Source organism: Helianthus annuus, chromosome 2 (assembly GCF_002127325.2).
Source record: "Helianthus annuus cultivar XRQ/B chromosome 2, HanXRQr2.0-SUNRISE, whole genome shotgun sequence".
Taxonomy (NCBI): domain Eukaryota; kingdom Viridiplantae; phylum Streptophyta; class Magnoliopsida; order Asterales; family Asteraceae; genus Helianthus; species Helianthus annuus.
Genome location: NC_035434.2, coordinates 143166326 through 143238414, shown reverse-complemented (window position 1 = coordinate 143238414; position 72089 = coordinate 143166326). Strand labels below are relative to the sequence as shown.

At 38.9% G+C, this 72089-nt stretch overlaps 2 protein-coding genes and 1 long non-coding RNA gene across 4 annotated transcripts; 1 reads left to right on the top strand and 2 right to left on the bottom strand.

Annotated features, from left to right (window-relative positions):
- Positions 1–37560: 37560 nt before the first annotated feature.
- LOC110905945 lies at positions 37561–38974 on the top strand. The gene is made up of 3 exons (XR_002573537.2): positions 37561–37694; positions 38243–38299; positions 38744–38974. It is a non-coding gene; the product is annotated as an uncharacterized LOC110905945 (long non-coding RNA).
- A 2672-nt stretch (positions 38975–41646) lies between these two features.
- Positions 41647–42509, bottom strand: LOC118485917. The gene is made up of 5 exons (XM_035982441.1): positions 42463–42509; positions 42185–42312; positions 42003–42087; positions 41804–41901; positions 41647–41678 (listed from the first exon to the last, which is right to left on the bottom strand). Exons 1-5 carry the CDS (start codon positions 42507–42509, stop codon positions 41647–41649), a joined length of 390 nt encoding a protein of 129 aa, XP_035838334.1.
- A 9219-nt stretch (positions 42510–51728) lies between these two features.
- LOC110922451 lies at positions 51729–55627 on the bottom strand. 2 transcript variants are annotated; one of them, XM_022166754.2, is made up of 3 exons: positions 55216–55627; positions 54755–55120; positions 51729–52250 (listed from the first exon to the last, which is right to left on the bottom strand). In XM_022166754.2, the coding sequence occupies exons 1-3, from the start codon at positions 55607–55609 to the stop codon at positions 51892–51894; spliced, it is 1119 nt and encodes a 372-aa protein (XP_022022446.1). In that variant the 5' UTR covers positions 55610–55627; the 3' UTR covers positions 51729–51891. The 2 variants fall into 2 exon arrangements, with proteins under 2 accessions (XP_022022446.1, XP_022022452.1); XM_022166760.2 differs by having other exon boundaries at positions 51734–52250; positions 54755–55117.
- Positions 55628–72089: the final 16462 nt, after the last annotated feature.

The window sequence follows — 72089 nt, the reverse complement described above, 5'->3', positions numbered from 1 at the left end:
GGACGATGCCGAAGGAATGAAAGGTTACCTAAAAGAATTGGAACAAGGAAATGATAAAATTTGGAAATTCCACAAAAACAGAATTTGGGTACCTAAACAGGGAAATTTAAGATCAAAGATTTTAGAGGAAGCTCATAAATCTAGGTATACCATACACCCAGGAAACAATAAGATGTATCAAGATTTAAGAAAGAATTTCTGGTGGATAGGAATGAAAAAGGATATAGCCGAATATGTATCTAAGTGTTTAACCTGTTCACAAGTTAGAGCCGAACACCAGAAACCCTCAGGTTTACTACAACAGTTAGAAATGCCTGTATGGAAATGGGAACTTATAACAATGGACTTTGTTATTAAGTTACCCAAGACTCGAAAAGGTAATGATGCCATTTGGGTAATCGTGGATCGATTGACCAAATCAGCTCATTTTCTACCAATAAAGGAAACCTTTAGTATGGAAAGGTTAGCCAAATTGTATGTAGATGAGATAGTATCCTTACATGGAGTCCCGCTCTCCATTGTATCAGATAGAGATAGTCGTTTCACTTCCCGTTTCTGGACAAGTTTCCAAGAATCAATGGGAACCCGACTTAATCTAAAAACTGCATATCATCCACAGACCGATGGACAAAGTGAAAGGACGATCCAAACTTTAGAAGACATGCTCCGAGCATGTGTAATTGATTTTGGGGGTAATTGGGATAACCACTTACCATTAATTGAATTCTCCTACAACAATAGTTATCATTCAAGTATTGAAGCCGCTCCATTCGAGGCACTATATGGACGCAAGTGCAGAACACCTGTATGTTGGGCAGAAATAGGAGAAAGTCAATTATCAGGTCCGGAAATTGTGCAAGAAACCACAGACAAGATAACTCGAATCAAGGAACGATTGAAAACAGCCAGAGATCGCCAAAAGAGCTATGCAGACAATCGTCGCAAACCACTTGAATTCCAAATAGGAGACAAAGTACTGCTGAAAGTATCTCCTTGGAAAGGAGTTGTAAGATTCGGTAAGAAAGGAAACCTGAGTCCCAGATATGTTGGACCATTTCCAGTGATTCAACGAATCGAACCAGTCGCTTATCGTTTACAATTACCAGATGCACTAGCTGGAGTACATGATGTATTTCATGTATCCAATCTTAAGAAATGTCTATCAGACGAATCTCTAGTAGTACCTCTTCAAGACATAGAGGTAAATGAAAAACTGAAATTCATAGAAGAACCTTTACAAATAGAAGACCGAAAGATCAAGTTTCTCAAACAAAAGCGACTAGTACTGGTAAAAGTCAGATGGAATTCAAAGAGAGGACCGGAATATACTTGGGAACTGGAATCAGAAATGAAGCGCAAGTACCCTCATCTGTTTCAATGAATCTCGAGGACGAGATTTTTCCTAAGGTGGGGAGGATGTAACAACTATCATTAAAATTAGTAATTAGAATAATAATTAGTCAATAAGGAAACCTTAATTGAGACACCCAAGTAATTCCGCACTAACCCTAAAATATCCGGAATAATCGGAATCAGGATCAGGGCCCCTAAAACTCAGGGGGGTTAAACCCTATTCGATAATTATCTTAAATTATGCGTTGTATATACTGAATTTCGAATGTTGTTGATTCACCAAGTCTATGCCACTGACTAGGCTAATCTACAAGCTAGGCCGCACCTTTACGGACCGTAAGGGTTAGTCCTTACGGACCGTAAGCCTACCAGCTTGCCTTACGGACCGTAAGGGTTAGGTCATACGGCCCGTAAGCAACATGAAATTTGGGCTATAAATAGCCGACCTTGGCATTCGACTGTTGGTGTTAAAACGTCGATCGAATTCGTTCTGTACATCGATGTTAGGCTGTTATATCACAAATTAAACACACACGATCACGAAGTGCTGCCGCGGAACAGGGTAATTACTCGATCGCTATTACGATTCAGTTTCCGAGATCAATATATCCAAAAGAATGTTTAAGTGCCGCCCACATTGGGTCATACTTTGTCGTTTGTCGTTAATTCGATAAATGAGTTTAAGTATCGCACTTTGTCGTTCATTGTGAGAATTTGATCTCGTGAGATATCGTGACTGTTGTATTGATCACTAACCCTGTTTTGTGTGCATTATTATTGAAATTAGGTTAACAGGGCTAAAATCATATTCTGTTAGTACTAAATCTGCAATGTGAGTTATTCTCTTTTTATCAACTGTTTTACAATACTCCAAATTATTTCCAGAAGTATAAATTACAGTGATTAAGTTTATGTAATCACCAAGTTACAGCCGGTATGTGGGGTATTGTGCACTTTACTTGATAATCGTCACCATTGGGGCAGCCATTGGGTGATATGACCATAATCACAGACACCATTGGACAGGTGGGCCAATGGGTCGAGTGGTAAAGTACTGTGGGTAGTTGGTTGATATCAGAAACATTGTAAAAGATCTTAACACTGTGAATTATAACAGATGTGTCATTTTCAGCAACTAGAATAATTCACTCAGTATTTCCCCGCTGACAAAATCTTTTCCAAACATGTTTCAGGTGATCTGCTGTAATTCAGGAAAAATGCAGGGGAAGCATTTCAAGCTTAAGATAGTGGCTCAGTATAAAATAAAGAAATGTGTTTTATCCAGAAAATCTTACTATTGTAAATTATCAGGGTTTTATCCCGAATTGTGAAATAAAATAATCGAGAAAAGTTTTTAGCTTAAACGATCCTGTAAATAAAATTTCCGCTGCTAAACTCACAATAAACAAAGTACCGCAGGATTTCTGTCCCGCGGCTCCTGGAACGGGTCAAACCGGGCCGGGGGCCGTGACAGAAACAAGGTGGTATCAGAGCCACTAAGTTAAGCTAATTAAGTATTTAAAAGATACTTAATTTTTCCTGATTACTATTACGTGATTATGTGTTTATGTGCTTTTAAATTGATTATTTGTTAATTACAGTATGGGTAAGCAAAAGTTACAAGATATCTATCTTAAACTAGATAGGTCAGTCTACGAAGAAGGAAGTTCGTCTAAAACTAAATTTTCAAAGCTCCCTACAATTCCTGAAGAAGGAATATTTGTGCAAAAAGCGAATTATGAATATCCGCTTTCTCCTAGAAAAAGGAATATGATTATTAAGAAAAGTAAGGAGCAAATCAGAGAAAAGAAGATTAAAAAGGAAACCCAGGAGTTAATTAAGAAATCACCTTGGGAAGATAAACTCGATGAAAAATGGGCAAATTTGTATATGTTAGCCAGTGTGGCAGAACATGCAAATCTTTAGATGCCCTACATCTAGCAAACAGCACTTCCCAATAAGTAAATAAATAAAATTTAGTAAAATAAATCTGAATGTGTTTTCCTGTATTTTGTACAAATAGTGTGCAATAAAACTTCCATGTTTATTTGTTAAACTTTGTTCCAAAGTTTTAACTTAATATGTTTGTGCATTTTGCATATATGCTACACAACATGAACGAGATATCTGAAGCTTTTCAGAACCTCAATCTTTACCCGGTGAATATAGAAGTTTCTCATGAATTTACTGGATATTTTGCTGATGTGGACCAACCTGTAAAATTTCCTACTCCACCATTGACCAAACCAAAAAGAAAGAAAAAGAAAAATTATGTGTGGGGAAGCCGTATACGTAGGAAAAAGCCAGTTACAAAACCTCCTAGAATTAACGACCCTTTAGGAAAAGGAAAGGCAATTATAATCCAGGAAAACCCTAATCAGCAAGAAAGGGAAACTGAAGCCAATAAAGAGTTTAGGCAAATGGAGAAACAGTTTGAGGAATATTCTCAAGAAATAGAAACAGAAATAGGGCAAGATTCTAGACCAACTCAGGTAGAAATTGGGGAGAGTTCCAACCAAAACCAAAGGCTAACTTTTCAGGAGCAGATAGATATTCTATTGGCAAACTGTGATACTTTTCAGCCTGTCAATACGAATATTTTTACCGATCCTATTGAAAATCCACTTCCTATGAACTCTGGACCAGCAATCCCAGATCCAATAGTACACTTCCAACCTGTAGAAATGGAGGAATGGTGGACAAATGATTGGAAATTCCAAAATATTGTCAACGACCCTTATTCCTTTCTTCCACAATTCGATCTAGAACCCCTACCTAATCCACCAATGAGCAATGAGAATCTGGCTGAACTTCGCCATTTCGGTGAAGAATTGATGGATGCAGGGAATAGAATTAGGGAGATAGGGGGACAGATTGCCTGGAAGTATGATGAAAGGGAACTTCGTTTTTAGGATATTAAGTAACGAGAGATAAGAAGATGATAAAACTATCGTTGTGTAATAGTAAAAGTAAATAGTGAAACCAGTTGTAACATAACGAATAAAACATTGTAAAATATCGGTGTGTATTGATGCATACTATACTGATATAAAATGGAATCGAGAAATCGATAAGTTTTGACTTTATGTGTTATGAATTGTCTGATTATTTGTATAAATTGCTAATTACTAATTACTCATAATAAATTATTATCAGATGGAAAATAATGATAACGAACCAGTAAATGAAGTTAATCAGTCAGAGCATCACCCAGAAGATCAATATATGACCAAACAAGATATTGAAAATATTGTTGCTCAAGGGATAGCCAACGCAATTCCAATATTCGTTGCTGCTATAAAAAGTCCAAACGAGCCGCAACATATCATTCCTAGTAGACATAGTATTGAGGATAATTTCAGTAATAGTATAAACGGGGGCAATGATCATATTAATCATGATAATGAATCTCAGCACACGCCGCGCCCTAAGAAACGAAAGGCTGCAACACCTGGTTGCACTTTCAAAGAATTCCTTGCTTGTAAACCCGCTGAATTTGCAGGCAACGAAGGAGCAATTGCAACACTGCGATGGTTAGAGAAAACCGAAGCAGTGATTGTAATAAGTAAATGTGCTGAAGAAGATCAAGTCATGTATGCCTCAAATTTGTTTAAAGAAGGAGCACTAGAATGGTGGAACACAGTACTGCAAGCAAAAGGAAGACGGGTGGCTTATGCTATGACTTGGGAAGAATTTAAGAATCTTGTCGAAAGAAAATTCTGTCCTGAGTATGAGAAGGAACAGATGGCAAATAAGTTCCTAAATCATCGAATGACAGGGGTAGATTGTCGTGGTTATACTTCGACATTCTTCGAATATGCGAGAGTGGTACCCAATCTGGCTTCGCCAGAACCGGTACTCATTTCCCGATATATTTGGGGATTAATTAGCGAAATTCGCAATATCGTTAAGGCTGCGAGACCTCATACTATTGACGATGCAGTAGAATTAGCTAACACCCTAACCGACGAACTAATACGCACAAGAGATGAAGATAGGAAGAAAGAATTGGCTCAAAAGATTACCCAGGGATTTAGGGTGGGTAATAGTAGTAATTTCAAGAAGAAAGGAGCAAGACAATCTTCAACCCCGCCATTTTGCAGAAATTGCAGAAGGAAACATTTTGGAAAATGCAATGCAATTTGTAATTTCTGCAAATCTATAGGCCATAGTGAAGAAAACTGTAAGAAGAAAACTGTAATCTGTTTTCACTGTGGGGAAACAGGACATTACAAAACCGAATGCCCCAAACTGAACAAAATCACCGATAACAAGGGCAAACCAGTTGAAGGAACTGTTAAGAAAAATGCCAGAGCTTTCCAGCTAACCACTCAAGAAGCAGAGCTCATTCCGGATGTGATAGCCGGTACGTTTTTAGTTCACAACGTTTATGCAAAAGTATTATTTGACTCTGGTGCAAACCAAAGTTTTATAAATACTTCATTCTGTCAAGATCTTAAGTTACCGTTGACTACCGTTAGGCAGATTTTTACAGTCGAAACTGCAGATGGGAATTCAGTAGAAATTAATCAGGTTTTGCAAAAAGTAGAAATAGAACTCTTAGGTCATAAATTTGTTGCAAACTTATTACCTATGAAACTAGCCGAGTTTGATGTTGTCTTAGGAATGGATTGGTTAATAGCCAACCATGCTCAAATCATTTGTGATAAGAACTCTATAGAAATTCAAGCACCTACGGGAGAGGTAATTAAGATTGCAGGAGATAAACCTCGGAGGCCACTAAAGTTCATATCAGTAATGAAAGTTGCTAATTATGAACGGAAACAAGGAATAGTATATATGATTTCAGTAATCATTTGTACTAAAGGAAAAGAACTTAAGGAAATTCCTGTAGTCTCAGAATACCCAGATGTTTTTCCAGAAGATTTGCCTGGGTTACCACCAGATAGAGAGGTAGAATTTAGGATTCATCAAATTCCAGGAACTATACCGATAGCCAAGGCACCTTATCAATTAGCTCCTACCGAAATGCTAGAATTAAAGAAACAATTAGATGAATTACTAAGCAAAGGATTTATACAACCTAGTTCATCCCCTTGGGGTGCACCAGTGTTGTTTGTGAAAAAGAAAGATGGATCAATGAGAATGTGTATTGATTATAGAGAATTGAATAAGGTTACAATTAAGAATCGATACCCATTACCTAGGATTGATGATCTCTTTGATCAATTACAAGGCGCTAAATATTTTTCTAAGATAGACTTGCGCTCCGGATATCATCAATTAAAGGTTCAAGAGGAAGACATACCTAAAACTGCTTTTAGAACTAGGTATGGTCATTATGAATTTACAGTCATGCCCTTTGGACTAACAAATGCCCCAGTCATGCCCATTGTCCATCGTAGAGTATGTGAGTCGTCTCGGGATCCAAGATTGATCGTAAGAGTTCTTGACAATCAAGGCCATGTTTGACTAAGTCTCTTACATCACTTGGTGAAGACAAGTGTTTAGTATAATACTTTTTATTTTTAATCTTTTGCACTTTTATTTGGTTTTGTATTAATGACTTTAATAACTAGTTACTTATGTTGAAGGTGATCTTTCCTTATCGTTTGTCCGTGGTGTCTTGGCGTTATTTTACTGTCTATATAAAATAAAAGATTTTCAGCATTCATATCTCCACGGTCTATATGGAGGTATGTTGGCTACCTGGTCGGGGGTTAAGGGAACGGTTTGGTAATGGTCTTGCCCTTGTTCAGCGTTTAGAGGTCCTGCTTGGGACCTGGGTCAAATTTAGTAGGATCTCCTTCAATGCCCATAGGTATTGGATGGCGGGGATCCAAACTCTTTGACCCCCTCATAAGTTAACTACTATTAATACTATAACCCGGCTATTTAGGACTGTATCCCTGCTGACTCAGACTACTTAGCCGAGGGTAACGTCACCGCCAAAAGCGGGGCCTACCACAATTTGCATTAATAACTTAATTCATTATCTTTCAATAATCCGACCCTTTAGGATTGTATCCTTGCTGACTCAAACTACTGGGTTGAGGGTAACGTCGCCTTCAAAAGAGGGGCCTACTACAATAACTAAGATAATCTCTTAAACAAGTGCAAAAGTGCGAAAATAATCAAAGGTTATACTAATACACGTGTCGGATCCAAGTGATTCATCTTGTCTATCTGTTTTTATTTTATTTTATTTTTCAGCATTTAGTTAGTTTTTATTTTTCTTAGTTTAAAACATTTTTCTCACTTTTTGATTTGGTTAGACGTTGAGGATAAACCGGTATTAAAAGCTCTTGTGTCCTTGGACGACCTCGGTATCTTACCAACACTATACTACGTCCACGATGGGTGCACTTGCCCATATGTGTGTTTCGTGTTAGTAAATATCGTGTTTTATAAATTTAAAACTTGGCTAAAAGTGTAAAATGGGGCTTAAATATATATCAAAATTATATACACACCGACACACATCAAGTTTTTGGCGTCGTTGCCGGGGACACAAGGATTTTAAGAAAGTTAGGAATCAACGGCCTAATCATATTTTTATTTTTCTTTAAATTTTTAGGATTATTTCTTAGAATTTCAGCTTCTGCAGAGCTCAACACGGGGCCGTGCCTGCTGAACACGCCCCGTGCTCAATCATTGGAACTGGCAATCCTGTTTTAAGTCAGACAGTAGGCTGAACACGGGGCCGTGTCCACTCAACACACCCCCGTGCCCAAGATTCAGTTACTGAAAACAGAACCGTTAGATCCCGGCGGTTGGTAATTTCTGACACAAACATGAGTGATAGTAATTCTTTTTACTTTCGGCACTCTTATGGTTTGTGGTGTCGATTATGTGGAGGCGAACATGAGGAATTAAAATGTTATTTTCTCAATTATAGGCCCCACTATATAGACCCACCGATTCCTTGTAACCTTAAGAGGGGCGAAAGTAAAAATAAGCACTATCTCTCCCTCGAATGCGCCCAGCCAGATATTCTAGGAGAAATGCTCCTTGACGAGTTATTTCAACTAGAAGAACTAATTCTCAATTGGTCAAAAGAACTTAGGAAGGATTTTATAGATCCATCCCAAGATGATGACCATGAGGAAATGTTGGAACCGCATTCCGACAACCTCGTTGCTCCCGAAAATACCTTCATACCTAGAAAAGACGTGGACGATAGTCGTCCCTGTGTCGATTGTGCCGTGAAGGACTCCCCATCGACTTCGTTCGGTGCATACATAGACCTGAGCGATTCGGCATACACCTTCTTTAACGAGAGCCCGGGAAAGGGTTGGACTTGTCCACCTAGAATGAAAATAGGAATTACCCTCACCGATAACCTCTTGCGTTCTCGCCTTAGTATAGGACAATTAAGGTATCTTAGGCACTTTGGGGTTGTTCCAACAAATCAAGAACCACCCGATATAAATAAACTCCTTAGTAGCAACAAAACTCCATGAAACAGCCTGCCGACACGGGGCCGTGCCCGGTCAACACGCCCCCGTGTTCACTCAGAAGATTCTCTGCTGATTCTGTCAGAATACGGACAAAATGTGTCAGGATTTTCTCTGCACACGGGGCCGTGTCCAGCGAACACGGGGCCGTGTCCACTGTGCTGTCGTTTTCTTTAAATGCAGCCTGAATCCTGCTCATTTTTTACCACTTCACCAAGCAGAGATTCCTGGGATCTTCACATATACCATCCTAGGTAAGTGCTAAAAGAATGTTCCTAAGGACCATCTTGTCTTTTCCACTTTTGTTCATTTCCCCTTCTTCCAAAAATTTTTCAAACATCCCCTCCATGGAAGCTTGGAAACCCATGATTCCAATCTTCTATGTAAGGTTTGTAGGATTTTTGGCTGCAGATTCTTGTCTAAAGTTAGTTCTATAACTTTGTTTTAAATTATCTGAGCTTAGAACACGGTAAAAGTGCATCGAAATAATTTAAAAACCTAGAATCGTTAGACAAAAATCCTGTAGACAGCTGAACACGGGGCCGTGCTCACTGAGCACGGGGCCGTGTTCGAGGTACTGTTCTGCAAAAGTTTAGTTATCTTCGGCTTCTTTCGCAGAAAATGGCCAGCAGAAACAGCGGAACATCTTCGAGAAATAACCGAAATGGAAGGAGGTCGTCCACGGCGGAGGATTCCCTAGTAAACTACGTTTACGCTTTGAGGGAAGCCATAGACGAGATGACGGGAGTGGAAGAAGCATTGATGGACCGTATTAATCATCTGACGGTGGGTTTGGAGGGCTACCTGCGAGAAGTAAACCTCCTGCACCAAAGGTTAAACCTTCTCGCTTCCCCGCCTTTGGTTCCGGTGATAACCCAAAGGGCGTGGAATGTAGTACCCGAGGTCATCATTCCAGCCGAATGGCACGCCATGCACCAAGTACCTCAACCAAGGGTGGTGCAAGGAGTCCCGGTGAGCGTTCCTCCTCGAGACACCGAAGAGAATGAAGCTACCTTCTACCTCCCAAGGGAGATAGAAGAATGGATTTGAATGACAACCGAGGAGCCATCGGCTAGAGAGTGTTACTACATCGGGAAGCTATTCCCGAAATATTCCTAAATAAGTAGAACGCTTATGATAACCTCATGTATCCCTTAGTTAGTTAGCTAACATTATGTAATGTCTCTCTATGTTCGCAATGCTATGATGGTTTTTAAGATTGATGGTTGTTTTAACAAATAAAACACACTCATGGTGGTAATGGATGAAAAAGGGAACGAGAAAAATGGAACCATGCACGAAGAACAGAGCAACCCGACAAAAATCTCCATCACAGAAGGCTCAACACGGGCCGTGCCCAACCAACACGACCCCGTGCTGAGCCACCTGCAGGAAAACACCCAGTTCAGGTAACTGGACACGGGCCGTGTTCAGCGGACACGCCCCCCGTGTCTAGGCTTCTGTTTCAATTCTCTAATTTTTGTTACTGGCACTTGACCACGGGGCCGTGCCCGGTCAACACGGGGCCGTGTCCAGGATGCCAGTAACAAAAATCTTTGCTTTTTAAACCACTTTTACACATTCTAATCAACCAAAAAACCTTATTTTTGGACACATTGAGGACAATGTGTAATTTAAGTGTGGGGGGGATGTTAAAACCTTGAAATTTTGCAAATCCTTAACACAAGCCTTACACAAAACTCTATTGGAACCGCTAAACACCCCAAATTTTTTCAAAAACTTTTTCATTTTTTTCATTTACTTGTCTTAGTTTAAGTTGGGAATAACAAGTTCTAAAAAGGTTATATTTTTACAAGTTTACAACCGATAGCGTCGTGATAACAAAGAACCAACATAAGAAAATTATGAAACGGCATAACAAGTCTAGTTAAAAATTCGATTATATATACTTGATCACATTAAAAACCCATTCCCACAAAAGTGAGTTTTGAGCCTTTATTGAGCACAAAAATATACATATTTAGATTAAATGCTCATTTTTCGTTTCTTGTGTGAATAGCCGTCTGGTTCTTACAAATCTAGAACTTGCCACGACAATACATTCCCGGTCCTTACCAACTTAAACCCAAGTAAGTAAATGATGGAGGCATTAGGACTAACCATTTTTCTTTCAACACCATTATTTTTCATTTTTTTTATCACCTACCCAAAATCCCCCTAGATAGCCCCTTTGAGCCTAAACCTTTCATTTCATTACCCCAAAACCCTTTTCACCCACCAAAAACCTTTTTTATTTTTCACCCTTTATTTTAGTAACAAGCTCGGTTTTTCGTAAAACTCGCCTTTTTATGTGATGAAAAAAAAATTGAAAAAAAAATAAAAAAATGATGAAGTCAAAAACAAACAAAAGCTATATAAAAGCTTGTTTGGAGAAATACTTCAAAATAAAAAGTCGCTAAAGACAAGGTATTTTACGAAAACCGACGCTTTTTACGATTTTCGCCCTTTTACTAACCACTAACACAAACCACCCACCTTTAACCCAAGCCTAACCCTTCACCCAAAAGTCCTCTTGATATTTACAAAGGTAAAAAGTTAAAAAGGAGGAGGATTGATTGCTTGGCAAGCCTATGGAAGGCGTAAGTTCCATGCCGCTCTCGAGTGATTCACTAAAAATATACACCTTCGGCCAAGTGTTGAGTGATCCCCCGTGAGGTATGTGAACTTGTATATAAATGGAATTTTAATAAGGCATGCTATGCCCAAATAAGTAATTTATCTTATGAAACGTTCAAAATAAATCATAACGAATAGGATTGTAAATAAATAAAAATAAAACTTACAAAGACCTTGGATTCCCGACACTCTAGGGCAAGCTAAAAAACTTCTCTTCTACCTATTCCATTAGGGAGTGTAAGCCACATTTAAAGAGTTTTGCTTGAGGACAAGCAAAAGTTCAAGTGTGGGGGTATTTGATGTGTGTAAAATGCAACATATAAATCACATCAATTAAGGCATAAAACTAACCCTTTTTAAGTACGTGTGGGGGTATTTGATGTGTGTAAAATGCAACATATAAATCACATCAATTATGGCATAAAACTAACCCTTTTTAAGTACTAATGTTGGAAAAAGAGTGTTTTTGTCTTCCTTTTGTATTTTCAGGATGAAATGAGCTCAAAATCACAAAAGAAGCAAAAAGACAACTAATTCTACCATAAATACAAGAAAAGGAACAAAAGTAGACTGCCCGGACCCTCAACGGCACCTCCCAAGGCAAAGAAGAGAAAACAGAGTCTGAACACGCCCCGTGTCCAGCGAACACGGGGGCGTGCCCAGGAAGCAGCAGAAAAGACAAACCAGTAGAAGCTTCCATTGCCCACCACGGGGCCGTGTCCAGCGGGCACGGGGGCGTGGTGAAAGTACAGCAGGCGCATTAATTGTAGTTGCGAATTACAATTAATGAAGAGAGAGAATGTCAGACGGGCACGGGGGCGTGTCCAGCGGACACGGGGCCGTGCCCAGCCTTCTGTTCAGCCTATAAATAGAGGAGCTTGGTTTCATTCTCTTTCATCCCTTGGCACACCACCTCTCTCACACTTCATCCACCACCCACCACCACCATAATACCATCATCCACCACCATCATCCATTGTCCATCGTAGAGTGTGTGAGTCGTCTCGGGATCCAAGATTGATCGTAAGAGTTCTTGAGAATCAAGGCCATGTTTGCCTAAGTCTCTTACATCACTTGGTGAAGACAAGTGTTTAGTATAATACTTTTTATTTTTAATCTTTTGCACTTTTTATTTGGTTTTGTATTAATGACTTTAATAACTAGTTACTTATGTTGAAGGTGATCTTTCCTTATCGTTTGTCCGTGGTGTCTTGGCGTTATTTTACTGTCTATATAAAATAAAAGATTTTCACCATTCATATCTCCACGGTCTATATGGAGGTATGTTGGCTACCTGGTCGGGGGTTAAGGGAACGGTTTGGTAAGGGTCTTGCCCTTGTTCAGCGTTTAGAGGTCCTGCTTGGGACCTGGGTCAAATTTAGTAGGATCTCCTTCAATGCCCATAGGTATTGGATGGCGGGGATCCAAACTCTTTGACCCCCTCATAAGTTAACTACTATTAATACTATAACCCGGCTATTTAGGACTGTATCCCTGCTGACTCAGACTACTTAGCCGAGGGTAACGTCACCGCCAAAAGCGGGGCCTACCACAATTTGCATTAATAACTTAATTCATTATCTTTCAATAATCCGACCCTTTAGGATTGTATCCTTGCTGACTCAAACTACTGGGTTGAGGGTAACGTCGCCTTCAAAAGAGGGGCCTACTACAATAACTAAGATAATCTCTTAAACAAGTGCAAAAGTGCGAAAATAATCAAAGGTTATACTAATACACGTGTCGGATCCAAGTGATTCATCTTGTCTATCTGTTTTTATTTTATTTTATTTTTCAGCATTTAGTTAGTTTTTATTTTTCTTAGTTTAAAACATTTTTCTCACTTTTTGATTTGGTTAGACGTTGAGGATAAACCGGTATTAAAAGCTCTTGTGTCCTTGGATGACCTCGGTATCTTACCAACACTATACTACGTCCACGATGGGTGCACTTGCCCATATGTGTGTTTAGTGTTAGTAAATATCGTGTTTTATAAATTTAAAACTTGGCTAAAAGTGTAAAAAGGGGCTTAAATATATATCAAAATTATATACACACCGACACACATCAGATCCTGTAAATAAAATTTCCGCTGCTAAACTCACAATAAACGAAGTACCGCAGGATTTCTGTCCCGCGGCTCCTGGAACGGGTCAAACCGGGCCGGGGGCCGTGACAGTAGGGGAGTATCGGTGGTTGCGGCAGCGCAGCTCTTGTTGCCGGAGCTGTTGTTGTTGTTCTTCTTCTTCCTTCTTGAGGACTTGGAGGATTGAGCAGATGCATCGGTGGGTGTTGCAGTGGCTTGATGCAGAGACTTGGTTTGCTTATCCCAGAAACCTGACTTGACTCGCTTATCGTTGATCTCAGCGGCGAGTAGGTAGGTTTCCTCGATCGTTGCTGGCTTGGCTGCGTGAACAAAATCGGCTACACAGTCGGGTAGGGCTCGGATATACTTCTTGATGGCTTGATCTGAGGTCTTGACTTGATCAGGACAGATAATGCTAAGCTGCTTGAAGCGAGCAGTGAGAGCAGCGTTGTCTCCATCCTTCTGCCTGATTCCCCAGAACTCGTCCTCCAGCTTTTGGCGCTCATGAGGAGGGCAGAATTCTTCGATCATGATAGCTTTCAACTCCTTCCATGATAGCCCGTAAGCTGCATCATTTCCGCGCTTGTTTCGTTCGGCCGTCCACCAGTCTAAAGCACGGGACTGGAAGACGCCCGTTGCATTGAGAGTACGGAGATGCTTAGGACATCCGCTCTGGCGCAGAGTGACTTCGACCGAGTCAAACCAGTGAAACATGGCTGTTGGACCATCTTCGCCAGTGAACTCTTTTGGTCCGCATGCTTTGAACTGCTTGAAGCTGAAAGCAGCCTTTCTTGAATCCTTGGAGATCTCAGTTCGGGATTCTTCTGACGACTTGCTAGCGTTTTCATACACCTCACTCACAGATTTCGCCACGGTTTTGGAGATGATAGCAGCGAGACGTCGGTCTCTCTTTTCTTGGCGGGTCAGACGTTGACGGGATCCAGACGACGACATGGTCTGCAACAGACATCGTCACAGGACTCAACACAACGTAATCGAATCTCACCTCACACGTCTACCTCTATCTAAAGCTTAGAATCACGTTGAAACACATAAGCACGTAAACACATATGCACAAAACCACAGATGCACGTAAGCACAGAAGCACATAAACACAGAGGCACATAACCACGAAAACACGTAACCATTTAATCTCAGGAGCGGTCAGAAAACAGAAACCTATCCTTCAAAGTTCGAGTACCGTTCGAATATTATATCGAATAGTCTAACTTAGTCGTATAGCACAGCATAGTATGGCATCGTCTAGACTCGTGACAACTGGATATCGAATTGAGATAGAATAGCAATTGCGAGTCGCGTGTGTTGATCGAAGTGGAATAAGGTCCAAAAATATAAACACGTAAACAGATAAGGAACTCAAAAACACATAAAATCTACGAGCATACTTGATGTCTCGTCAAATTTGAAACATATAAAATCGAGAGATAGATTGTCTGCGGCTACTAGACATCGACTACCCAAGGCAATTCGACTATTCGCAGTAGACTTGTCGTCACTTTCGACTCTAGAGGTCGTGTTTCTGCGTCGATTCTTGGGCATTCCACACGCATTCCCTAGGTTATACTTGTGAGTTCAGGTCGTTGAAGTCCGTCGAATGCCTTGGTGAGATAAGTAATATCCAGAACAAACTACCAAGGTTAGGGTTTCACCCCTTGGCTTAGCAATTCCTTCCTTGTTTTTAGAAAATTTTAGGGAGAATTTCCATCAAAATGAGGGCTTCACTCCTGATTTGGTATAATTCTCCTTATATGAAATTGAAAATATTATGATAAGCATGAATAAATGAATAAAAATTAACATAAGTCAGGTAGTTTGATCAGGAGTTTGTGGCTTTCACACCTATTCCCAACCAAATCACCAGACTTTAATTTGGAAATTCGAGTGCAGTGATAGTGAAGAATTGCAGAATAAGGCACTTAAACTGGGTCTGATGGTTCCTAACTATAGTCTAGGTCTCTAAGACAGCGACCCGGACTAGGTCGTGTCTGCCTAATTCCCTATAGTTATGGCTCTGATACCAATCTCTCACACCCCAACCGATGGCGGAATCATCGGGGCGCGACACTGAGCGAAACAGATTGTCCAGAAGTTTCCACAACAACTATTATTACAAATTCAGTTAAGTGATACGTCCCAAACCGTATCCCAAATAAATAAACAAGTTATCATAGAATACAACTAAACAAATAATACTGTTTCGACAACTCAGATTCAATTTATTACAAACCAAATGTTTAAAAGTACTGCCCAGAGTCATTAAGACTCGTCCGGACAAGATCTACAGACAACTAATGCCATAGATGCTTGATCGAACAACTCCAATGGCTCCATGGCTATAGTTTATTCGCTTCTAGATACCCCTAGGTAGGCTACGACCTACAACTGCTAGATGGGCTCTAAAGCTTTATTATTGCCCCGCTTTCCTAGCAAGTAAGCATCCTAATTACCTGTCACATGCGTTAAAATAAAGTCAATACATAAAATGTAAAGGTGAGCACACAAGTTTGATAATAGCATATAAAGTTTGAATAGTTTACGCATAACCAGGCACGTACACAGAGGAAAACGATGCATGTTAATTATCGACATGGGACCATCGGTACCAACGACTGCGGGTTGACCGTCCGAGACGGTTCGCAATACATGATTACCACCGTAATCCATGCAAGTATTTGTCCTTAACAACCCCCGTGTGAACGGGTGCTGAGTCCAAACTATAGCACTATGTTGCTAAGGCAGGTAGATAGCACTCCACGTGTAAACATAATAAACAACATTCATTTAGTCAAAGAGCACATGCAATTCGGTCAGCGTTCAAATAGTTTGTGTTTGATTGTGATTTGATAGGTAACGTATGTAACACCCAAAAGTGCTAAGGCAAAAAGGGATCGAGTATACTCACAGTGATTGATTGTGGATTGAAGGGAGCGCTGAGAGTAAGATTAGCCTGAATAGTTCGATAGCATAACGATAAGTAACGCGGAAAAGTAAACAAGTATGGATGGATCGAATGGGCTGGTCGATCGAACGGCAGGTTCGATCGGACGGCCTGTTCGATCGGCTAGTATATCCGGTTGGACAGTCCTGTTCGATCGGCCGGTTGGCTCGATTGGCTGGACCATTCGAGTGGATTGTTCCTTCCTCTGGTGTGTTTGTGTTAGAGGATTTGAACTTTTGAAGTTTTTATTGCAGTATTTGAGAACACTGAAGTGTTCCTACCTTTTCAAGTCGTTCGATCGAACGGTTCGTTCGATCGGCTAGCTCACTCGATCGGCTAGGAGCTTCAATGTTAGCCCTCAACTGAATGTCACTCGATCGAACAGTCTGTTCGATCGGCTGACATTCTCTACTACGAACGAGTTGTGAAAATGGTCAAGTGTTGAAGCATAGTATCTCATGATCCGAACAGTAATGTTTACCAATCGGGCGACCCATTTGGTTGAACATTACTTCGTCAATACTATACTTCGAAAGTTTGGAAATGTGGGACCATGTGCTAGCCGATCGGCTGGCCCGGTCGATCGGCTGGTATGTCCGATCGGCTGGGCTGTTTGAACAGCCTAGCCGTTCGGCCAGCATTTCTGACCTGGTCGGCCTTTCGTCTAACACTTGATTGTTTGTTTATTTGTCATTCTTTCAAGGCATCTTGACAACGTGTTGAACCATGATAACCTTCGTTCCTACCTGTTCCCTTGGCTCGAATAGGAATCACCCAAGTCCGGCTGGTTGAACGGTGCGGAATGTCGGTTTTGAGTTTAACCGATATCGGGTTAACCTTGTATATAGAATCCGAATCTTGAACCCCTTAACTGTTAGAAGGATTGGTTAGCCAGTTCAAGCTCCGTTTCTATTGATATGAAAGCATTGAGTGTAAAAGAGTTGAAAGAAAGTTGGAAATCCTTCTTTCAATCCTTCACATCATGAAAATGTTTAGATCTATGATGGATCTTAACTTGTTTATGTGAAAATCGGTTAGATCTAAGCTAATCATAGTGGAATGAGGCCAAAACATGATGTTCTTCAAGAACACCATGATGACATCACCCAAGAACACTTAGATCTTGGTGATTTCACGGTTAGAATCCAAGTTTTGAAAGATAGAAAGGTGTAGAATCAAGTAATGATTGAAAACGTACAAGATTTAGAGTGAGAACTTACCGGAATTGAGAGAAATCTGAGAAAAGGTGAAGAAGATAGCTGGTTCGGTCAGAGCTTTCCAAAAATGGAAAGTATGACAATGACAACCCTATTTATAGGCTTCCAAAAGAGGAAAGTGGCAGCCGATCGGCTGGGAACTCCGATCGAGTGGGCAGCTCGATCGGCTGGCCTATTCGATCAGGATGTTTCCTGTTCGATCCGCCACGCACTTCGAGTATTTTGCGACGATTTTCGACGTTTCGATTCCGACGTATGATGATATGATTTTGATAGAGTTCCTAGTCAAATTACTTTTAATCCTAACCACTATATTTAACATACAATCTTCTCTAAGTCACGTTTCGATGTCGGTTTCGATTGAGTTCGATTGTTTTTTTTTTTTTTGAGTTTCGATTCGATTTTCGATTGATTTGCTTGAATACCACACCAAACATAAAGTAAGCACGCACAAGCAACACATAAGGCACACACACACGTATAACAATACCACAATTCAATAATTCAATAATTCGAGTCTCGAGTTTGATTGATTGTTAGATCGGTTTGATTACTGATTAGGTTAACTTTATCGCATTGTTACTTGCTATCATTCACAGTCGTAGATCGGTTCGCATTAAGACACGTTCAATTACTTCGATTCTTGCTGATTACAACACTTACTCCACATAATACAACTAAAACACAAAATCGACTATCTACAGTCAAGGAAAGTCAAAGTTGACTTGGACTTTGACTTTGACTTTGACATTCGAAAACACGGGGTGTTACAGCGGGCGGCCGCACCCCTTGAAAAAAAAAATTTAGTGTTATTTTTCGCGAAAAATCCCGACCGCACCCCTTGAAAAATTTTGACCGCACCCCTTGAAAAATTCTGACCGCACCCCTTAGAAAAAAATGTTAGAATTTATATAAAAAAAAATTGTAAACAAGTTAGCCCACAATAAAACTTGTATTCCTATAACCCAACATCAAGCCCAATTGAATAAGTTTATGGTAAAACCCAACCCAAATAACTAAATCAATTAACAAAACATAACCCATTTACCCAAATAAAGCCAATCGCCCTTTCATCTCTACCGCCCTCCCCTTGCTGCAGCGACCAAGAAACAGAAGATCAACCATTCAACCTGCAGACAGGCTTCGATCGATCATCCATTCAACCTGCAGACTAGCCGACCAGGTACGGATCTTTGATTTTATTCTTCAAGAGTTTGAACTTTTGATAAGGTTTTTGATAGGGTTGTTGTCTTGTTGATAAAAGGTTGCTGTTGTACAATTAAGGCAGTCGGCAAATTGCCATTTATTGGGTTCAACAACTTGTTTACTTTAAATATTAAAAAAGTTAGTTAGTGGATTCACGGATTGTTGATTAAATATTAAAAAAAGGTTGTTGTTGATTTATTGGGTTGAACACTTGAACTTGATTAGTTTTTTTTTTTGAAAGGCTTGAACTTGATTAGTTGATTTTATTATTAAATGTTAAAGTTGTGTTTCATTATTTATTATTGATTCCATTATTTTTTTATTATTAAATGACCCGACCCGACCCTACCCGAACCGGTTTTTTTATGTATATATCTAGACGCCTAAGATTTAAAAAAAAATCCGCACCCCCATGAAAAAAATCCTGGGTCCGCCACTGCAGAGATTATGTTCATGGATGCTTGATACAGGCTGAAGAAGAAACATACTGCAAGCAGGTTAAAAATTCCTACTTATTTTTATATATTGCCAGTGTATCTTTTGAACTGTTTGATGTGTGTCGGTGTGTATATAATTTTGATATATATTTAAGCCCCTTTTTACACTTTTAGCCAAGTTTTAAATTTATAAAACACGATATTTACTAACACTAAACACACATATGGGCAAGTGCACCCATCGTGGACGTAGTATAGTGTTGGTAAGATACCGAGGTCGTCCAAGGACACAAGAGCTTTTAATACCGGTTTATCCTCAACGTCTAACCAAATCAAAAAGTGAAAAAAATGTTTTAAACTAAGAAAGATAAAAACTAACTAAATGCTGAAAAATAAAATAAAATAAAAACAGATAGACAAGATGAATCACTTGGATCCGACATGTGTATTAGTATAACCTTTGATTATTTTCGCACTTTTGCACTTGTTTAAGAGATTATCTTAGTTATTGTAGTAGGCCCCTCTTTTGAAGGCGACGTTACCCTCAACCCAGTAGTTTGAGTCAGCAAGGATACAATCCTAAAGGGTCGGATTATTGAAAGATAATGAATTAAGTTATTAATGCAAATTGTGGTAGGCCCCGCTTTTGGCGGTGACGTTACCCTCGGCTAAGTAGTCTGAGTCAGCAGGGATACAGTCCTAAATAGCCGGGTTATAGTATTAATAGTAGTTAACTTATGAGGGGGTCAAAGAGTTTGGATCCCCGCCATCCAATACCTATGGGCATTGAAGGAGATCCTACTAAATTTGACCCAGGTCCCAAGCAGGACCTCTAAACGCTGAACAAGGGCAAGACCCTTACCAAACCGTTCCCTTAACCCCCGACCAGGTAGCCAACATACCTCCATATAGACCGTGGAGATATGAATGGTGAAAATCTTTTATTTTATATAGACAGTAAAATAACACCAAGACACCACGGACAAACGATAAGGAAAGATCACCTTCAACATAAGTAACTAGTTATTAAAGTCATTAATACAAAACCAAATAAAAAGTGCAAAAGATTAAAAATAAAAAGTATTATACTAAACACTTGTCTTCACCAAGTGATGTAAGAGACTTAGGCAAACATGGCCTTGATTGTCAAGAACTCTTACGATCAATCTTGGATCCCGAGACGACTCACACACTCTATGATGGACAATGGATGATGGTGGTGGATGATGGTGTTATGGTGGTGGTGGGTGGTGGATGAAGTGTGAGAGAGGTGGTGTGCCAAGGGATGAAAGAGAATGAAACCAAGCTCCTCTATTTATAGGCTGAACAGAAGGCTGGGCACGGCCCCGTGTCCGCTGGACACGCCCCCGTGTCCGTCTGACATTCTCTCTCTTCATTAATTGTAATTCGCAATTACAATTAATGCGCCTGCTGTACTTTCACCACGCCCCCGTGCCCGCTGGACACGGCCCCGTGGTGGGCAATGGAAGCTTCTACTGGTTTGTCTTTTCTGCTGCTTCCTGGGCACGCCCCCGTGTTCGCTGGACACGGGGCGTGTTCAGACTCTGTTTTCTCTTCTTTGCCTTGGGAGGTGCCGTTGAGGGTCCGGGCAGTCTACTTTTGTTCCTTTTCTTGTATTTATGGTAGAATTAGTTGTCTTTTTGCTTCTTTTGTGATTTTGAGCTCATTTCATCCTGAAAATACAAAAGGAAGACAAAAACACTCTTTTTCCAACATTAGTACTTAAAAAGGGTTAGTTTTATGCCTTAATTGATGTGATTTATATGTTGCATTTTACACACATCACTGTTACCAAAACTTCTAATTTATATTTTGTATCCTATATAAAATCTAATATGACATTTCTAAAATTTATGAAAATTATAGCATTTACCACACGATTTGCTGAAGCTGTTGTCGCAAAGGAGATTAAAAATTGATAACTTGGTTGCCAAAGTACGTGGACCAAAGCAGAGTAGTAAAGTTGATGTCCATTATGTTTTCTCTCCTGAAAACAAAAAGGGATTAGCTGCTGGTTTTATGGGACCAGGATGGACAACTTTTTGCTTCGAAAATGATATTGAGGAAAGCTGCCAACTGCTGTTTCAATGGATGGGAAGTACTCCTGAAGACGACTTTAACTTTACTGTGAAGGTTTTTAACAAAGACGGGATTGCACTTCACGAAGAGACAAAACATCACTGCAGCCGTACCAATCACCAACACCACAAAAGGCGTCCACATTATAAAAAACAGTTTGAATACCATGTTTTACAGACACACAGCTTGGTATTTACATATCCACTTTTAATATACTTGATTTTAGTTATAATCTTGGATCTATCTGTTATTACTTAAAGTATATGCTATTTTGAATGAATAACTAAAGAAAAAACTTTCCTTTACAAGCAATTCCGAGGAACTTTGTTCGAGACACCAGCTAAATGATTACCGTAAAGCTGTGCTGTCATTTGGTCATGTGAAGTTTTTGGTACAACTGGTTGTTAGGAGAGATCCTAGAACACCTGACGACAACAACCATCTAGTGATGCATACAAACTGGCAGCGTATCATGGATGAAACGGGAATATCTGTGGGGAAAAAGCTGAGGTTTGAGATAGTCGAAGAAAAAAGTGTAAGAGGAGATAAAATACACTTTGAAGTTTGTTGACATGATCTTTGAACACCTTTTCAGCCTTGTATAATTTATGTTTTAGTTGACATGTTTGATGGACAAATTTCTTGTTTGGAAACTAACTTAGGAATGAAGTTATGTAGTCTTAGTATATACTTTCAAAACTGTGGTTTTACCTTTTTATATTTTTGAAGTAAAAATTACTATATTTTGCATCTAAACATTACTATTTTCCATTACATTTCCCAGTCCCTCAACAAACAGAAATATAACACTCAAAATTAATAAAATAGTATACAAATTGGAATTACAAATAACAGTGTTTTAAAAACTGCTCCTACCAAAGGGACAAACTCAACATCTGTTTCGATAAACTTTGCAAACCAAAACATTTGTTGAAAACAACCACTGTTAAAAGAAAAGTCTGTTACTTAAATGAAACAACCTCAACACATGAGGCAAACAAACTCTGCTGATGAACCGAAAGGTCTGTTAACACAAAGACTGCTGAAGCAAAAGTCTGCTAAAGAGAAGCTCTGCTGATGAAGCAAAATGTATAATGAACCTAAGTTCTGTTGTGTACCAATAGATATTAGACAATTCAACAGCTCATAAGGTCTGTTGAAGCACGCTATAACAGTGCTTAGCCTTTAACAGATCTTTAACAGTTCTTAAGGGTTAACAGATGTTAGCACGTTATAGCACGCTATAACCTCTGCTGATGAAGCAAAATGTATGATGAACCTAAGTTCTGCTATGCACCAACAGATATTACACAATTGAACAAAAGATTTATAATATAAGATGTTTAACGGATGATGATCAACAGCTCATATAGTCTGTTGAATCACCGTATAACAGTGCTTAACCTTTAACAGATCTTTAACACTGCTTAGGGGTTAACCGATGTTAGCACACTATAACAGTGCTTAGCCTCTAACAGATGTTAATGTATCTCAAACCCCAACAGTTTTCCGACTAAACAATTGATTAAATTTCCATTCATCAATCTTACAATAATATACAACCCTACTATTTATACAGGCCATCAATATCACCAAACATGTATAATAAAGGTTAACCTTACTTGATATTCAACCAATAGACATTACATAACATATTCATCATTGTAGCCATTACAAACAAAACTTTTAACCACAGTTTGTTAAAACAACAGTTAACAGACATAAATAAAAACCACAAGGATTCTTCAAAAATAAGTGGTTTCTACTTATCTCTCATAACAATTTTTTTTTCATAAGAATCTAATTGTTAACCTTAGTCAGCTTCTTCCGGGTTCTTCTCACATTAGTGGATAGCTCACCAACGTTGGCAACATCAGCATCTTGAGCCATCCGCTTTCCATTGGGACTTGATCCAGAATCCTTTTCAACTTCAACGACTGAAGAGTCAGCCATAACAGAGACAACATCCTTCCAACAGATCACAAAACAACTATTGATCTCATTTAATAAAATAATGAACTCTTTTTAAACGTACTAAACATACTTTAAAAATAAATACTCACCCTTGAAGTTCGTTCAACAGACACCTGAGAAGAGTCTGAAAGGTTAACGTCTTTAACGTCAGCTATGTCACACCCTGTCTTTTGCGGAAGCGTACGATGTGTGACTAGTTTAATATCATTGCATTTAATCGTAACAAACAACTTACATGATTAAAACGATGTTCATCCATTCATAAAATTTATGTATTACAAACATTGTTTATTCAAGTTTTTAAAACACAACCTTCGACTAGGTTACAAACCAACAAAAGTGGATGACATCTAAACTTCTAATTACGACACCTGTGTCCAAGATCCATCCTGTTACCAGAAATACATGTAATTTTGGAAAACATCAACAAAAAGTTGAGCGATTTCATGCGTCTTGTTTGTATATCGTAATTCTTGTAAATCTTTGAGAGACTCTTTTGTAAACAGGTATGAAAAGTGTGTATGAACATGAATGTTTTACAAGGACTTTAAGGCACAGGGAGCACTCGTAATGGCTCCTTTAAGGCATGTGAGGACATAGGGAGTACTTGTTATGACTCCTTGAGGACATGGGGAGTACTTGTTATGACTCCTTGACTGTGTCGATTTCCCTCGACTGTGTCGATTACCCTCGACTGTGTCGATTAACCTCGACTGGGACTCCGAAGCACTACTAGGTACTAGTTGTGACCATGAGTGGGGTTCGGCTGTACCCGTTAGATCTAACCCTCGTCCCTAATTAATGAATGTTTTTAATGGTGATGTGTGTAAAATGCAACATATAAATCACATCAATTAAGGCATAAAACTAACCCTTTTTAAGTACTAATGTTGGAAAAAGAGTGTTTTTGTCTTCCTTTTGTATTTTCAGGATGAAATGAGCTCAAATTCACAAAAGAAGCAAAAAGACAACTAATTCTAGCATAAATACAAGAAAAGGAATAAAAGTAGACTGCCCGGACCCTCAACGGCATCCTCCAAAGCAAAGAAGAGAAAACAAAAGCCTGAACACGCCCCGTGCTCAGCCAGCACGGGGCCGTGCCCAAGAAGCAGCATAAAAGACAAACTTGTAGAAGCTTCTATTGCCCAACACGGGGCCGTGTCCAGTGAGCACGGGGGCGTGGTGAAAGTACAGCAGGCGCATTAATTGTAATTGCGAATTACAATTAATGAAGAGAGAGAATGTCAGACGGGCACGGGGGCGTGTCCAGCGGACACGGGGCCGTGCCCAACCTTCTGTTCAGCCTATAAATAGGAGTGCTTGGTTTCATTCCATCTCATCCCTTGGCACACCACCTCTCTCACACTTCATCCACCACCCACCACCACCATAACACCATCATCCACCACCATCATCCATTGTCCATCGTAGAGTGTGTGAGTCGTCTCGGGATCCAAGATTGATAGTAAGAGTTCTTGACAATCAAGGCCATGTTTTCCTAAGTCTCTTACATCACTTGGTGAAGACAAGTGTTTAGTATAATACTTTTTATTTTTAATCTTTTGCACTTTTTATTTGGTTTTGTATTAATGACTTTAATATCTAGTTGCTTATGTTGAAGGTGATCTTTCCTTATCGTTTGTCCGTGGTGTCTTGGCATTATTTTACTGTCTATATAAAATAAAAGATTTTCACCATTCATATCTCCGCGGTCTATATGGAGGTATGTTGGCTACCTGGTCGGGGGTTAAGGGAACGGTTTGGTAAGGGTCTTGCCCTTGTTCAGCGTTTAGAGGTCCTGCTTGGGACCTGGGTCAAATTTAGTAGGATCTCCTTCAATGCCCATAGGTATCGGATGGCGAGGATCCAAACTCTTTGACCCCCTCATAAGTTAACTACTATTAATACTATAACCCGACTATTTAGGACTGTATCCCTGCTGACTCAGACTACTTAGCCGAGGGTAACGTCACCGCCGAAAGCGGGGCCTACCATAATTTTCATTAATAACTTAATTCATTATCTTCCAATAATCCGACCCTTTAGGATTGTATCCTTGCTGACTCAAACTACTGGGTTGAGGGTAATGTCGCCTTCAAAAGAGGGGCCTACTACAATAACTAAGATAATCTCTTAAACAAGTGCAAAAGTGCGAAAATAATCAAAGGTTATACTAATACACGAGTCGGATCCAAGTGATTCATCTTGTCTATCTGTTTTTATTTTATTTTATTTTTCAGCATTTAGTTAGTTTTTATTTTCTTAGTTTAAAAATATTTTTCTCACTTTTTGATTTGATTAGACGTTGAGGATAAACCGGTATTAAAAGCTCTTGTGTCCTTGGACGACCTCGGTATCTTACCAACACTATACTACGTCCACGATGGGTGCACTTGCCCATATGTGTGTTTAGTGTTAGTGAATATCGTGTTTTATAAATTTAAAACTTGGCTAAAGGTGTAAAAAGGGCTTAATTATATATTAAAAATATATTACACTACACACGCATCAATGGCTTGGTACTAGTTTTCACCAAGACTTTATGGCATTTTTAGCATTTCTTGGTACTAGTTTTCACCAAGAATTTATGGCATCTTTAACACTGCTTGGTACTAGTCTTCACCAAGAGTTTATGGCATTTTTATTATTAAGTCTATGCTCACATGATCTAGTATTTCATAGGCATTTCATACCGTTTAAGTATTTGTACATGTATTTCACCCCCGAGCGTTATAAAACCAAAAACAATTAAAGAAAAGGGGGAGCATGAACTCACAACTTTGCGTTCCTTGCGTCGTAAACTTCACCGGATTTGCTTAATTAACGTCGTGACCTATACATGTTTTCTTAAGGTTAGTCACTAGACTTGTATCGCACAAGTACAAGTCACTATCTTTTGTATATGTTTTCCTTGTGTTAAAAATAATTTATATTTTTAACTAAGTGTCTTACTTATATTATTTTCTCAAAAATAAATATAAGTTTCTTGTATTTTGCACCCAAATCATGTATCTTGTATGTTGTATGTGTATTTTGGTATTTTCACTTCTTACAAGTATTTAGTGTATTTTCAAGTCCTAATACACTATCACGTATAATACATACTACATACACTTAGCACAAAATTTGGTGATCAATATATTTATATTCTTCTAAAAAATATACATACTTAATATCAATTTTTAATCTTGAAGAAATCATCATTTCTTAACACAAAAATTTAGGGAAACATTGGTAAATGTTTTTAGATACATTTTTAGGGGATAAATTTCTTCAAAAACTTATATTTTTCTAAGTGTCAAAATTTATAGAAATTTCGACAGAGTTTCCCCTAAAAATGGAGGTTTCCCATTGTAACACCCCAGTTTTCGTATGTCGTAATATAATAAACTAATAGTGATAATTTAATGACAAAGAATGGTAAATATAGATTTTTTTACCATTATGAAAGTCAGACTTGTAACGCCCCCAATTTTCGTACATCATAAAATATAATATGTAGTGACGTTTTATTTATTTAAAATGGGAATGTATAGAATTATGTCATATTAAAGGATTATTAAAGGATAGATAACAAGTTAGGATATGGGTTAATAAAGTGAAAAAGACCTAAAAGATGAGGGACTAGATGTGAATATATGAATTAAAATTAGATAAAAGAAAGGAAAAGACCAAAATTGGTCCTGGTGTGCGAACGTGAGAAGGCCAGGGGAAAGCTTTTCCTCTCAAAAAACCCTAACATCTTAATTCTATCAAATTGAAAGTGAAATCAGTGAAGAATCGAATGCATGAGCTAAGAATCCTAATTGTCTAAGTATTCTTGATCTCAAGTAAGTGAATTTTCCTGATTTGATGATGTTTGGTTATGTGGGTATAGTGTAATTCGTGAATGTAATACAAAATCTAGTATAATTTATGGTTGCTATGAATGTTTAAACATCAATAGATGCCATATTTCGAATATGAGCATGATTAGGGCAAAAACCCACATGCATGTCAAGTGAGGGTTAGAAATTTGAAGTTCTACATGTTAATTTGATTGTTGATTGATGAAATTGTTATGAAAAAATTGATTAAGAATTAGGTGTTCATGTTTAGGATGGTGACTTTCCAAGTTAGTGATGTTTATGTCAATCTATGAGTGAACTATGGAAAATGTGTTTAAGATGCTTGTACATTGTGCTAAGTTAGTGATACGCACACAATGTGTTCGATGAAATGCCTAAGTGAGTTTAGTTATGATTTTTACATGGATACTTGTTAAATTGATGAAAGTTCTTTATGATAATGACGTATGTGATTAGTAGTCGCCATATGTACTATAAGAATTGTAAAAGTAATGTTTGAGAAAGCTAAAGTATGAGATTATGTCATATAGGCACGAAAAAGGAAGAAGGCGCAAGTCACTCGAAGGCACAATCATCTCAGGATCGCGGTAAGTTCATATGAACTTTATGTACTCTATTTGTAGATTTATGAATGATACCATTTAGAACTATGATTTTAGTATAATTTCCCTTTATGAATCATGATTGAATAAATGCAAAGAGTTTGTATGGAGAAATGTCTGAAAGATCAAGTTGTGGTAAAATTTAAAAGATCCGTCTATTAGGTTGGAATGTTAAGTAGAATGATAGTTGGAATGTTTAGGAATTAGATTTGCCATACGGGTCAAATGGGGTAAGTATATTGAAGAATATGATATGTGGCGATTCATCACAAATGAATTGGAAAGTGGAATGATAAATGTTTCCGAATGAAAGTAATGATGTTAGTAAGGTAATATATTACGTTAACGGGTTGAAAAAGAATATGGAATTAAAGGATTTTAATTGTTATGTGTTATGAACTAACAAGTGTTTGTTGTTATGAATGTTAGGTAAATCTCATGCTTGATTGCGGCGCACTCGGACCGAACACACAAGTGTCGACCTATTACACGCTTCCGGTTCATGTTGTTGATTATGAATGGGTCAAAGACTTCGTTTTGTCATATGATATCAAATTGTGTCTAGTATGTTAGTAAGTAGCTAGAATTTCTAAATCTTTTGGTATATTTTGTACAAAATTGTTCATGGTGAACCTTATGGTCACAACTTTGTGGTTTTGAAAAGTGTCATAGAACACATTTAAAATGATGTTGTTAAAAGCAGGGAAAAGGTTAAATTTTCGAACGGGTCATGTCAAATTTTTTTTTAGAATTCGTATAAAGTTATGTTATGTCAAAAAGGGAAAACGGGCGCCACACCCATGTTTTCAAAACATGTGTTTATTTTCTTTTAAAATCATCATCAACATCAACAACACAATCAAGTCTTACCATAAGCCTAGATCATGTAAATCACACTACATCATGAACTTGAAGTTTTGTAAAAACTTGTAGTAACTTACCATGTTATTTAATAGGCTTAGTTACCCTTAAAAACATGGTTATTTGTTTGTAAATCACTTTCTTGAAAAATTTAGCCATTTACAACTTGTAAGATGGTTTTTCTAAAAATATTTCTTTTGTATTTTTCTTGTTTCATAAGTGTTTATACACTTGTCTTTCTAATAAAAATAGTGTAGGTTTAAGTAAAAACCAAGATCTTCTAAAAATCATACTTTAAACTTGGTTCTTTTAGAAAAACCACTCATGAATCTTAGATTCACAAGATTACTAGCTTGTTTTGTTTAATATTTTTCCTAGAAATCATTCATTCTTCAAGTTCATGTCTTAACAAGAAGATGATTATTTTAGGATGTTACATAATCATCCCCTTACTTGCTAGATTAAGTGTTTAAACATCACCTAGCAAGCTTCATGTGATGATTAATCATCATCATCTCAAATAAACAACCACAACAAACATCACATATAAGCAAAACATCACTATTTCATCAAGATTCATCATGTATATAAGCTTTATGTTCAAGTTTCATGCTCATTTTCTTTAATGTTCTTAAGATTTTCAACATAACAAGTCTTTTAACCACTAAAAATAGGAGTAATCAAGAGTGTTCAAGATGCTTACTACTAGCTTGAAGCTAGGGAAGAACAATGAAGAAGATTGAGTGGATAAAAGCAAACGGTTGAGGTTCTTCAAGATCCGAGTGTCCCAAGCTTCGTTAACCACCTTCTAACATCTCTAAATGAGCTTGGAATGGATGAATGGAAGTCGAAAATTGTGGTGTGAAGGGAGGGGTGTTCGGCCAAGCTTGTAGGAGAAGAGAGGAGGCTGTGTTGGTGTTGAGTGGTGAAATAGGAGATGGTGTATGTTGATGTCTTTAAATAATGCTTATAAAATCTTACCATATCGAAACATATCTAAGAAAGATCATATGAGATCTAAAGAGATCAAGCAAAATCTAAATGTATCTTGGAAATATTTGATAAATATTTGGTGGGGCCACTATATGGGCCGATTACTTGCACATTAGGGTGTGTTAGGGTGTCCAGTGATCATAACTAGCTAAGAAAAATATAACAATGCTTCTAGCAATATTTTGGTGTTCCGGGTAATGTCCGGTTGTTCGGTTAAGTACCGGTTCGTTAAAGTGCTAAATTGCACCTTTTAGTATCTTTTATGTACCCTTTTGTAACTCTTTCAATTCCCGACACCTAGGGAAGTATTCTGGATGATAATTCATGATTTTTGCATAATATTTATGCGTTAAATGCTGATATATAGCTGAATTTAATAAAATTCTGCACTTAAAGTGCGTTTCGGGTGCTTTTTAGTGCGTATTTTAGCTTCCGGAAGGTCTATATGTTAACCCTTGTATGTACTCTTGGGTTTTAATGTATTCTTGTCATTGGACCTACACCTAGGCTCCAATTTTATTGTCTAACTGTTTTCTGCAGAATTGTTGACACAATGTGTCTTACCGGTGAGTTTACTAGTATTTCTGACGCAACGCTATCATTAATGCATAAGGCAAATTTCTTGTAGTATTAAAACGTGCATGAATTCACTTGTATAGAAATCATAAATTTATTTGTCTTAAACTAGATCATACACAGTCATTAAAGCATAGATTACTGTTTATTTAGTGTACGGAATGTACGGAAAAGTGACGGTTGTCACAAACTACCTCTTGAGTAACCTAAAGGATCATAATATATGATATCATATAAAAAAGTACACAATCCAGTGTTTAAAACTCAAAAGAAAAATAAATAGATTGAAAGAGTAATTTTATATGCTATCTCATCAGTATTTTCATCACCATTACCATCTCCACCAACCAACTCAGCAATTATTACTGGACCCTCAGTTGTTTTTTGCACAGTATTAACACGATAGTCATTTTTAAGATTGAACTCTGAAACATCAATCTTAAAAGCAGCCTTCTTATCAACCAATCGAAATATCTCATGAGGGAATCCAGTATCATTGGCCTTAACCTGCCTCTCTCTTATGTCACTCGCCGCTAATCCAAGAAGCTTCTGAACATCTCTATCAAACATAACAAAAGAAACACTACCACTCTCATCCTGCACCCGCACTTGCACCTTGAACCTGAAATATACACAACTAACTAAGTAAACTGCAAAATTATATTCAAATATGAGTCTTAGAATGTTACTTATATAAATATAACTCTAAATCATTGCTTACTTTGTGGTGATCGATGTACATTCAGTATGACATCTGATAGAAACCAAAGAAGTCACACGCAATCGAAGAATATCATCTGAAACATTCTCAACATTCTGCAAGTATTCACTTTTACCCATCACCTTCTTGAAACACTTACGACAGGCAGCATAAAACCAACCATAATTTCCCTTTATGAATCATGATTGAATAAATGCAAAGAGTTTGTATGGAGAAATGTCCGAAAGATCAAGTTGTGGTAAAATTTAAAAGATCCGTCTATTAGGTTGGAATGTTAAGTAGAATGATAGTTGGAATGTTTAGGAATTAGATTTGCCATACGGGTCAAATGGGGTAAGTATATTGAAGAATATGATATGTGGCGATTCATCGCAAATGAATTGGAAAGTGGAATGATAAATGTTTCCGAATGAAAGTAATGATGTTAGTAAGGTAATATGTTACGTTAACGGGTTGAAAAAGAATATGGAATTAAAGGATTTTAATTGTTATGTGTTATGAACTAACAAGTGTTTGTTGTTATGAATGTTAGGTAAATCTCATGCTTGATTGCGGCGCACTCGGACCGAACACACAAGTGTCGACCTTTTACACGCTTCCGGTTCATGTTGTTGATTATGAATGGGTCAAAGACTTCGTTTTGTCATATGATATCAAATTGTGTCTAGTATGTTAGTAAGTAGCTAGAATTTCTAAATCTTTTGGTATATTTTGTACAAAATTGTTCATGGTGAACCTTATGGTCACAACTTTGTGGTTTTGAAAAGTGTCGTAGAACACATTTAAAATGATGTTGTTAAAAGTAGGGAAAAGGTTAAATTTTCGAACGGGTCATGTCAAAAAATTTTTTAGAATTCTTATAAAGTTATGTTATATGTCAAAAAGGGAAAACGGGCGCCACAAGTTGGTATCAGAGCCCAGGTTTGAGGGATTTAAGCATCAAGTGCTTGAACTCAAACCAAAAGCTCGGGAGAAGTGTGTGTTCGATCCGTGGCGCAAAGCAAGTAAGTGTTCTAAATGATTACGTTATGAAATAATTTTGCATTACAATATAAATTGTTGTGGGACGTTATGAAATGATTACAAGATGTAGTGGAAGATATAGGATGAATCAGATCAGTTTGGGGGTTAATACGGGTCAAAAATGGGTAGAAAAACATGAAAAATCAATAAAAGTACGCTGGGCACTACTGTAAGTTACGGTGGTACCGTAGCTTACGGTAGCACCTGGGAGAAGGATGACTACCGTAAAACAGTAGCCCAGGACCGTAAAGGAAAAGGGGCCACCGTAAGCTACGGTAGCCACCGTAGCTTACGGTGGAGCTCATTTTCAGCCCATTTCAAAATAAATTGTTCTGTTTATTGTTTTATTCATACGGAAGGTATTTAGAACGATATAATGCGATCCTAATGGCTAAGAAAAGTATATCAAGGTGTAAGGGATAAAGAATACTATGAAGTTGATTGTCGGAAACGTTGAGTTTCCAAAGAAAGTTTAAGCATGATTTAGTCACGAGTAATTTCTTTTACGTATTAGAAAGAATGAGAGCTACGAAGCACTAGCATGGTCATATGATAGAAAGGATGAATGAATGTCTAAAATAAAGAATGATACGATACGATGACGATAAGGCAAGAAGTATGAATGATGAATGGAACGTGTCATGATAAAATGATGTTAAAACATGATGGTGGAAAGAATGAAATGAAATCTAATGAATGTAACGAATGTTTTATGTAGATGGCCGATATGGTAAATGTGAATGAGGACGACGAAGCACGTCGAAATGAAATAAGAGCTATGATCGTGGAAGAAGTAAAGAAAGCAGTTGAGGCTAGTATTCCCCGACTAGCTCAAGAAGTCGAAGGACAAGTATTGGAAATAATTAATACCTCGGTAACTTCCAAGGTGGAAGAACTGAAAGAAATGATTAGTGAATTGCAAGTGAAGAAAAGCTTTCGGCGATGCACGTACAAAGAGTTCATGGCATGCAATCCCTTACCATACAAAGGGGAAGTTGATCCGATAGCTTGTCAAAGGTGGATTTCAAGTACCGAGGCAGTGTTTACACGAAGTAGATGTGAAGTGGAGGACCAAGTAATGTTTGCCACGGGCCTCCTACAACTTCGAGCAAAAGATTGGTGGGACGCATACTCGAAGGAATTGGGGGATGATAAGGTACAATCGTTAACATGGCAAGAATTCTTGGAGTCATTTCTGAAATATTATAGTCCACAATCCGCAATTGATAAGATTCAGGAAGACTTCTTACGTCTCAGACAAAAGGATGAAACGATTGACGAGATAACAAACAAATTCCTTGAGAGGGTGAAGTTCTGTGAGGAGATAGCGGGGACTGAGAGGCAAAGGATTTTACGTTACCATGCTATGTTAAAGGCTGAATATCGGGAATTTGTAAACCCCTCCAAGTGTGCAACGTTAAATGAACTAATTGAATGGGCAAGAGACAGAGAAATTGAGATAAAAAGGCAGGTTGAACGGGGAGAGAAAAGGGTAGCGGAGAAGCCTACCAACGCAAGCCCATCGAAAAAGGCAAGATATCAAGACCAAAGCAAGAAAGGGAAAGCAAGTAGTGAAATCCCGACTTGCAAGACGTGTGGGAAGCATCATTCGGGTGAATGTTTGTCGGGAAAGAAAGGATGCTACAAATATGGACGAGAGGGACATCCGTTTTATAGGTGCCCCGAAAACTCAAAGGCGTGTTACAATTGCAATGAAACGGGGCACATTAAAGCGGAATGTCCGAAACTCCAACAAGGGGCAAAGAGAGATGGAAAGAAGGATGAGCCCCCCAAGGCTCGCGGTAGGATGTTTCAGTTAACCTCGGATGAAGCTAAAGCTAGCCCGGACGTGGTTTCAGGTATATTCTTGGTTAATTCTATGCCTATGAATGTTTTATTTGATTACGGGGCTAGTAGGTCGTTCATTTCTAATGAATTGTTAGCTCACCCATCGTTTAAGCTTGAAAATATGTCAATACCCTTAGAGGTTGAAGTTGCTGATAGTAAAAACTATTTGTTGCATGATATTTGCAAAAACTGTAAGATAATAATCGAAGATGAGGAATTTAGTATAGACCTTGTTCCAATGTACATGGGGGAATTTAAAGTAGTTGTCGGAATGGATTGGCTAGCCCAAAACCACGCTGAAATTCAATGTGAAAAGAAAGTCATTCATGTAGTAACCTCGGGGGGGAAACGGATAAGTGTTCAAGGGGAAAGGGTCATCAAGCCGAAATTGTGCTCTATAATCAAAGCTGTCAAACATGTGAGGAACGGGGGTAGAGCTTATCTATCTTATGTGATTGACACTAGTCGAGGTGTCCCAAAGCTTGAAGATGTGAACGTGGTGAATGAATATCCGGATGTGTTTCCGGAAGACCTACCAGGGCTCCCACCTGAACGAGAAGTAGAATTCAAAATAGAGCTTAACCCGGGTGCAAAACCGGTAGCTAAAGCTCCTTATCGGTTGGCCCCAACCGAAATGAAAGAATTGATGACGCAGCTTCAAGAGTTACTCGATAAGGGTTTTATTAAACCAAGTATTTCACCATGGGGAGCACCCGTATTATTTGTGAAGAAGAAAGATGGTTCGATGCGAATGTGCATCGACTATCGAGAGTTGAACAAGTTAACGGTGAAGAATCGATATCCATTGCCCAGAATTGATGACCTATTTGACCAGCTACAAGGGGCAAGATGGTTTTCAAAAATTGATTTGCGGTCGGGATATCACCAACTGCGTGTGCGAGAAGAAGATGTGCCGAAAACAGCGTTTCGAACACGGTACGGGCATTACGAGTTTTTAGTAATGTCCTTTGGGCTGACGAACGCACCAGCTGCGTTTATGGATTTAATGAATCGGGTGTGCCGACATATGCTTGATAAGTATGTAATCGTTTTCATCGACGATATCCTAATATACTCCCGTAGTGAAGCAGAGCATGCTTCCCATTTACGTGATGTATTGGAGACGCTACGCAAGGAAAAGTTATATGCAAAGTTCTCAAAGTGTGCCTTTTGGCTTAGAGAGGTACAATTTTTGGGTCATGTGATCGATGCGGATGGTGTTCATGTGGATCCGTCCAAGGTAGATGCGGTAATGAACTGGGTACCCCCGAAGAATCCAAGCGAAATAAAAAGTTTTCTAGGCTTGGCTGGGTACTACAGGAGATTTATCCAAGATTTCTCCAAGATAGCCTCTCATATGACAAAGTTAACAAAGAAGAATGAAAAGTTTATCTGGGGTGAAGAACAAGAAAAAGCGTTTCAGACTTTAAAAGAAAAGCTCTCAAATTCTCCGGTGTTGACACTACCGGATGGAACGGATGAATTAGTAGTATATACTGACGCCTCCCGCCAAGGATTAGGTTGCGTATTAATGCAAAAGGGTAAGGTCATTGCTTATGCCTCAAGGCAACTCAAACAGCATGAAAACAATTACCCAACTCATGATCTAGAATTGGCGGTAGTCGTGTTTGCTTTGAAAATATGGAGGCACTACCTTTATGGGGTGAAATGTACTATCTTCTCGGATCATAAAAGCCTCAAATATTTTTTCGAACAGAAAGATCTCAATATGAGGCAATGAAGATGGTTGGAACTCATTAAGGATTACGATTGTGACATCCATTATCATCCCGGGAAGGCTAATGTAGTAGCGGACGCACTTAGTCGAAAGGAGTACCCACCCCCGGTTCGGGTAAAATCCATGAAGATGGTAGTCACTCCTAAACTCCTTGATGAAATTCGAGAAGCTCAAACGAAATCTTTAAATGTTGTTGACCCGAAGAAAGAAAGAACGAAAGGGTTTATTCATGAATTGGAAGAGAATGCAAATGGTATGAAAACGAGGTACAATCGAATTTGGATACCTCGGTATTGTGAGGTGAAAGAATTATTGTTGAATGAGGCTCACAAGTCTCGATACTCCGTTCATCCGGGGGCTACAAAGATGTATCGAGACTTGAGAATGAATTATTGGTGGCCGGGGATGAAGAGAGACATTGTCAAATATGTTGCGAAATGTTTGACATGCTCTCAAGTAAAGGCCGAACACCAAAAGCCGTATGGGAAATTGCAACCCTTGGAGATCCCAGTGTGGAAGTGGGAGCATGTAACGATGGATTTGGTAACTAATCTTCCCAAGACAAAAAAAGGGCACGATGCAATATGGGTGGCCGTTGACCGACTGACCAAAAGCGCACATTTCTTACCGATTCGGGAAAAGTATAACTCAGAAAAGATGGCGGAAGTCTATATGAACGAGATTATATCCCGACATGGGGTTCCAGTGTCTATAGTATCTGATCGGGACACCCGGTTCACATCGCGCTATTGGAGGAAGTTTCATGAAGAATTGGGGACCCAATTACACATTAGCACCGCCTACCATCCACAAACCGATGGTCAGTCAGAACGAACTATTCAAACATTAGTTGATATGTTAAGGGCGTATGTTATGGATTTCGGAGGAAGCTGGGATGATCATCTACCTTTGGTAGAGTTCTCATATAATAACAGCTATCATAACAGCATAAGAATGCCCCCCTACGAAATGCTTTATGGAAGGAAATGTAGAACCCCAGTTTGTTGGGGGGAAGTGGGTCAACGAGAAATCGCGTCAAAAGAAGTAGTGGCCAAGACGAATGAAAAAATAGATATGGTTAGATCAAGAATAAAAGCAGCGCAAGATAGACGAAAGTCTTATGCGGATCGACGAAGTCGGCTAATTGAATTTCTAGTGGGAGATCATGTATTACTAAAGGTCTCTCCATGGAAAGGAATAATCCGTTTCCATAAACGCGGGAAGTTAGGTCCTCGATACATCGGGCCATTCAAAATAATCGCCCGGGTCGGGGCGGTGGCATACCAGTTAGAATTACCACCCGCGCTGGATGGGATCCATAACACCTTTCATGTGTCGCAGTTGCGAAAGTGCCTTGCGGATGAAACGGCGTACGTGCCTATGGATGACATTGAAGTGGATAAGAAGTTGAATTATGTTGAAAGGCCCGTCGCAATTAAAGATTTTAAAGTGAAGCACCTCCGAAACAAATCTGTTCGACAAGTGTTGGTTCAATGGCAACACCGGAAGGGATCGGATATCACATTGGAAGCGGAGGATGACATGCAAAAGCACTACCCGGAATTATTTGGTACGTAGTCAGGTTTCGGGGACGAAACCTTTTATAAGGGGGGTGGACTTGTAACACCCCAGTTTTCGTATGTCGTAATATAATAAACTAATAGTGATAATTTAATGACAAAGAATGGTAAATATAGATTTTTTTACCATTATGAAAGTCAGACTTGTAATGCCCCCAATTTTCGTACATCATAAAATATAATATGTAGTGACGTTTTATTTATTTAAAATGGGAATGTATAGAATTATGTCATATTAAAGGATTAGTAAAGGATAGATAACAAGTTAGGATATGGGTTAATAAAGTGAAAAAGACCTAAAAGATGAGGGACTAGATGTGAATATATGAATTAAAATTAGATAAAAGAAAGGAAAAGACCAAAATTGGTCCTGGTGTGCGAACGTGAGAAGGCCAGGGGAAAGCTTTTCCTCTAAAAAAACCCTAACATCTTAATTCTATCAAATTGAAAGTGAAATCAGTGAAGAATCGAATGCATGAGCTAAGAATCCTGATTGTCTAAGTATTCTTGATCTCAAGTAAGTGAAATTTCCTGATTTGATGATGTTTGGTTATGTGGGTATAGTGTAATTCGTGAATGTAATACAAAATCTAGTATAATTTATGGTTGCTATGAATGTTTAAACATTAATAGATGCCATATTTCGAATATGAGCATGATTAGGGCAAAAACCCACATGCATGTCAAGTGAGGGTTAGAAATTTGAAGTTCTACATGTTAATTTGATTGTTGATTGATGAAATTGTTATGAAAAAATTGATTAAGAATTAGGTGTTCATGTTTAGGATGGTGACTTTCCAAGTTAGTGATGTTTATGTCAATCTATGAGTGAACTATGGAAAATGTGTTTAAGATGCTTGTACATTGTGCTAAGTTAGTGATACGCACACAATGTGTTCGATGAAATGCCTAAGTGAGTTTAGTTATGATTTTTACATGGATACTTGTTAAATTGATGAAAGTTCTTTATGATAATGACGTATGTGATTAGTAGTCGCCATATGTACTATAAGAATTGTGAAAGTAATGTTTGAGAAAGCTAAAGTATGAGATTATGTCATATAGGCACGAAAAAGGAAGAAGGCGCAAGTCACTCGAAGGCACAATCATCTCAGGATCGCGGTAAGTTCATATGAACTTTATGTACTCTATTTGTAGATTTATGAATGATACCATTTAGAACTATGATTTTAGTATAATTTCCCTTTATGAATCATGATTGAATAAATGCAAAGAGTTTGTATGGAGAAATGTCCGAAAGATCAAGTTGTGGTAAAATTTAAAAGATCCGTCTATTAGGTTGGAATGTTAAGTAGAATGATAGTTGGAATGTTTAGGAATTAGATTTGCCATACGGGTCAAATGGGGTAAGTATATTGAAGAATATGATATGTGGCGATTCATCACAAATGAATTGGAAAGTGGAATGATAAATGTTTCCGAATGAAAGTAATGATGTTAGTAAGGTAATATGTTACGTTAACGGGTTGAAAAAGAATATGGAATTAAAGGATTTTAATTGTTATGTGTTATGAACTAACAAGTGTTTGTTGTTATGAATGTTAGGTAAATCTCATGCTTGATTGCGGCGCACTCGGACCGAACACACAAGTGTCGACCTTTTACACGCTTCCGGTTCATGTTGTTGATTATGAATGGGTCAAAGACTTCGTTTTGTCATATGATATCAAATTGTGTCTAGTATGTTAGTAAGTAGCTAGAATTTCTAAATCTTTTGGTATATTTTGTACAAAATTGTTCATGGTGAACCTTATGGTCACAACTTTGTGGTTTTGAAAAGTGTCATAGAACACATTTAAAATGATGTTGTTAAAAGCAGGGAAAAGGTTAAATTTTCGAACGGGTCATGTCAAATTTTTTTTTTAGAATTCGTATAAAGTTATGTTATGTCAAAAAGGGAAAACGGGCGCCACACCCATGTTTTCAAAACATGTGTTTATTTTCTTTTAAAATCATCATCAACATCAACAACACAATCAAGTCTTACCATAAGCCTAGATCATGTAAATCACACTACATCATGAACTTGAAGTTTTGTAAAAACTTGTAGTAACTTACCATGTTATTTAGTAGGCTTAGTTACCCTTAAAAACATGGTTATTTGTTTGTAAATCACTTTCTTGAAAAATTTAGCCATTTACAACTTGTAAGATGGTTTTTCTAAAAATATTTCTTTTGTATTTTTCTTGTTTCATAAGTGTTTATACACTTGTCTTTCTAATAAAAATAGTGTAGGTTTAAGTAAAAACCAAGATCTTCTAAAAATCATACTTTAAACTTGGTTCTTTTAGAAAAACCACTCATGAATCTTAGATTCACAAGATTACTAGCTTGTTTTGTTTAATATTTTTCCTAGAAATCATTCATTCTTCAAGTTCATGTCTTAACAAGAAGATGATTATTTTAGGATGTTACATAATCATCCCCTTACTTGCTAGATTAAGTGTTTAAACATCACCTAGCAAGCTTCATGTGATGATTAATCATCATCATCTCAAATAAACAACCACAACAAACATCACATATAAGCAAAACATCACTATTTCATCGAGATTCATCATGTATATAAGCTTTATGTTCAAGTTTCATGTTCATTTTCTTTAATGTTCTTAAGATTTTCAACATAACAAGTCTTTTAACCACTAAAAATAGGAGTAATCAAGAGTGTTCAAGATGCTTACTACTAGCTTGAAGCTAGGGAAGAACAATGAAGAAGATTGAGTGGATAAAAGCAAACGGTTGAGGTTCTTCAAGATCCGAGTGTCCCAAGCTTCGTTAACCACCTTCTAACATCTCTAAATGAGCTTGGAATGGATGAATGGAAGTCGAAAATTGTGGTGTGAAGGGAGGGGTGTTCGGCCAAGCTTGTAGGAGAAGAGAGGAGGCTGTGTTGGTGTTGAGTGGTGAAATAGGAGATGGTGTATGTTGATGTCTTTAAATAATGCTTATAAAATCTTACCATATCGAAACATATCTAAGAAAGATCATATGAGATCTAAAGAGATCAAGCAAAATCTAAATGTATCTTGGAAATATTTGATAAATATTTGGTGGGGCCACTATATGGGCCGATTACTTGCACATTAGGGTGTGTTAGGGTGTCCAGTGATCATAACTAGCTAAGAAAAATATAACAATGCTTCTAGCAATATTTTGGTGTTCCGGGTAATGTCCGGTTGTTCGGTTAAGTACCGGTTCGTTAAAGTGCTAAATTGCACCTTTTAGTATCTTTTATGTACCCTTTTGTAACTCTTTCAATTCCCGACACCTAGGGAAGTATTCTGGATGATAATTCATGATTTTTGCATAATATTTATGCGTTAAATGCTGATATATAGCTGAATTTAATAAAATTCTGCACTTAAAGTGCGTTTCGGGTGCTTTTTAGTGCGTATTTTAGCTTCCGGAAGGTCTATATGTTAACCCTTGTATGTACTCTTGGGTTTTAATGTATTCTTGTCATTGGACCTACACCTAGGCTCCAATTTTATTGTCTAACTGTTTTCTGCAGAATTGTTGACACAATGTGTCTTACCGGTGAGTTTACTAGTATTTCTGACGCAACGCTATCATTAATGCATAAGGCAAATTTCTTGTAGTATTAAAACGTGCATGAATTCACTTGTATAGAAATCATAAATTTATTTGTCTTAAACTAGATCATACACAGTCATTAAAGCATAGATTACTGTTTATTTAGTGTACGGAATGTACGGAAAAGTGACGGTTGTCACAAGCTACCTCTTGAGTAACCTAAAGGATCATAATATATGATATCATATAAAAAAGTACACAATCCAGTGTTTAAAACTCAAAAGAAAAATAAATAGATTGAAAGAGTAATTTTATATGCTATCTCATCAGTATTTTCATCACCATTACCATCTCCACCAACCAACTCAGCAATTATTACTGGACCCTCAGTTGTTTTTTGCACAGTATTAACACGATAGTCATTTTTAAGATTGAACTCTGAAACATCAATCTTAAAAGCAGCCTTCTTATCAACCAATCGAAATATCTCATGAGGGAATCCAGTATCATTGGCCTTAACCTGCCTCTCTCTTATGTCACTCGCCGCTAATCCAAGAAGCTTCTGAACATCTTTATCAAACATAACAAAAGAAACACTACCACTCTCATCCTGCACCCGCACTTGCACCTTGAACCTGAAATATACACAACTAACTAAGTAAACTGCAAAATTATATTCAAATATGAGTCTTAGAATGTTACTTATATAAATATAACTCTAAATCATTGCTTACTTTGTGGTGATCGATGTACATTCAGTATGACATCTGATAGAAACCAAAGAAGTCACAGGCAATCGAAGAATATCATCTGAAACATTCTCAACATTCTGCAAGTATTCACTTTTACCCATCACCTTCTTGAAACACTTACGACTGGCAACATAAAACCAACCATACTCTTCTTGCACAATCTTAATTGTCACAACCGCAACATAAGACATTTCCTGTAAAAACACAACACACTTCTTGTAAAAACACGCAGGTGACAAACCAAACAAATAACCAAACTATATACAAAGAAGTGAAACCTCTTCTATCTCGCTAATCTCATCAACATGTTTCTTCACACCTTCAGTTACAAATTCTTTATGTAATGGAAAAATACTCTGAGACGATAGTATCGTCTGAGAAGTAGAACTACTCCCTTGTCCAAACTTCAATATATGCCTTTTGAATACCCCAAATGATTAGAATTAGTATACAAATGACATGAAACCAAGTATTTGACTTTTCCATCTATATATAAAAGAAATTATATTAAGAATTACCTCCTCCTTAGCTCATCAACTTCATCAATTTCTTGATTCAGAAAAATTCGTGTTGCAAACTTGTCACTTTGAACAGTATATTCACCTTCATTCAAAAGTATATAGATATTTAATGTATACCTGTCTTTATATTGCCATAAATAAACAGTATAGTTATGATTTGCAGAAAGTAACAAAAATACCTTTCCATTCCTTACACTTTCCATGCTGTATAACAACCATCACATGCTCATGAGGTGGGATTTTAGAAATAACGTCCTTAATCTGCAGAGCATAACCATTCCACACAGTACACCGTAAAACCTTACCACTACATGAAAAGAATATTCATATCAAAACAACATTGAATGAATAAAAACAGAAAATAAATCAGGAAAACTATAACATTTACTAAAGTAGCAAATGGTTTCAATTTCAGTACTATATTTACTAAGAATAAACTATAGACCACATTTATTACCATGATTCAGCATTACATACAAACAATACAAACAATATAAACCTCATTTATTACCATTACATGATCCCACATTAAATACAAACATTATTCATCTTATTTATTAACATCATTAAATACATTTTATGATCACTACATGACTGAACATATAAACAACAACTTACTCCAAATCTTTAATATCGAAATTCATCTTCTTAGTCTCCTTTGGAGGTCGATCAAAGATTTCAAGATCTCCACAAGAAATCACAGATCCAGCAACATCTACATGATCACATTATACAAGAATATAAGTAAAACTCTCTAATATTATACAAGCAAGACATGATTACAAAAATATACATTACCAACACTCAAAGCGTTTAACGCCTCTCCTTGAAGAATATCTTCATAAGCTCTGAAATTGAAACCATACTCAACACCTTGCCAATCTCTCACACGAGTAACAGTTGTGCATCTATAAAAGTTGATTTTATAAGGCTGCACTACTACTTTATATAAATCTTTATTCTCACCAACACCAAACTTCGAAAGAATCACAACAGCATCTTCTTGTAGTTGTCCATCAAAAACAGGTATCAGATGACTCTTAATACCTCCTTGAATCTTAGCACCATGAGGAACATTTAAAGAAATTATGTTCTTAGCATACAACACTACATTTTCTAAAATAAAACGGAAAAACAGAGATATAAATTACCTTCTCATCAATGAAGATGATCTCCATTTTGTAACCCTGATTCCATTTTTTTATAATTCTCGCCTTCATGTTCCACATATCCTTAGCAGGATTCAAATCGTTAACAAAACTAAGATTATTACTGTCAACTGATATTGACATGCTTCTAATTCGGAAATCGAGTTGTGATTAAATTTCAAATTTCAAAATCAGAGAAGATGAAAGCTTGATGAAACATGAAGAGGGAAATGAGAAGAAAAGCCTTATGATGTGTGTCGGTGTGTATATAATTTTGATATATATTTAAGCCCCTTTTTACACTTTTAGCCAAGTTTTAAATTTATAAAACACGATATTTACTAACACTAAACACACATATGGGCAAGTGCACCCATCGTGGACGTAGTATAGTGTTGGTAAGATACCGAGGTCGTCCAAGGACACAAGAGCTTTTAATACCGGTTTATCCTCAACGTCTAACCAAATCAAAAAGTGAGAAAAATGTTTTAAACTAAGAAAAATAAAAACTAACTAAATGCTGAAAAATAAAATAAAATAAAAACAGATAGACAAGATGAATCACTTGGATCCGACACGTGTATTAGTATAACCTTTGATTATTTTCGCACTTTTGCACTTGTTTAAGAGATTATCTTAGTTATTGTAGTAGGCCCCTCTTTTGAAGGCGACGTTACCCTCAACCCAGTAGTTTGAGTCAGCAAGGATACAATCCTAAAGGGTCGGATTATTGAAAGCTAATGAATTAAGTTATTAATGCAAATTGTGGTAGGCCCCGCTTTTGGCGGTGACGTTACCCTCGGCTAAGTAGTCTGAGTCAGCAGGGATACAGTCCTAAATAGCCGGGTTATAGTATTAATAGTAGTTAACTTATGAGGGGGTCAAAGAGTTTGGATCCCCGCCATCCAATACCTATGGGCATTGAAGGAGATCCTACTAAATTTGACCCAGGTCCCAAGCAGGACCTCTAAACGCTGAACAAGGGCAAGACCCTTACCAAACCGTTCCCTTAACCCCCGACCAGGTAGCCAACATACCTCCATATAGACCGTGGAGATATGAATGGTGAAAATCTTTTATTTTATATAGACAGTAAAATAACACCAAGACACCACGGACAAACGATAAGGAAAGATCACCTTCAACATAAGTAACTAGTTATTAAAGTCATTAATACAAAACCAAATAAAAAGTGCAAAAGATTAAAAATAAAAAGTATTATACTAAACACTTGTCTTCACCAAGTGATGTAAGAGACTTAGGCAAACATGGCCTTGATTGTCAAGAACTCTTACGATCAATCTTGGATCCCGAGACGACTCACACACTCTACGATGGACAATGGATGATGGTGGTGGATGATGGTATTATGGTGGTGGTGGGTGGTGGATGAAGTGTGAGAGAGGTAGTGTGCCAAGGGATGAAAGAGAATGAAACCAAGCTCCTCTATTTATAGGCTGAACAGAAGGCTGGGCACGGCCCCGTGTCCGCTGGACACGCCCCCGTGCCCGTCTGACATTCTCTCTCTTCATTAATTGTAATTCGCAATTACAATTAATGCGCCTGCTGTACTTTCACCACGCCCCCGTGCCCGCTGGACACGGCCCCGTGGTGGGCAATGGAAGCTTCTACTGGTTTGTCTTTTCTGCTGCTTCCTGGGCACGCCCCCGTGTTCGCTGGACACGGGGCGTGTTCAGACTCTGTTTTCTCTTCTTTGCCTTGGGAGGTGCCGTTGAGGGTCCGAGCAGTCTACTTTTGTTCCTTTTCTTGTATTTATGGTAGAATTAGTTGTCTTTTTTGCTTCTTTTGTGATTTTGAGCTCATTTCATCCTGAAAATTCAAAAGGAAGACAAAAACACTCTTTTTCCAACATTAGTACTTAAAAAGGGTTAGTTTTATGCCTTAATTGATGTGATTTATATGTTGCATTTTACACACATCAAATACCCCCACACTTGAACTTTTGCTTGTCCTCAAGCAAAACTCTTTAAATGTGGCTTACACTCCCAAATGGAATAGGTATAAGAGAAGTTCTTTAGCTTGTCCTAGAGTGTCGGGAATCCAAGGTCTTTGTAAGTTTTATTTTTATTTATTTACAATCCTATTCGTTATGATTTATTTTGAACGTTTCATAAGATAAATTACTTATTTGGGCATAGCATGCCTTATTAAAATTCCATTTATATACAAGTTCACATACCTCACGGGGGATCACTCAACACTCGGCCGAAGGTGTATATTTTTAGTGAATCACTCGAGAGCGGCATGGAACTTACGCCTTCCATAGGCTTGCCAAGCAATCAATCCTCCTCCTTTTTAACTTTTTACCTTTGTAAATATCAAGAGGACTTTTGGGTGAAGGGTTAGGCTTGGGTTAAAGGTGGGTGGTTGGGTTAGTGGTTAGTAAAAAGGGTGAAAAATCGTAAAAAGCGTCGGTTTTTGTGAAATACCTCGTTTTTAGTGACTTTTTATTTTGAAGTATTTCTCCAAACAAGCTTTTATATAGCTTTTGTTTGTTTTTGACTTTATCAAAAAAAAATTTTTTTTTCCATCACATAAAAAGGCGAGTTTTATGAAAAACCGAGCTTGTTACTAAAATAAAGGGTGAAAAATAAAAAAGGTTTTTGTTTGGTGAAAAGGGTTTTGGGGTAATGAAATGAAAGGTTTAGGCTCAAAGGGGCTATCTAGGGGGATTTTGGGTAGGTGATAAAAAAAATGAAAAATAATGGTGTTGAAAGAAAAATGGTTAGTCCTAATGCCTCCATCATTTACTTACTTGGGTTTAAGTTGGTAAGGACCGGGAATGTATTGTCGTGGCAAGTTCTAGATTTGTAAGAACCAGGCGGCTATTCACACAAGAAACGAAAAATGAGCATTTAATCTAAATATGTATATTTTTGTGCTCAATAAAGGCTCAAAACTCACTTTTGTGGGAATGGGTTTTTAATGTGATCAAGTATATATAATCGAATTTTTAACTAGACTTGTTATGCCGTTTCATAATTTTCTTATGTTGGTTCTTTGTTATCACGACGCTATCGGTTGTAAACTTGTAAAAATATAACCTTTTTAGAACTTGTTATTCCCAACTTAAACTAAGACAAGTAAATGAAAAAAAAAATGAAAAAGTTTTTGAAAAAATTTGGGGTGTTTAGCGGTTCCAATAGAGTTTTGTGTAAGGCTTGTGTTTAGGATTTGCAAAATTCAAGGTTTTAGCATCCCCCCACACTTAAATTACACATTGTCCTCAATGGGTCCAAAAATAAGGTTTTTTGGTTGATTAGAATGTGTAAAAGTGGTTTAAAAAGCAAAGATTTTTGTTACTGGCATCCTGGACACGGCCCCGTGGTGACCGGGCACGGCCCCGTGGTCAAGTGCCAGTAACAAAAATTAGAGAATTGAAACAGAAGCCTGGACACGGGGGCGTGTCCGCTGAACACGGCCCGTGTCCAGTTACCTGAACTGGGTGTTTTCCTGCAGGTGGCTCAGCACGGGGTCGTGTTGGTTGGGCACGGCCCGTGTTGAGCCTTCTGTGATGGAGATTTTTGTCGGGTTGCTCTGTTCTTCGTGCATGGTTCCATTTTTCTCGTTCCCTTTTTCATCCATTACCACCATGAGTGTGTTTTATTTGTTAAAACAACCATCAATCTTAAAAACCATCATAGCATTGCGAACATAGAGAGACATTACATAATGTTAGCTAAATAACTAAGGGATACATGAGGTTATCATAAGGGTTCTACTTATTTAGGAAAATTTCGGGAATAGCTTCCCGATGTAGTAACACTCTCTAGCCGATGGCTCCTCGGTTGTCATTCAAAGCCATTCTTCTATCTCCCTTGGGAGGTAGAAGGTAGCTTCATTCTCTTCGGTGTCTCGAGGAGGAACGCTCACCGGGACTCCTTGCACCACCCTTGGTTGAGGTACTTGGTGCATGGCGTGCCATTCGGCTGGAATGATGACCTCGGGTACTACATTCCACGCCCTTTGGGTTATCACCGGAACCAAAGGCGGGGAAGCGAGAAGGTTTAACCTTTGGTGCAGGAGGTTTACTTCTCGCAGGCAGCCCTCCAAACCCACCGTCAGATGATTAATACGGTCCACCAATGCTTCTTCCACTCCCGTCATCTCGTCTATGGCTTCCCTCAAAGCGTAAACGTAGTTTACTAGGGAATCCTCCGCCGTGGACGACCTCCTTCCATTTCGGTTATTTCTCGAAGATGTTCCGCTGTTTCTGCTGGCCATTTTCTGCGAAAGAAGCCGAAGATAACTAAACTTTTGCAGAACAGTACCTCGAACACGGCCCCGTGCTCAGTGAGCACGGCTCCGTGTTCAGCTGTCTGCAGGATTTTTGTCTAACGATTCTAGGTTTTTAAATTATTTCGATGCACTTTTACCGTGTTCTAAGCTCAGATAATTTAAAACAAAGTTATAGAACTAACTTTAGACAAGAATCTGCAGCCAAAAATTCTACAAACCTTACATAGAAGATTGGAATCATGGGTTTCCAAGCTTCCATGGAGGGGATGTTTGAAAAATTTTTGGAAGAAGGGGAAATGAACAAAAGTGGAAAAGACAAGATGGTCCTTAGGAACCTTCTTTTAGCACTTACCTAGGATGGTATATGTGAAGATCCCAGGAATCTCTGCTTGGTGAAGTGGTCAAAAATGAGCAGGATTCAGGCTGCATTTAAAGAAAACGACAGCACACTGGACACGGCCCCGTGTTCGCTGGACACAGCCCCGTGTGCAGAGAAAATCCTGACACATTTTGTCCGTATTCTGACAGAATCAGCAGAGAATCTTCTGAGTGAACACGGGGGCGTGTTGACCGGGCACGGCCCCGTGTCGGCAGGCTGTTTCATGGAGTTTTGTTGCTACTAAGGAGTTTATTTATATCGGGTGGTTCTTGATTTGTTGGAACAACCCCAAAGCGCCTAAGATACCTTAATTGTCCTATACTAAGGCGAGAACGCAAGAGGTTATCGGTGAGGGTAATTCCTATTTTCATTCTAGGTGGACAAGTCCAACCCTTTCCCGGGCTCTCGTTAAAGAATGTGTATGCCGAATCGCTCAGGTCTATGTATGCACCGAACGAAGTCGATGGGGAGTCCTTCACGGCACAATCGACACAGGGACGACTATCGTCCACGTCTTTTCTAGGTATGAAGGTATTTTCGGGAGCAACGAGGTTGTCGGAATGCGGTTCCAACATTTCCTCATGGTCATCATCTTGGGATGGATCTATAAAATCCTTCCTAAGTTCTTTTGACCAATTGAGAATTAGTTCTTCTAGTTGAAATAACTCGTCAAGGAGCATTTCTCCTAGAATATCTGGCTGGGCGCATTCGAGGGAGAGATAGTGCTTATTTTTACTTTCGCCCCTCTTAAGGTTACAAGGAATCGGTGGGTCTATATAGTGGGGCCTATAATTGAGAAAATAACATTTTAATTCCTCATGTTCGCCTCCACATAATCGACACCACACACCATAAGAGTGCCGAAAGTAAAAAGAATTACTATCACTCATGTTTGTGTCAGAAATTACCAACCGCCGGGATCTAACGGTTCTGTTTTCAGTAACTGAATCTTGGGCACGGGGGCGTGTTGAGTGGACACGGCCCCGTGTTCAGCCTACTGTCTGACTTAAAACAGGATTGCCAGTTCCAATGATTGAGCACGGGGCGTGTTCAGCAGGCACGGCCCCGTGTTGAGCTCTGCAGAAGCTGAAATTCTAAGAAATAATCCTAAAAATTTAAAGAAAAATAAAAATATGATTAGGCCGTTGATTCCTAACTTTCTTAAAATCCTTGTGTCCCCGGCAACGGAGCCAAAAACTTGATGTGTGTCGGTGTGTATATAATTTTGATATATATTTAAGCCCCTTTTTACACTTTTAGCCAAGTTTTAAATTTATAAAACACGATATTTACTAACACTAAACACACATATGGGCAAGTGCACCCATCGTGGACGTAGTATAGTGTTGGTAAGATACCGAGGTCGTCCAAGGACACAAGAGCTTTTAATACCGGTTTATCCTCAACGTCTAACCAAATCAAAAAGTGAGAAAAATGTTTTAAACTAAGAAAAATAAAAACTAACTAAATGCTGAAAAATAAAATAAAATAAAAACAGATAGACAAGATGAATCACTTGGATCCGACACGTGTATTAGTATAACCTTTTATTATTTTCGCACTTTTGCACTTGTTTACGAGATTATCTTAGTTATTGTAGTAGGCCCCTCTTTTGAAGGCGACGTTACCCTCAACCCAGTAGTTTGAGTCAGCAAAGATACAATCCTAAAGGGTCGGATTATTGAAAGATAATGAATTAAGTTATTAATGCAAATTGTGGTAGGCCCCGCTTTTGGCGGTGACGTTACCCTCGGCTAAGTAGTCTGAGTCAGCAGGGATACAGTCCTAAATAGCCGGGTTATAGTATTAATAGTAGTTAACTTATGAGGGGGTCAAAGAGTTTGGATCCCCGCCATCCAATACCTATGGGCATTGAAGGAGATCCTACTAAATTTGACCCAGGTCCCAAGCAGGACCTCTAAACGTTGAACAAGGGCAAGACCCTTACCAAACCGTTCCCTTAACCCCCGACCAGGTAGCCAACATACCTCCATATAGACCGTGGAGATATGAATGGTGAAAATCTTTTATTTTATATAGACAGTAAAATAACGCCAAGACACCACGGACAAACGATAAGGAAAGATCACCTTCAACATAAGTAACTAGTTATTAAAGTCATTAATACAAAACCAAATAAAAAGTGCAAAAGATTAAAAATAAAAAGTATTATACTAAACACTTGTCTTCACCAAGTGATGTAAGAGACTTAGGCAAACATGGCCTTGATTGTCAAGAACTCTTACGATCAATCTTGGATCCCGAGACGACTCACACACTCTACGATGGACAATGGATGATGGTGGTGGATGATGGTATTATGGTGGTGGTGGGTGGTGGATGAAGTGTGAGAGAGGTGGTGTGCCAAGGGATGAAAGAGAATGAAACCAAGCTCCTCTATTTATAGGCTGAACAGAAGGCTGGGCACGGCCCCGTGTCCGCTGGACACGCCCCCGTGCCCGTCTGACATTCTCTCTCTTCATTAATTGTAATTCGCAATTACAATTAATGCGCCTGCTGTACTTTCACCACGCCCCCGTGCCCGCTGGACACGGCCCCGTTGTGGGCAATGGAAGCTTCTACTGGTTTGTCTTTTCTGCTGCTTCCTGGGCACGCCCCCGTGTTCGCTGGACACGGGGCGTGTTCAGACTCTGTTTTCTCTTCTTTGCCTTGGGAGGTGCCGTTGAGGGTCCGGGCAGTCTACTTTTGTTCCTTTTCTTGTATTTATGGTAGAATTAGTTGTCTTTTTGCTTCTTTTGTGATTTTGAGCTCATTTCATCCTGAAAATACAAAAGGAAGACAAAAACACTCTTTTTCCAACATTAGTACTTAAAAAGGGTTAGTTTTATGCCTTAATTGATGTGATTTATATGTTGCATTTTACACACATCACCTTATATAAGAAGGATGATTGACAGGAGTTTGAATCTGAGTGACATGCATTAATTGCTAATTACTTATTCCCATGCATATTTAAATTTGAATTTCCCGGTAATTAGCGTTAAACATCTGCTGATCTAAAAGTATTACGGAAGATAACAACATCTGCTGCTGCTAACTATACATTTGCCAAAGGAACCAACTGCTACTTTCTCGTAGATGGACAGTGGTTGCCCTTTAGAATGTGGGCCAGACCTTTAAAATTTGAAAATACACAAGGCAGTGGTTTCATGTAGGCCAACTTTGAATTTTAAAGTCTTTTATATATTTGGCTTTATGATGTAATAATGAGATAAGAAAAACCTTGTTGGACATGCTCTCACGCTGACACATCAGCTTTTCTTATGTCACTTGGATTTCTCCTTTTATAGAAAGTATAGAAAGATTTGAATTTTAATTTCGTAATCTTTTTTATTTAGTTTCCTAATATTATGATTCTGAATTATTTAGTTTCCTCACCTATATAAGGGGGTTTATTATTTGATCAGTTTTTGATTGATTTTTAATGATAAGAACTTTGTTCTTAAACCCTTTGTTTCGTTTTATCGTCGTTGATTAACGAAGTGATCTTGAGCTATTTGATTGCGTGAGGAACTGCATTTAGTTATCAAGATTATAACAATAGTATTCTTTATCCGTCTAATAATAAATAGAATTAAACGAGTCTTACATATAAGTCTACACCCTCACCTATTCACTTGTATCAAATCATAGTTAAATTCATATTGCACTAGTATTAATTCCAATTACATAAAATTGACGGTAACACTAAAATCTGTATGAAATTTTGTTACTAAGGATAAATTTTAGATATATTATTTTCCTTCTTTATTTAAATGAAATTTCATTCACATCCAAACAATAAACTATTAATTTGAATCGATCAACATGCACAAGATTTAAATGTTACGATAAGAACAATTGTCATTTTAAATGTTACGATAAGAACAATTGTGATTTGATGTCGCGATCGTAACACCTATGAATTTATTTATTTGTGTTAATTAGCTAACGGTACATGTACTATTACAAAGTTTGGTACAAATACACAAATCCAGAAATTAGAATGACTAATTATACAAACCCTAATAGATAAGTACAATAACTAAATTTTAACCTAGTTTAAACGGTTACTAATAGGTGATGCTTTTATTATCAGCTAGGTCGTTTTATACTTGTAACCCCACTTTTGAAAGATACGTGAAAGCATATCAAAGAAACAAGCAAGTGAACACATGCTTCGTGACAAAACATCAACAGTCCAATCTTTGTATGTCTTTTTTGGAAGATGAGTTTGATCTGACTGTAATAAACTCCGATAAATGGCTTCGGTCAGTGCAAAAGATGTGATCGAATCAGATTCATCGGCTAATATACCTTGCTCTGTTAGACATACTATATCATATGCACCTGTTGTTACTGGTATCCCCAAATAACTACAAATTTTTATTCGACAATTCAACCTTTCCGTGGGTTGTAACATATCGCCATGCGTTAGGATCAAAATTGGGTCGACATCTGAAATGTTGCATAAAAATAAAACCGGTAATTAGAAACCAGTATATTTGTAGCTAAATGGAACAAAGTTTACTAGTACATATGTGATATATTACCAAAACACATGCAAATAAGACCTACTCTCTACTTGTGTTGATGTTTTTCCCTTTTAACATTATCAAATATAAGATAAAGTTACTTTATTGCTTATATATCATAAGTAAATGTAAAAGTCTTTCACCAATAACAACCAGCCAACATAGCTTCCACACGCACTAAAACCTATCTTAAACTTACTCCCCTATCTTAAAGTTACTCCATTTTTATAATTACGCTAAAAAACACTACATTTTCTTTCATTTTTAATTAAATAATATTTTTTATACTTTTATCATTATCTTTTATCTCTACCTCACTCGCAATCACTTTCAAAAAATATTAAAAAATTATAGAGATGAACAATATCTCCTCTAAATTTACTGATGAACAGTAACTTTTTCTTCTTTATTTCTCTCCCCTCCATTCACAACAATTTACGACTCTCACAAAAACATAAAGGTTACGCTCACATAAAAATGGAGGTTCCATTGTTAATGCTCTTAGACAATGAGCCGGTTAAGGATGTTTTAATTATAATCATATCCATACGTGGTCCAAACCTGTAGGATACCTAGGTACTCTTTATTTGTCATATTCGCGAGTATTTTCATTGGCATCATGGATCCTAATTTATAAACGTAAGTGGTTAACGTTGCCTTTGGGATTAGGCTGGTGAGTGGTATAAATTGTCTAGGGGCTTTATCATGCTACATCAGTTTCACTTAGGCGTCACCTCATATGGAGGGCTTTAAAGCATCTTCCTTTAAAATCCTTGTAATAGTTTAAAGGCCCTTTTAAACAATATAAAAAAAAAGAAAAAGGAAATAAAAAAAGGGAAATGTGATTGGTGGAAAAGAAATGGGTCTAAAAATGTTTCATCGTTGCCATTTAGTCTACTGGGTTAACTTCTCCATTTTTTCTATTAACGAGAAAGGCAACTTCATCCTTTGATTAATAAATAGATGGTCAAGATTACTTTCTAGCCTTTCTACCCAAACAAACTTCCTATTATATCATGACCCTTATAAAATAAATAAATATTTATATAGGGTTGGGTTCAATGAGAAACACTAAAAAAGTGAAAAATCGGGAAACAATAAATTTAACATGTTTAATATATTATAAAAATTCAATTTAACATATTAAAAATTATTTTTTTTAATTTTTTTTGAAGCTTTTGTATATAAATACATATAGGAGCCTTTTTAATAATAAAAATTCTAAAACTAAAAAACGCTTAAAAACAGTTAAAAAGGTTAAAAAATTACAAAAATATTTTCTTATTGTAATAGTTTCTAAACATCTTTAATATGCAAAATCTCCGAATAAAATTTTGAAAAAAAATATTTTTAGTATTTTAAATTGAATTTTTATAATACATCTAACATGTTAAATGCATTGTGGATTCCTTACTTTTTTTAGCATTCCCATCTAGGGCTGTAAACGAGCCGAGGCGAGTCGAGCTAGACCCAGCTCGAGCTCGGCTCGAACTCGATTCGAGCTGGCTCGGCTCAAGCTCGAATTCTAAATCGAGCTGAGATTTGAGGCTCGAGCTCGACTCGATTAGAATTCGAGCTAGCTCGGCTCGGCTCGATCTAGCTCGAACTAACAAAAAACCGCAAAATTTACTATTTAAAAATGATTTTTTTCATAGACTAAGGGCCATAATTGCCATTTAATTTAACCATATGCTAAATATGCAAGTATATATAGTTAATTTACTTTGTATATTGTTTTTACCTTCTTTTATAGAGGAAATACTCCCTTAGTTTTGGTTTTCTAAGCGATGTGGGACAAAAAAATGAAGTATGTAAACCTTATCGAGCCAACTCACGAGCTCACGAGCCGAGCCAGACCAAGCTCGAGCCCGGCTCGTTTACAAACCGAGCCGAGCCGAGCTGGCTCGTTAACAACCGAGCCAACTTCGAGCCGAGCTTTCTTCGAGCTTTTTCCGAGCGAGTTTCGAGCGAGCTTTTTCCCATCCAACCTCACACTATTTATATATTTACTAACGAAATGAAAAGGGTAAATAGTTAAATGGATCTATTTAAATTTATAATACATTTATTTAACTCTTTTACGTGTGTCGGGTACAATAATTTTTTATATGGATATTTAAAATTATTATATTTACTCTACAAATATAATGTATTTGTGAGGTAAAAAATGTAAAATATATTATTTCTTTTGGATATCTGAAACGATAATATATATTTTGTACATATGTTATGTCTTTATGTGGTAAAAACGTACATTGCATATACCAAAAACGCAGCAGCATATAGTGACCTTACGAGAGAGGACATAGATTGGGGACACCACACAGCGACACCGCCGGAGGAGGCGTTGTGTGTTCCCACAGTCCATTTTTGTTTATCTCGCCCTAACAGGGCGAGATGAGTATAATAACAATTAACATTACTTACTTGATGTCTTTATGGAAGGACAATGAAAGAGCGATTTGAGAGCTACAACCGGCTTAAAATCACCACCACAGAAAAACGCCTTGTAGACGTCCATCAAATCCGCCACCACCATCACATAGTTCACCCTTCGCCTCACATACCCATCATAACACGCGTGTACACTCACATCAACATCCTCCTCACCAAAGCGACACGACTCATTGTGGCGGACACCATCCGTCATCCACCTTGTCACCTCCTTCAAACATTCGTCCATCCGGTTACAATCTAAACCCCTAGAATCGTACACGCAAAACCCATTTCGCGTAGACCTTAACACATTATGCTCTTCTAGAATCATCGTCGAATAATTCGACGCTTCATCTGCTATCAACATTTCAAACAAATATTAGAGCGTGTATGAGTAAGCCGGTAACCAAAAAACCCTAAAAAATATGTAAATGTGAACAATGTGAACATACTTGAAGTTTGAGTAAATGGAATGAATCCAGATCTGCCAACAACACTATACATAAGATTGATAAGTGAGCTTTTGCCAGAACCAGACAAACCAACCAACAAAACAGTTATTACTTGTGGAATATCCATATCTTCTTTCTTAATCCCACCAACTGGGACCCAAAAATCACCAGATTTGTATATCATAAGTTTGTGTTTAAGGTCATCAACTCCATGTTCACTTATCAAACACAACCTCTCCATTTCTCTAAACACCTTCATTATGGATGATGATGGTGTTGATGATGATGATGATGATGGTGGTTTGAGGGATACATCATGGGATGAGAACTCTGGGATTGATTTCCACCAACAAAAGGGAGATGGTGATGATGAAGAAGAGTGAAGGTTGGTCATGGATGTTGGTTGAGTTGAGTTCCTATGTTTTTGGACGTTGTAGTAGAATATGTTATATTATTATATTATATTATAGCCGCACGTTTGAAATGTTTATAAAAGTTGGATTAGATGTGTGCGGCTGTACGTGGTTGAAACTAGGGTTTCGTTTTTTTGTTTTGGGTTGGGAAAATCTGTACCGTTAATTTTTATATTTTCAAATGCCCTTGATCTAACGGTTGATGATTAGGACATGTGTAGCGGTCCTAACCCAGGGCGTGGGAACCACGCCATGTCAGCCAAAAGCAATAAGATCGCCCCTTCATGCGTGGTTAGAATCGCGCTTGCCCTATATATCCGCTGGTGCGGTGTACACGCCCTAAAGTGCTGCCATTGAGCTGCTGACTCGGATTGATGCACACTCCTGGGTGTGGACCACTATAGATGGTCTTAGATTTGGGCTAGGACTGAAAGTTCATGTAAGCAATATTTCAACCAAATTACATTTCGGGTATTTGAGTTTCGGGTTGGGTGGTGTATCTATATAAACCCAAATGAATTCATGGAAGGAAAAATGGCATGGAGAGAAAATGTGAACTCTAAACCCACAATATGGGTTTGAAGCTGATAGTAGGAGTGTTTACGGTTTGGTTGGATCGTTTTGATGAAAACTTTGGGCAGAACCTATAACTATGGTTTTTAGAAAGTACAAACCGGACTAGCCTAGTTGGTTGGTTTGGCTGAACTATTTAGTTTTCACAGTTTAGCTTTGCTTATAAACAAAAAGATTTTTTCGAGTTGAGAGAACTCATAGGAACTCGACTTCCAAATTTTTTTTCACTAAAATTATTTTTGAAAAATTACATTTCCAGTAAACAAAATCAAGGCTTTTTTACGGTAGGGCAAAATCCGCTCACTTCTGCCGCTACAGTTATTTACACCACCGTAAAACAAACTTACATGTCGAAAAAAACTGGCTCGTAATTTTTTTTCGGATTTTTTCCCACAGGGGGCTTTGTTACATGTTACTCTACTTTTGTGCAAAATTTGGTTGAAAAACTCACACGGGAAGTAGGGTTCTCACGAGTTCTCTCAACTCAAGAGTGATTCTTATATGAACCTGATCCTATATATTCCAAATTAGCGTACATAAAAAATTAAATAATAAATTTAAAACGCCGGTTCCAAAATTCACACTTTAAACTGTCAAACTGTTAAAACCGAATCATACATATCTCAAACCCACCAAACCGTCCATTTTTTTTTGCTTATAATGGTTCAATTGATTTCAACGATTTCTCATAGCAGCCAACCTTCGAGCTACTAACTGTATTTGGGTGTTTATGAGGCTAAGAAAAGTGAGCATATCCGGCTTTCTAGAGTTTTTTTTAATGGAAACTTTCATTAGAAAAACGCAGCCAGCCCAAAACTGGCATACCAAACAACAAACAAGAAATTACATAATTACAAATTACACCAATCAACCCATGATATATCCTTATGTTTCGATCGACTAGAGTACCACGGTAATCCCAACGCCTTCACCTGACTGATGATGTTATCTATTTTAATCCTCTTATTGGAGAAGATAAGGTCGTTTCTGGCCTTCTAAATACTCCAACACCCAACCATAATCAAGCCTTGAATAACATCCTTCTTCCGTTGAGAAAGCCCCATCGTCACATGAAGGTCCAGAATGTCTTTAAAAGAAGGCAAAAATGTTAGAGATCTTACACCATGAGCTCACATGCTGCCTTAGTGTAACCGCCACCCAATAAGAAGACAAAATATGATCGACGGTTTCGTCTCCGATATTACACAGCGGGCAAGAGACATCATCGACATAAACGTTTCTTTTTCTAAGCGCCACCCTAGTGGGGATTTTTCCCATTTCCGCCCACAACACAAAAAGGTTACACTTCGACGGAAGCCACTTACACCACTCTAACACAAATCTATTACTGACGTCCACCCCGAAGCACAACAACTTCCTAACATTCTTGACCGAGAACAATCCAGCGCCATCAGTCCGGGGTATCCGAAAAGACAAGCTACTGGAACTCGCTGAACTCTTCCATACTTTGAAGTTGTCTCTTTCATTGCCAAAAAAACATGTCTGTTTAGGCCGACACTTACCACACATCCTTTATTTTGCACTTTTGGCGGCCTCCAAATAATACAGAGCAGGAAATTTATCCCTGAGAGGTTCGTTGACTAACCAAGGATCCATCCAGAGCAAGAAATTTATCCCTGAGAGGTTCATTGACTAACCAAGGATCCAGCCAAAAAGTCACATCCGAACCATCCCCCACTATGCCTTTGAAGCAATAACGAATATGAGATTTGTTAACGATAGTATTCGAAATCATTTTAGCAATATTCTCCAAACTCCGCAAAGAGAAGCTTTAAATCAGACACATTCCCAACCTGTTCTGCTCGAGTGAATGGACCTGATGATTTTCCTCCAAAGATTGTGTGGTTCAGTCTTGAAGCGCCAACCCCATTTAACCAACAAAGCTACATTAATATCCCCAAGTGTACTAATACCAATGCCACCGAACTCTTTAGGCGAAGCCACCTGCTCCCAAGCAACCCAATGCATTTTCTTGACTTCACAAGAATCTTTTCATAAGCGCTTCGAGATCATTAATCACCTTTTTTGGGGCGTTGTATAGAGAAAATAATAGTTAGGGAGACTTTCCACTACAGACTTGATGTTAGTGACTCTCCTTCCAATTGATAGGAGCATGGACTTCCAAACCGCAAGACGACTTTCAAAAGCGTTGTAAAACCGGTTTCCAATTATTAATACGGTTCATATTAGCCCCAACCATAAGCCCAAGGTATTCGAAAGGGGAACATCCGGTTTATACCCCACCACACTAGCCATATCAACGATCTCATCTGACACCTCCCCAATCCCATAAAGGTTAGATTTGGATATGTTGATTTTGAGACCCGAGCAAAGATGGAAACATCAAAGAATTCTAATAATGTTAACAACTTTGACCTTATCCCAATCACCAAGGATGATGGCGTCATCCGCGTACATTTTTTTTAAGATTATCACAAAGAAGCGCCAACCAAAAGGGGTATTGTTCCACAAAACGGTTTCTAAAAAAACGCAGAACCTCCTTTTTTATCTTGGACGGCTTATTACACCATTCACCCTCTATCGTCAACCCATGGATAGTGTTGGACGCTTTCCTCTTATTAATCATAGCATGAAAGAATTTGGAATTCTCATCCCCACCCCCCACTGCCCATCTGACCCTAGATCTCTGTTTAAGATCTAGGTTTTTTCTCACCCCAATATTTATAACTAATTTTTTGTTTTCAGCAAGAACCTATTCCTCTTCTTCTGTTAACTCTCTAACCTCCAGCTCCTCTTCCAACCTTTCAAGCTCCAGTTGAGCCTTCTGTTCTTCATCCCCTTCCTTGGCTAAAAACTTGTCCCTCCAAATCTTAATTTTATTACGGATCTAAGCGAATATTTTAGTTAGGGAAATATCTGGGGAATCGTCAAGAACAAAATCATCTACTGCAGATCTAACAGTCCTCGAAACCCTACCTCCCAATCCACGAGTTATATACTCTAATAGGGCGTGGCCCAAAATTGTTATTGACCACATTAATAGTCAGCCGACAACGGTCAGAGAACCGGCCCGGATGTGCCCGGAGACACGCATTAAGCCATTTGTTAAAAAAACTCCGAACACACAAGGACTCTATCAATTTTGCTCAACCTTTGGCCATTATCTCTCACATACGTGAAACGTCGCCCTTGCATATTATACTCCAAAAGCCCACAATTAAAAATAAAATCATTGAAATTTCGGGCACATACCGGTTTGAAGCTGGAGTTTTGATGTGCACAAAATGAAACATATAAATTACATCAATTGTGGCATAAAACTAACCCTTTTTTAGTACTAATGTTGGAAAAAGTGTGTTGTTGTCTTCCTTTTGTATTTTTAGGATTAAATGAGCTCAAATAAACAAAAGAAGCAAAAAGGCAGCCAAATCTAACATAAATACAAGAAAAGGGACAAACGTGGCATGCCCGGCCTCCCCGATAGCATCTTCCCAAGCAAAACAAGAAAACAGAAGGCTGAACACGCCCCGTGCTCAATGAGCACGGGGGCATGCCCAAGTGTCAGCAGAAAAGACAAAGTTGTAGAAGCTTCTATCGCCCACCACGGGGTTGTGCTCAGCGGACACGGGGCCATGGTCAACTCTAAGATTCGCAGGATCTAGGGAAATCTTGATAGTACAGATACGCTTCTGCACACCGGGGCGTGGTCAACTAATGCAGACAAACTGCAATTAATGAAGAAAGAGAAGGAGGATGGACACGGGGCCGTGCCCGAGCTGCTGTTCAGGCTATAAATAGGGGTGCTTGGCTCATTTGCAAACCATCCCTTGGCACACCACCTCTCTCACACTTCACCCACCACCCACCACCATCACAACACCATCATCCACCACCATCATCCATTGTCCATCATAAAGTGTGTGAGTCGTCTCGGATCCAAGATTGATCGTAAGAGTTCTTGACAATTAAAGGCCATGTTTGCCTAAGTCTCTTACATCACTTGGTGAAGACAAGTGTTTAGTGTAATACTTTTTATTTTTATTCTTTTCGCACTTTTTACTTGGTTATGTATTAATAACTTTAATAACTAGTTTCTTATGTTGAAGGTGATTCTTGCTTATCGTTTGTCCGTGGTGTCTTGGCATTATTTTACTGTCTATATAAAATAAAAGATTTTCACCATTCATATCTCCACAGTCTATAAGGAGATATGTTGGCTACCTTGTCGGGGGTTAAGGGAACAGTTTGGTAAGCGTCTTGCCATTGTTCAGTGTATAGATCCTGCAAAGGACCTGGGTCAAATTTAGTAGGACCTCCTTCAATACCCACCGGTATTGGATGGCGGGGGTCCAAACTCTTTGATCCCCTCATAAGTTAAACTACTATTAAAACTTTAACCCAGCTACTTAGGACTGTATCCCTGCTGACTCAGACTACTTAGCCGAGGGTAACGTCACCTTCAAAAGAAGGGCCTACCACAATATGGATTAATTAATAACTTAATTAATTATCTTTCAATAATCCGACCCTTTAGGATTGTATCCTTGCTGACTCAAACTATTGGTTGAGGGTAACGTCACCTTCTGTAACACCTCGAATTTTTGTGTCCAATAATGTGTTAACACGTGTCAATTGATTACACGTGGCATTGATATTAAATAAAGGACTAATATTGACAAACCTTGAAAGTATATAAATTCGAGGGTTCTAAATGTCAATCAAGGGTAAATATACTGTATAGTATCCCTAAATAATGCTTGTACCTTCAAACGAGTAAATCATAGATCGTACGGAAGTGAAACGCGGAAGAAAGTGAGAGATTACAAGCCACAGGGGTTAACTGTGTCAACATGTTTAATTATACCTCTGAGTGACCTTTAACGTTTCCGAGGCTTTGTAACAAGTATTATACGCTCACTAGAATATACTGTATAAATTCCGCGAAGTTCCATTTTAAAACGAGAAAGTTATGATCAGATTCGTACGAGAAGGGTTAAAAGCGTCAATAATAAAATTTAAGGCTTTCCGGATAATAAATAAATTAACCGGGGGCTTAACGATATGGGTAAATAACGCGAGGTCCTTAATTGTAATTAACCGAGGGCCATATCGCAAAGTTACCCCTTCAAACCCGAAAGGGCAAGTAATTAATTACCAAGATTTTTAATCATTACAAAAAGATTTGAAAAAGATTTAATTTTAACCCCTTACGGACCGTAAAGGGTATGCCTTACGGACCGTAAGGAGGGGGAATGATTGCTGAGATCCGCCTATGGCTTACGGACCGCAAGGCCGAAGCCATACGGTCCGTAAGCAGCGCCCTGCGACAGATTGTTGGCTGTTGGCTGATTTAAGCGGCAAAACACGAAATGATGGGTTCTCAGGGTCATGGGCGCCCCCTTCTCGACCCATAACACTTAGGGACACCTGCCCATCATCCATAAGCACTTATAGACCCTTGTGTGATGATCTTGGACACAGTCTTTGGCTATAAATAGCAAGTTTGTGTTCATAAGTTCATCACAACTCAAACTCACTCATCTGGTCCTTTCAAGAGCTCTCAAGTCTTCTTCACTGCTCTCTAAACAAGTCTTAACTTCTGTAAGTTGCTTAGATCCTTTGTAGTTCAATTTATGCTTAGTAAATCACTAGAAACCAAACCGTCGTAAATACGGTTTGACTTTAAAATAAATCCAAGATGGTTCAGTCTTACGACGAATCAAAAGTAGTTATGAGTTGGTATTTATGTGGGTAATAAACCTCTAAAAGGGTTCCCTCTGATCACCACTCTAACTAGCTCAAATGTCGAGTCAAACGAACGGTTAAAAAGTCAACAGAAAGCTATTTTTGCGATTTATGCATAATCGGTAATGTATATACTATGGAACCTGTTTAGACACTCATAAAACATGATAATAAGTATATAAACTTGTTTGCGCTCGTTTGAATCGACCATTTGCTATATTGACCCGGTTCGGAGCCAAATGTCGCAAAAGTTTGACTTTTGCTTTGACTTCAGTTCTGACCCGTTTTAGTGAGATATAGATATGCCTTAGGACTCTCTTAGGACCAGGTTACATGATGGTATAGACCTCTGTGACCGGTTCATGATTTGTCCGAGTCTTTTACGCATTTCCGTTAATCGCCTAAAAGTTGACCGTAACGGCCCCTTAAAAATAAAACGAGTATTTCGGACACGTGAACGGACCATAACCTTGCTTACTAAATTATAAGCATGTCCTTAAAGTTTCACGCCAATCCGAGGTCTAGAATGAGAGTTATGCTAAATAGCGCGATTAAAGTAAACTTTTGTAATAAACGGCGCAATTAGCATATCGCCCATCTAAACCAAGATTTCGTCACCAAAACTTTTACCCACTGTTATAAAATAATATTTTTGGATTTTAAAGATTTTTAATAATTTTTACCTTGCTCATAACCTGCGGTTATGGCTACGGTTTGGTAAATACCGAATATGCCCTTTTCGGCCAAAACGAGAGTTCTACAAGGTCTTTTGACCCGATTCCAGTTGCTACTGATTTTAAATAATAAATAAAGTATTTTAGACTTTACAAACTGTTCGGGAAACTCCGATTTCTGTAGAACTCAAAAAGCCCTTTAAAAAGTCTTTAAAATGACCGGAAAACCCCTACGGGGCGTAATATTATCTTAAACTCGTTACGGGCATCACGGTAGGTATCCTACTGATACCACAACCTCTTTAAGACATATTGACTTAGGAAATAAGCGTAAGACTCTCATGGTTAACCGTTTCGCCTATTGCGCGCACGGTTCGGCTTATGAAACTAGTTTTCATAATTTAGCCGATACGGGTCAAATTATATTATTTGAACCCCAAAATCCAGTGTGTGAACCTTGAACCCATATAAAACAAGTCTCTGAACTTGTTTGGGGCAGAATCACATTCCATTCTCGGTTTTCGCCTTTTCGCGCGATTAAACCGTATTTATATTCCGGAACCAACCGGTCTAGGCTACGGCCATATAAAGACCCGTTAGGATTCTAAGAGGTTAATTAAAACCTTTGTTCCAGATTAGGAGCCCAGTAAAAGCTATCGGTGATTTAATCAAACTAAGGAATAATACTTGCAAAGGTAAATACTTTAACTTATTTCCCCTATACGGGCTTGGGTTACGGTATGTTAATACCGCTTGATTGAGCAATTATATTTTTCCATCGCTTAGGTGGTTAATTAAATAATATGATCGGCTCATTTAAACAGTTTTGTTTCTTAAAAGCCTTTGGGGGGTTTAATGACGGTTGTCCCGGATATCCTTGGCATCATTTTACGAAATGGCCGCGACCATCGACATCCCGGTGTAGGCGTACACCCGGTATACATTGTCGACATTAAATTAAAAGACGTAGCCGTTGGTTTTTATACTACGGTTTTACGCAAATGTGGCGTGTCTATAAATCTTTAACCCGGCACGACCCGGGCCACTGAACGCATAAAAGAACATGTAAAACGTTCACAAGATTTTAATAATTTACCCAAGTTATAAAAGAGTTTGTGCCTTGTGCATTCAAATCAATTTTAGTAAACATTTTCAAATGTGTCAGTTGAACGTATTTACCAGTGTAAACTGACGTATTTTCCCCAAAAAGATTAAGTGCAGGTACTATACGAAATGGGCTGGTATTAGCTTCCTATGCATCACGAATAGCCTCGCAAACTCGATGCTGTATCTGAAAGAACAATATTTTATCTTTATTTTGATCCGCTGTGGATACATGCAACTTTTGTAATACATTTGATATTACAATCAGAGGTTGAAGTATATATTTATCTTTAAAGCTTCCACTGTGCATTTATATAATTGTGTGGTTTGACTATATTGTTGCCAACATCGTCACGGTAATCCCCCACCGGGCCCACCGGTGATACAAGTGGAAATCGGGGTGTGACAGGTTGGTATCAGAGCCAACGTTGAGTGAATTAAACACTATCCTATTGTGTTTAATCTCAATGACACAATTGCACATACTTGAGTCTAGACAATAACTTAGGACAAATTCGGATTAATACTCCTTTTTGTCTTTACTTTCATCTCGATTTTTAATAAGCTTTGGAGCAGGAAAATGCCACCTGTTATATTCCGAGAAAGAGGAAGGGGAAGAAGAAGCAGAGGAGATATCGTGACACATCACGATCACGAAGCTGGACCGTCAGGTACCAGACCTCCTTCGATGACAAGGAGCGAAGAACCACAACGACGAAGAGACCTTTACGAACCCGCGAGGCATTCCACCTCGCACAGCTCGACGCCATCATACCGGCACTCATTCGGGCCAAACTCAGAGAATGATCCCAACAACCCACAACCTTCCTTCATACCTCTACAACGTTCGGTATCGCACCGGAATTATGACGACCCTACTCCATACTTCATAGGTCAGTTTAATCCAGCTGACTACATACAGGAACCTTCAGGTTTTGTTCCACTAGGCCCACAAGATCACTTCTCCGAGGATCATATGGACGAAGATACTGATCCAACAGAACCTGCTCGTGGTACGCCCACGCATCCGATAGAAGTCTCTGATGGGTCATCCTTCCATGGCACACCCTATCAGGGACCAGACAGTTTCCAAGCGTTGTTTGACCGACATGAGTGGTACTACACACCACCTCAACAGACATCGCAACAACCGCGACATCCACAGGATCCCTCTGAGGATTCACGCTTTGTGGCAGTTACGCCACCACCTCCGCCACCGGCGCAACCAGTAATACCTGACCCGCCAAGGCGTAGGAGGACAAATGCTCGTATGTCCACACGAGGAGGAGGAGGGGGTATCCACTTCAGCACCCCTCGACACTCTAGTAGTAGCCACTATCCGCCGCTACAAGAAGAAGGACCTTCAAGTCCTATACAGGAGGCGAACTCCGCACCAGCTGCACCAAATTCGCCACCATTTGGGTATGACCAACCCATACCTGCTTACACGGGTCCAATGGCTTACAACCCGTTCGAACCGTCACAAGCACAATACAACTACAATTATGAGCGCGACCCATATGTGGTGTCGGCTAGATATAATGCACGCTACCCTGACGGAGCACATGGAAACATGGGGGCTCCGGACTACTCAGCTCATGGGTATCCAATACCTCCCAGACCTCCAGTTCCGCAACAAGCGCCACAACCACGATTCTCTCCTCCTGAACAGGAAGAGATACTCCATCGACTAGATCGTGTGGAGAGAGAGTTCGAAGAAGAGAAAAAGAGCCACCGAGGATTTCTCAAGGGCTTGGCGAACCTACTAAAGGGCAAAAAGAAGAAACGTGACCACTAGCCCTTAATAGTTGTACTAATGTAATTTCTACTTTGAAATAAGTCCCTGCGTAGACACTTATCATATTTCAGTCCCTACGTAGACTTATCTTTTAGTCCTTGCATGGACACCTATCTCATATTAGTCCCTGCGTGGACTTGTCACTCATTTTAAAACCTCTATGGAGGTATGTACTATTTAAAAGACCCGTTTAGGGCAATATGTAATTGTATTTGAGATTATGGAATGTATGTTATGAGTTGTGTTTTAATATGTATGAAATAAATCAAAACCATTCCTTTTAAATTGATCTGCCTAAATAAAGAATCTTACGAGTGAAACCTAGCCTGGTGTCTTTTAAGATCCGGCCAAGATGGTAGGACTTAATTAAAAGATTCAGATTCCCTGTTAACCGCTGCAAGCACGTTAAAAATCATGGCAGATGTGATTCGTTAAAATCACGCGCGTCATTCTTATACAATAATCCTTTAAGGATTTCAAAACCCAACTAAATGATTTATAAATCGTGGGTTAAATCACCAATGAAGGTGATCAATCTTATTTAAACATCCATTGGTGATGTAGTGCCTACGGGCCAAATCTTATTAAATCATCCATTAAGTGATGTAGTGCCTACGGGCCAACCCTATTAAAACATCCATTAGAGATGTAGTGCCTATGGGCCGTAATAATTGTCTTATAAAGACAAAAGACAGTGGTGGTCTATGACTCCCTGCCAGAAAGGGGTAAGAGAACTACGGTTCAACCTCTATGCCTTTGATTCTCTGAAATCTTGGCTAATATTATAAAACATCCTCGTGATTAGGCTTTATGCCGCCAATATTATTGTTATAGCTAAAATAGGATGTATTCAAATCTTAAGATTTAATGAGTAACAAGTTAACCGAATATGGTCTCTGTTACCATGGTTGACAAATTGTCATAAAAGACAATTATATAATAATCTCCTGAATAAATTTTGTTATCTTCTGTAGTAGATTCAAGTTACAATGGCGGATCCCAATGGAGAGAATAGCCATACAAATGAAGATGACTACGACAATGCGCAGGTGCATCTGACCGGCGCACAGCTAAAGGCTCTAATTGACAATGCTGTTCAGGCGGCACTTGATCGTCAATACACTGAGTCTCATAGCAGATCTGTAACAAAACCACCCTCCAAACCAAAGACACACTCCAAATCACCCTCTCAACCCAAGAAAGATGACGACAATCACTCATCAGCTGAAAATAGTATTCGTCGTGAACGAGAATACACTGATGCATCTGGTGCCAAGGGTTGCACCTACAAGTATTGTGTATCTTGTAAGCCCCAGGAGTTTACGGGGGAGAAAGGTGCTGTTGACTGTATCACCTGGCTGGATGAGATGGACACTATTGTGGACATCAGTGGGTGCGCGGAGAAGGATGTGGTGAAGTTTGTGTCCCAGTCATTTAAGGGCGAGGCCCTGGCATGGTGGAGAGCGTTGGTGCAGGCGTCAGGAAAGTCTGCTTTATATAAGATGACATGGGAGGAATTTATTGCTCTCATAAAGGAAAACTACTGCCCTCAGCATGAGGTTGAGAAGATCGAGGCTGACTTTGTGTCACTGGTGATGACGAACCTGGACTGCCAGGCTTATTTGACGAGCTTCAATACGATGTCTCGCCTGGTTCCGTACCTTGTGACACCAGAGTCTAGAAGAATCGCCCGTTTCATTGGGGGCTTAGAGCCTGCGATAAAGGCTAGCGTAAAGGCTTCTCGGCCGACGACCTTCAGGTCAGTTACTGACCTCTCCTTGTCTCTCACTTTAGATGCAGTCCGTCTGAGGACACTAAGGAGCAAGGAGGCTGAGAAGAGGAAACGTGAGGATGATACCTCACGAATGTCAGGAAAGAAGCACCGTGGAAACGGTGATGGCAAAAGAGGGTCGGAGACGAAGAAAGATGGGCAAACTGGTGAAAGACCCAATTGCAAAATCTGCAAGAAACCCCACTCTGGGAAATGTAGGTTTGCGTCGAATTCGCAGTCGCAGTCAAAGACTTCCTCCTGTGGACTATGCAAGTCCAAGGATCATAAGACGGTGGATTGTAAGAAAATCAAGGACGCAACCTGCTACGGTTGCAATGAAAAGGGGCATATCAAGAGCAACTGCCCTAAGAATGCCAGGAAACCGGAGGAGACAAAGAAGACTAATGCTAGAGTCTTCCGCATGGATGCAAAGGAGGCAGTACAGAACGACAATGTGCTTACAGGTACTTTTCTCGTAAATAATATATTTGCAAGAGTACTTTTCGATTCTGGCGCTGATAAGTCCTTTGTAGACCAAAAGTTTTGTAAACTATTGAACATGCCGATCAAAACCCTAGATATGAAATACGAGGTAGAGTTAGCAGACGGCACGATAGAAACCGTCTCCACTGTGCTAGAGGGATGTGAAATGTCCATTAACAACCATTCTTTTCCTCTATCTCTACTTCCTTTCAAACTAGCGGGTTTCGACATTGTTCTAGGCATGGACTGGTTATCCCGTAATCAGGCCCAAATCATTTGCGGCAAAAGGCACATAGTATTAAAGACTCCGAGTCGCTTACCATTCGAGGAGATACGCAGTACGGATTGCCCGAGGACGTATCTATGCTCAAAGCTTCTAGGTGTTTGAACAGAGGCTGTGTAATTTACATGGCTCAGGTAATAATTGAAGAACCTAAGCCGAAGGTCGAGGATCTTCCTGTCATTTCTGAATATCCCGAGGTTTTTCCTGAAGAACTACCTAGTTTGCCACCAGATAGACAAGTGGAATTCAGAATAGATATCATACCAGGAGCAGCTCCTATAGCAAGAGCACCTTACAGGCTAGCTCCTACTGAAATGAAGGAACTAAGAACCCAGTTGGATGAACTGTTGGCAAAAGGTTTTATCAGACCTAGTTCGTCTCCCTGGGGAGCACCTGTCCTATTTGTAAAGAAGAAGGACGGATCGATGCGGTTGTGCATCGATTACCGTGAGCTGAACAAAGTTACCATAGAGAATAGATATCCTTTGCCAAGGATCGACGATCTGTTCGATCAGCTGCAAGGAGCGAGCTACTTCTCAAAGATCGACTTAAGGTCGGGCTATCATCAGCTAAGGGTCAGAGATGAAGATGTACATAAGACAGCATTTAGGACTCGCTATGGTCATTACGAGTTCCTAGTGATGCCTTTTTGGCTCACAAATGCACCGGCTGCGTTCATGGATCTCATGAATCGCGTCTGCAAGCCGTATTTGGACAAATTTGTCATCGTCTTCATCGACGATATTCTTATATATTCCAAAAGCCAAGCTGACCACGAGAAGCACCTCCGTTGCATTCTCGAATTACTACAGCGTGAGAAACCCTACGCCAAATTCTCGAAATGTGAATTCTGGCTACGAGAGGTTCAGTTTTTAGGTCACGTTGTAAGTGAACGTGGTATCCAAGTGGATCCCGCAAAGGTAGAGGCAGTCATGAACTGGCAAGAGCCAAAGACGCCTACCGAAATTCGTAGTTTCCTGGGGTTAGCAGGATACTACAGGAGGTTTATTGAAAATTTTTCGAGGATTGCTGCACCCTTGACTTCCCTAACCAAGAAGAAAGAAAAGTTTATTTGGGGCCCAAAGCAACAAGAATCCTTCGAAATACTGAAGCAGAAGCTAAGCAACGCACCTGTGTTGACATTACCGGAAGGTACAGACGAATTCGTAGTTTACTGCGATGCATCACACACAGGCATGGGGTGTGTGCTTATGCAGAAGGGCAAGGTGATTGCCTATGCTTCAAGGCAATTAAAGGTGCACGAAAAGAATTACACCACCCACAACTTGGAGTTGGGTGCCATTGTATTTGCACTGAAATTGTGGAGGCATTACCTTTATGGTATTAAATTTGTGGTTTATTCTGATCACAAAAGCCTCCAGCACCTGTTCAATCAGAAAGAGTTGAACATGAGGCAGCGTCGTTGGATGGAGACCTTGAATGACTATGATTGTGAGATCAGGTACCATCCCGGCAAAGCGAATGTAGTCGCTGATGCCTTGAGCAGGAAAGAAAGGGTAAAACCTATTCGAATCAATGCCAAGAGCATTGAAGTCAAGAACAATTTGATTGAGAGGATATTAGCTGCACAGCGAGAGGCTGTGTTGGAAGCTAATTATCCTAATGAAAAGTTAGGAGTAACTGAGGAGCAGTTGACTCTTAGCAAGGATGGAATCCTTAGATTAAACGGACGTATATGGGTTCCGATTTATGGGGGACTACGAGATGTTATCCTCCAGGAAGCCCATAGTTCCAAATATTCGGTCCATCCTGGTGCAGACAAGATGTATCAAGATTTAAAGGCGAATTATTGGTGGATAGGCAAAGTCTGTGGCCGCCCACGTAGCAAAGTTCTTGACTTGTGCTCAAGTCAAAGCCGAGCACCAAAAGCCGTCTGGCTTGCTACAACAGCCCGAACTTCCCGAATGGAAGTGGGAATGCGTAACTATGGACTTCATAACCAAGTTACCCAAAACCAGGAAAGGAAACGATACAATATGGGTCATAGTCGATAGGCTGACTAAATCAGCTCATTTTCTACCCATCAAGGAGACGTATAGCTCCGATATGTTAGCCCAACTGTATGTTGATAAGATTGTAGCCTTACACGGCATACCTGTGTCTATTATCTCCGACAGGGATACTAGATACACGTCCCACTTCTGGAAGAGTTTCCAGCAATCTTTGGGCACGCGTTTGAACTTTAGTACGGCTTACCATCCACAGACGGACGGTCATAGTGAGCGTACATATCCAGACGTTAGAAGACATGCTTCGTGCATGTGCAATCGATTTAGGTGGTAACTGGGATAAGAATCTACCCCTAATCGAATTCTCCTACAATAATAGCTACCATACCAGCATAAAGGTTGCGCCTTTCGAGGCATTATACGGTAGGAAATGTAGATCGCCTGTTTGTTGGGCGGAAGTAGGAGAGGTCCAATTATCGGGACCAGAGATAGTTTTCCAGACAACGGACAAGATTGTCCAGATCCGGGAACGTCTCAAGGCTGCCCGCGATAGGCAGAAGAGCTACGCTGATCCAAAGCGTAAGGATTTTCACTTCGAAGTGGGTGAAAAGGTGTTGCTTAAAGTATCACCCTGGAAAGGGGTGATGCGTTTCGGCAAGAAAGGCAAACTGAGTCCGAGATACATAGGACCTTTTGAGGTCATTGAACGGGTCGGGTCAGTCGCCTATAAGCTGAACTTGCCTGAAGAGCTCAGTGGAATTCACAATGTGTTCCACATCTGCAATCTCAAGAAGTGCTTTGCCGATGAATCATTGGTGATTCCACACACAGATGTGCATATAGATGAGAGCTTAAAATTCGTAGAGAAACCGTTGTCGATTGAAGATCGACAGGTGAAAAAGCTTCGCATGAAGCACGTACCGATTGTAAAAGTCAAATGGGATGCTCGTAGAGGTCCTGAATATACGTGGGAAGTCGAAGACACAATAAAAGAAAAATACCCCTATTTGTTTGAGTAAATCTCGGGTCGAGATTTATTTTAAGGGGGTGAGGATGTAACACCTCGAATTTTTGTGTCCAATAATGTGTTAACACGTGTCAATTGATTACACGTGGCATTGATATTAAATAAAGGACTAATATTGACAAACCTTGAAAGTATATAAATTCGAGGGTTATAAATGTCAATCAAGGGTAAATATACTGTATAGTAACCCTAAATAATGCTTGTACCTTCAAACGAGTAAATCATAGATCGTACAGAAGTGAAACGCGGAAGAAAGTGAGAGATTACAAGCCACAGGGGTTAACTGTGTCAACATGTTTAATTATACCTCTGAGTGACCTTTAACGTTTCCGAGGCTTTGTAACAAGTATTATACGCTCACTAGAATATACTGTATAAATTCCGCGAAGTTCCATTTTAAAACTAGAAAGTTATGATCAGATTCGTACGAGAAGGGTTAAAAGCGTCAATAATAAAATTTAAGGCTTTCCGGATAATAAATAAATTAACCGGGGGCTTAACGATACGGGTAAATAACGCGAGGTCCTTAATTGTAATTAACCGAGGGCCATATCGCAAAGTTACCCCTTCAAACCCGAAAGGGCAGGTAATTAATTACCAAGATTTTTAATCATTACAAAAAGATTTGAAAAAGATTTAATTTTAACCCCTTACGGACCGTAAAGGGTATGCCTTACGGACCGTAAGGAGGGGGAATGATTGCTGAGATCCGCCTATGGCTTACGGACCGCAAGGCCGAAGCCATACGGTCCGTAAGCAGCGCCCAGCGACAGATTGTTGGCTGTTGGCTGATTTAAGCGGCAAAACACGAAATGATGGGTTCTCAGGGTCATGGGCGCCCCCTACTCGACCCATAACACTTAGGGATACCTGCCCATCATCCATAAGCACTTGTAGACCCTTGTGTGATGATCTTGGACCATGTCTTTGGCTATAAATAGCAAGTTTGTGTTCATAAGTTCATCACAACTCAAACTCACTCATCCGGTCCTTTCAAGAGCTCTCAAGTCTTCTTCACTGCTCTCTAAACAAGTCTTAACTTCTGTAAGTT

Excerpts from the sequence above, each read along its gene's own strand:
- LOC118485917 (XM_035982441.1), bottom strand. The coding sequence starts at position 42,509 with ATGAGGTTTATATTGTTTGTATTGTTTGTATGTAATGCTGAATCATG. Across the intron at positions 41,902-42,002 it reads GTTGATGAGCTAAGGAGGAG|GCATATATTGAAGTTTGGAC; the intron begins GTAATTCTTAAT and ends GGTATTCAAAAG. Across the intron at positions 41,679-41,803 it reads TAAAGAATTTGTAACTGAAG|GAAATGTCTTATGTTGCGGT; the intron begins GTGTGAAGAAAC and ends GTGTTTTTACAG.
- LOC110922451 (XM_022166754.2), bottom strand. The coding sequence starts at position 55,609 with ATGACCAACCTTCACTCTTCTTCATCATCACCATCTCCCTTTTGTTGG. Across the intron at positions 55,121-55,215 it reads TCCATTTACTCAAACTTCAA|CAGATGAAGCGTCGAATTAT; the intron begins GTATGTTCACAT and ends AAATGTTGATAG. Across the intron at positions 52,251-54,754 it reads TCCTTCCATAAAGACATCAA|ATGTCGACCCAATTTTGATC; the intron begins GTAAGTAATGTT and ends GCAACATTTCAG.